The sequence below is a fragment of the Zootoca vivipara genome, chromosome 3 (assembly GCF_965207765.1).
Source record: "Zootoca vivipara chromosome 3, rZooViv2.hap1.1, whole genome shotgun sequence".
In the NCBI taxonomy this organism is placed as follows: domain Eukaryota; kingdom Metazoa; phylum Chordata; class Lepidosauria; order Squamata; family Lacertidae; genus Zootoca; species Zootoca vivipara.
Window position 1 is genome coordinate 29425206 of NC_142586.1, and position 72089 is coordinate 29497294.

General features: G+C 44.5%; 1 pseudogene; it reads left to right on the forward strand.

Moving 5' to 3' along the window:
• The first annotated feature begins 7043 nt into the window (after positions 1-7043).
• LOC148686201 (core histone macro-H2A.2 pseudogene) lies at positions 7044-51164 on the forward strand (annotated as a pseudogene).
• The last annotated feature ends 20925 nt before the right edge of the window (positions 51165-72089 follow it).

Here is a 72089-nt window from a genome sequence, read left to right on the forward strand (position 1 = left end):
GAACTTCTGCTTGCCTCTCAGGCAGTCCGTGATGGGAGCCGTAACACGAGAGAAGTTCTTGATGAACTTCCTGTAGAAGTTGGCGAAGCCTAATAGGCGTTGGGCATCTTTGCGCGTCCTGGGGCTGTGCCAGTACAGGATGGCCTGCACCTTGTCCTTGTCCATCGCTAGCCCCTTGTCTGACAGCTTGTAGCCCATGAAGTCCACCTCCTTGGTGTGAAACTTACACTTCTCCAGCTTCACATACAGGTGGTGCTCCTTCAGGCGCTGCAACACCTCCCTGACATCCTTTACATGCTGCACTGGGTCATTGGAGTAAATAAGGATGTCATCTAGGAAGACCAAGCAGTTCTTGAAGAGGAGGGACCCCAGGACGTGGTGCATGAAGGCCTGGAAGCATGCTGAGCCCCCTTGCAAACCGAAGGGCATCACCAGATATTCAAAAGAGCCCAGCGGCGTGAACATCGTGGTCTTCCACTCATCGCCTTCCCGGATCCTGATCAAGTTGTACGCCCCCCTCAGGTCGAGCTTGGTGAAGATCTTGCCCCTGCGTGCCGCTGTCAGCAGATCGTCCACTCTGGGCATTGGGAAAGCCACCGGTTCTGTCATGTTGTTCAGCCGTCTAAAATCCACCACCAGGCGGCGCTGTTGCGTGTCTTTCTTGTCCACCCAGAAGACCGGGCTGCCCCCTGCTGCCTTGTTTTCTCTGATGAACCCCCTCTTGAGGTTCTTGTCAATAAACGCACGCAGATCCTCCAGTTCCTGATCTGACATGGAGTACAGCTTGGCTGGGGGTAGCGTGGCCCCTGGCACCAGGTTGATCTGGCAGTCAAACGACCTGTGCGGGGGTAGGTGGTCGGATTCCTCTTCACTGAAGACCTCCTGCAGGTCCCAGTACGGCTTGGGTATCGCCTCACCCCCCTTGACGTGCATGGTGGCCACCGTGGCTATTGGAGGCCCCTCCCCTGGTTGGTGCTGCATGCAATGTTCCAGACAAAAGTCTGATCCAAACGTGATGCATCTCTGGTGCCAACTGATGGAGGGGTCATGGCGCGCCAGCCAGCTCATGCCCAAGACGATGGGGGGGTCTGAGATGGTGGTGATGTTGAATGCCAGTGTCTCAGAGTGCCGTCCCACCATCATTCTCATGGGGGGGGGGGTCTGGTGGGTGATGGCCCCTCCCAGCAACTCCCTGCCGTCAATGGTGGAGACGTGCAGGGGAAAATCCAGCTGCAGAAGTTGGATCTGGTGCGCTTCTGCAAAGTTTCTCGAAAAGAAGTTGGCCGACGCCCCCGAATCGATTAACGCGAGGACCGTCAGGGGATACCCATTAGGGAGCGTTAGCGTCACTTCTAGAACCACCCCTGCTCTGGGGGGGTGGGTGGGCTGGCGCTGCTCCTCGCTGTGCAGGTGGGTGGGCTGGGTCTGTTGTTTGCCGATTGCGCCTGGCTGCTGCCCCTTGTCTCCTGCAGCCAGGCTGTCTCGTTTCCCTGCTGTGGTGCTGCGTCAGTGGGGGAGGGCACAACCGTTCCCGCCTTTCCTTGCCACTCCCTGCGATGTGGGCAGTCTCTGACGAGATGCTGAGGGGAGTTGCAGAGAAAGCAATTCCCGCCTCTTCCCTCCTTGCGTCTTGGCGCCGCTGGGGTTTGAAAAGCCCGCGCGCACTATCAATTTGCATGGGTTCCTGGTCTTGGCTGGCCCCTGGCATGGCCTGAGATGGCTGTTGGGGGAGTGGCTTCTCCTGCGACCGTGGGAACCAAGCTCGCTTTGCGCGCATTGGCTGCTTTTCGTTCCATCGGGATTCCTGTCTCACCCCCACCGCCAGAGCCGCTTTGCTCAGCTGATCCATATTACTGGGCTTTGGACCTCTCGAGAGCTCATCTTTCACATCCTCATGCAACCCCAGGTAGAACGCCGCTTCCATCGGAGGCGAGTGCAGTTCCCACCCCAGTCTGTGCACCAGCATGGTGAATCTTGACCAATATTCGCGAACTGTCATTTTTCCTTGTCTCAAATTATGCAGTTCCTCTTTGGTCTGGTCCATATGGCTATCAGACACATACATTGTTTTTAAAGCCCCTAAAAATAGTTTGACATCCTTCATGCAAGGATTTTTTGTCGCGATCAACGGTCTAAGCCACTCCCTGGCTGCCCCGGTAAGGTGTTCCACTATAAACGCTACTCTGTGCGCATCATCATGGAACTCATCATGGTGCAGCTCAAGAGCATACACGATCTCAGTCTCAAAGCCATGATATTCCCTCGGATCTCCATTGAACTTGCTTACTAGGGTCCCTGCTCTCCTTCCTGGCAGCACTTGGAGTTGGGGTCCCCCTCCTCCCTTGTTTTTCTCTGCATCCAGCTTGTTCTGGAGGTCCACCGCCACCGCCCTTAACTGCTGCTCTTTCTCCTGTAGCGCTCTCACCTGTTCCGCAAGGTGTTGCCTGTCCTCCTGGACCTTCTTTGTCTCTTCTTTAGCTGCCTTCAATTCTCCCTGTGCCTGCAACGCCAGTTGCTGCAGGTCCTGCTGGGCTTTCTCCGCGATCTGCCGCCATTTCTCCGCTTCTGGCGCACTCATCCCGGCAACTCCGAAGTAGCCCCAAAAATGATTCGGAGGTTGCTGTCACAGTGGCCGGAGCGAGCTACTTCAGAGTAACGACTCTACACAGCTCTGCATTTTATCTTTTATTGGTGCTGCGTATTTACAGTGCTGAAGGCAATGCTATTTACAAGAACACATCTTCTCAGCTTGAATCAGAACCTCCGAATGGCGTTTGGCGCGTTTTTCTCCAACATAACAACTTGGGGAGACCCATCCTCTTCCCTCTCCGCTTTCTGCGCAATTCCGGAGTTGGGGGGATGGGTCTGCCCCCTTGCTTGCCCCTTCCTGTCCCACCTGGGACCCTGGCTCCGCTACCTTGTCTGAGCCTCGGACACGACTTCCTGCTTCCCCACTGGAATCGGAACTCTCCCTGCTTTCCCCTGCGCTCGGGGATGGGCTTGAACTCAGGAGGGGAGGGACTTCGCGATATCCCCTGTCCCTCACAATACCTATGGTAAATGACAATGTTCTTGTTTACTCTGTTGACCTTGCAAAAGAAGCCCCTCAAGAACCAGCCCCTAACCCTCCAGCAAAGCCAATGACTTGGGATGATATCTTGGTTCTGCAGGGAAGTGGATCACTATTCAAACAAAATCCATTGGATGCCAGTACTCAATTTGAGTTTGTTATACTGGAATCTTACTGAATCTTCTCTGTGACTGAATTAGAAATTCTCTCTCTCTCTCTCTCTCTCTCTCTCTCTCTCTCTTCTTTAAACTTCTTGAAAAAAGTTGTAGGACATCTCATGTTATATAACAAGTCAGTGTGTTAATGCCTAGCCAACAAAGTGTATGTTAAGACTAGAATGCCTATAAGCTTTCAGAGATCCTTGTGAAAGAAAATTGGTCAGGGGAAGAAAAAAGCTTCACCTGAACATTGGAAAAGGCACTTGGGAAGCTAGGTGTTAAATGTGTTTGGCTTATTATCACAGATCGAAATCTGGTAAAATGATTGCTTAAAAATGTGTGGCTTCTTTACAATAAAGGTAACTCACAACTTATGCATTTGTTTTTTAAAAAGACAAAGAAGCAAAGGATCATTGCGGATTCTCGATTTCCAGAATCTTCTAGCAGGGAGACAGCCCAAGACATTTTGCTGCCTTAGGTAGACCACCATATCTGTGGCATATCTATCACAGAACTGCCTCTCTCCCTTTCTGGACGTAAAAATACAACCCAAGTACATTAAATGCCTATCAACTGACTGCCCTTTCATAGGGTTGCCATATTTCAAACAGAAAAGCTGTTGAGCTTTTTTTGGCAAAGTTGTTGAACTCCATTTTTGTGTTCTTTTTACGAAAAATAGGCAAAAACGGCACTGCCAACATGGGCTGCCTTATGTCCGGATTTTCCCAGACATTTTTGCCGATATCCACTGCTGCTGACTGCAGTATTCCGGAAATGTCTTGAAAATTCCGGACGTATGGCAACCCTACCATTCATGCCAACAAAGTTGCCCTGCAAACTGTATCTCCATGAGGGCTGAACTACACTTTCCAGGGTTCTCTGGGAAGAGAGTGGAGAATGTGCTTCAAATGTGTTGTAAATGCATTGCCTCAAACACGTTGGGGCATCTGCAGAGTCCCCATTCAACACACCAGTGGAGTGTGCCAATGGAACAGAAAAACAGACAGTCCTAGGTGGGGTCAGTCCCTTTGCTGACAGAAGAATGCAGTTCCTCAGCTTGTAGGTTACATAGAGTTGTATGTAACCTACATACAACAACAAGTTGTATACACAAGTTGTCATGTTGTGCGGATGCCTGATGATCGTCTTCCAAAGCAACTACTCTATTCCGAACTTAAAAATGGAAAGCGTAATGTTGGTGCTCAAAAAAAGAGGTTTAAAGACTCTCTCAAGGCAAATCTTAAAACATATAGTATAAACACTGACAACTGGGAAACACTGGCCTGCGAGCGCTCCAGTTGGAAAACAGCCTTTACCCAAGGTGTCATGGACTTTGAAGAAACTCGGATCTCAGGACGCAAGGGAGAAACGTGCTAAGAGGAAGGCACGCTTGGCAAATCCACACCGTGATCAACTCCTGCCTGGAAACCAATGTCCCCACTGTGGAAGGACATGTGGATCCAGAATTGGCCTCCACAGTCACTTACAGACCCATTGTTAAAATCGTGTTTATGGAAGACAATCTTACTCGGCTACGAGTGATCGCCAAGGAAGAAGACGACAGTTGTAGTATACAGTCCTTCCAGCAGGGCCTGTGGAACACTCTCCCTTCAGGTGTCAAGGAGATAAAGAGCTACACAACTTTTAGAAGACACCTGAAAGCAGCCCTGTATTGAGAAGCTTTTAATTTATGTTTTTATATATGCTGTAAACTGCCCAGAGTAGGTGGGGAAACCCAGCCAGATAGGCGGGGCAAATAATAAAAGTATCATCATGATCATCATCATCCTGTCTCCTTGCAATGTTCCAACACAGACTAGGTTCTGCCCTGAAATGTATTTATACTTTAGATTGTGCTGACTCACTCTCACCTGCTTGCTGACTCACTCTCACCTGCTTAACTAGTTGCAGGTGCAGAACAAGCACAAAAGTTAACCAGCACGCCTAACTCAACCTTTTCTTGTCCTTTTTCCTCTGCATGTATAAACTCCCTGATAATAACATTTCCCAAATAGCCATCTCACTCTGCCTGATGGTAGATATGATCATTTCAGCAGAAATTAGGAGGAACAAAGCCCTGGAGTTTCTCACATATTTACAACGATTACAGCTGCGACGTATAAGAGATGCACTGCGTCTATCAGGAGGGCGCTTCCGGTCACAAACGCATGTGCAGCCCTATATTCTGAGGAAGTGTTAGGTCATACACTTGGAGCCCTTGCAGCAAAACCAGCCTTCGCGGGAAAAGAAACGCAGAAAGCAATTCACATCACGCAGGGCTTCCCCTCGCTCCCTGATCCCAGCAATAGCTGTTGAAACTGCTGGTAGAATTTTAGATTCTGCTGGTGTTAAAGAGGTGAACTCCATCAGTCTTGGCTAATGTTGATAGGCAGTTGTGGCTTCCTTTGTTTCTGAATTCCCCGGAGGAAAGTTCTAGAGTCATGGCTTTGTTTACTCTGCAATTTTTTTAAAAAAAAAGAATCAGTAATAATGTTTGCTTTACTTCCTTCCCCAGTACTGTTTACCAGCTTTGGTGTGGCCAGATGACTAAATCAATATATATTAAGGAATACATAACAATGTTGTAATGAGAATTAGCGGTAACGCTGAAAAGACAGACACTGGCTGCTACGTTTTTGCACTGTTTAGTCTGGGGGTAATGAAGAGCTCGCAGATGACCTGATTTCTTTAAACTAGGTCAGATTTGACTGAAGCACAGCTACGGTTCTCTCTCAGCCAGCTAAGGCAGAATCTGCCCCTCTTTCAGTCACCTTGCCTCTCGAGAGCTCCCTAGAAACCAGGACGGACTTTTGCCAGCATCGCAGCATAATATCTGATAGAATAATGCATCAAGATGGGTATTCTGATGGATTTCTTACACATGAAAATTTAGCTTCGACTCCTGTACATTTTGAAAGATGTCCCATTGATCATGCAAGGTGATTTTTAACCGCGCACCATTTTAAGTATCCATCTGTCACCGATGCCATGCCAAACCTGCACATCCCCTTAATGCAGATTATTGAGTAATTAAAGGCCACACACTGTCCCTGATTCAGCGATGTCCAAATGCAGCAGAATGGCCGCTGCTGAGCTCAAGCAATCCTTCCCCTTTACTAAACAGAGCACAACTAGCTTTAGGATATGCTGCTCATTTTCTCCTCTCTTGCCAGCCAAGTGATCACAGGCCCGCATCAGTGGCTGGATGTCGCTCTCATCCATTGCACCAAGCAAGCATTCAGCAGCCCAGAATCACTGGACACCCAACCCTCAGATGGCACCCATTTTTATTTTTGCATGAAGAGCAACGGGGTTGCAAAATCAACCAAGAAACCCAAAATCAGACTTCTGCAAATTTCGTAGAACATCTCTGGTGTTTGTGTGTGTGCAGATCTTCTTTCTAACCACCATCCGACTGATCCCAGCTAACATATTTTGATGCATACAGTGAAAAATTCTGTCTGCACCCTTTTCAAAGATCTGTGTTGGCTGCCCATGTGTTACTGAGCCAATTTCAACAAGTTACTCATAGGGAGGCACTAGGAGAGTGCCGTCGTTGCCAGGGCTGGCGGCGGGAGCGCTCGGAGGACTGCGCTGCTGTGGTGGTATGTGGAGAAGGACCCCCCTTCTCCCTTCCCTACCACTGGCCTCCAGAGCTGCTGCCATTGAAACCATACAATAAAAGCGATGAAAGGGAAAGGAGGAAGCATGACGCGGGCATTGCGGCAGCGCCGGAGCGGATGCGGCAGCAGCAGCAGGCGGGACAAGCAAATAAGAATAATCTGCCAGAAAACTGAAAGACACACAGCGACAACATGTCAGCCCAAAGTGGAAAGAAAAAAATGACCAAAATGTCTCGCTCCAGCAGAGCAGGTGTTATTTTTCCAGTGGGCAGAATGATGCGATGCTTAAAGGAACATACAAATTCCGGATAGGAGTGGGAGCTCCTGTCTACATGGCAACTGCCATAGAATATCTAGCAGCAGAAATATTGGAATTGGCTGGTAACAAGGGACAACAAAAAGGGAAGAATTGCTCCAAGACTCATCCTTCTGGCAGTTGCTAATGATGAGGAGCTGAATCAGTTGCTAAAAGGACTGACCACTGCAAGTGGAGGTGTCCTGCCCAGAATTAATCCAGAGCCAGTGGCGGAGCTTCATGCTCCGGCACTGGGGGCAGGGCTGGGGGCGGGGCTGGTGCATGTTCTGGGGGTGGGGTACGCCTCACGGGGGCGGGGTGCACCTCCCAGAGGGGCATGGCACACGTTCCGGGGGTGGGGGGCGCCTCCCGGAGGGGCGTAGCACACGGCCCGCCCCCACCACCACTATCTTCCTACGCCCCTGTCCAGAGCTTCTTGCCAAAAAAACGAGGCACCAAAAGCAAATCTGATACTATCCTTTCACCTTCTCCAGAGAAGAGAGGGAGGAAATATTTGGGGACCAAGAAGACTGGAAAGAAAACAAAGGCTGCAAAAGCCCGGGCACCCAAAAAGAACAAACATCAAATTCAGCAGCTGGTGATGGACCTGGTGATGGGTCCTCTATCCTCTCCTCCAAGAGTCTTCTTCCAGGACAGAAGCTGTCTCTGATGCAGAGTGACATCAGCCATATTGGTTCTATGAAAGCAGAAGGCATTGTGCCAGTTTTCATTTTCAAAATGCAAGTAAACTCTCAGTGCTGTAGAAAAAGTGCTCCAAATACAGGCAACACAACTGAAAAGACTCAAAGGGTGTTGTCTTTTCAGTCTATAATTGCCGGTTCACCTCACCTCATTCTCTTAAAGAGCTGTATCATGTCCTGATCATCTATGATAGGCCCTAGCTGGCCTATGAGGAAAGCCTGCTTTTCCTCTCTCTTCCCAACATTTCAAGAATGGTTTCATCAAAACGAACCTTCTAATCAGGCACATGCGGAACAAATGCCACCCACCAGCATCCACCGGAGCCTGGTGCCTTCTATATTTATGCAAATCGTATGCAAATCATGCCAATTATATATGTATAGCACATGCAAATTAGCGGTAGTCTTTCAACTCATCAGATATTTCCAAGGGGGCCTCCAGTGCTCAGAGTTTGCCTTGTTAAAAACACAGCAGGGGAGCTGGTGGCATGCTAGGGTTGCCATGTTTTGAAGAGGAAAAAGAAAAGAAAAGAGAGGACACATTTGCCGACTTCTGCTTTTAAGTATGGATCGCTATGATGACTCTTACCTATGAAAAAGAGGACATGTCCAGGAAAAAGTATGGCAACCCTTCTAGCCACAGCTGAAAAGATGCTCCTTCTACCACACTTGACTCCCCTACAGGAAGTTCGACCGACGCCTTCATTATATACCTTAAGGCGCCAGGCAAAAGCTTTCCTTTTTAACCAGGTCTTGGGTCGATTTGATTGACATCCTATGGCCTTTTAAAATGTGGGGTGTTTTCTTGGGGGGGGTGTTATTGGGTTGTTGTTTTAATTTTGATTGGACATTTTGTGTTTTTATATTTTGATTTTATTCTGTGAACCGCCCTGAGACCTCCAGGTATAGGAGAGTATATAAATTCAATAAATAATAATAATAATACATGTGTGCGTATGGTTATAGTGGAGACAGAGGAGCACCCATACGTTTCTCTCTCACTTTCTCACTCTATATATGACATATGCAACCACAATAACCACTTGTGTGTCACTCCAAAAAAAGTAGGAAAGGAAGACACACATTCTCATAGAATATATATTGATTTGTGGGTATAGATGCACATTTAGAATTTATTATAACTGAATTAGAAATAGGGGGGAAGGGAGCAAAATCAAAATTGCAATAAGAAATACATCTCACCATACCGGGGAAGCCTTTGAGCAGGTGACCTGTTTGCCTGTTCGGTCTTCTGCCCAGATGCTACTAACTAGGGATGGACAACTTCCATCTGGACTACGAAAACACATTCAAATAGAGAACTGCCGTCCGTAAGGCTTAAAACCATCATTGTGACTTGATATACTTGAGCAGCAGAAGGGTCAGAACTCAGGCGGCAGTTGTGTTTGCCTTTATTGGGGGGGGAAGGGGGAAGCAAACTTTATTTTGCCTTTTTGAAATGTTCTTGGTAAAAATATTGATGGCGGAGAAATGCTCCAATCCATCTTGCCATTCCTTAAATTGTAAGAATTTTGTTGTATAGGACTCACTCTGCTAACTGGGTCCCCAATTAAATATAGCAAACCCACCACACCCTATACCAATTACATGATTTCCTACAATTTACCACAGGCTATCTTGTGGGGTACCATGTGAGGGGACACTTTGATCCAGGAAGGAGTTGATCGAACAAGAAAAGTTTTATTTACAGGGGGGGGGGGAGTTGGTGAAACCAAGTTGGGTCAGGAGATGCGTTCTTTCAGGTAAAAGTTAACTTATTACTTAAACGATGCTTAAACACAGTAGTATATGCACAGCTTTTCTTAAACTTCAGGTTTCTAGAATGGGTGGTAAAAATGCTTAACTTGGTTTCCTTTACTTTGCTCTCATTCCTTTAGTTATGACGGCTGTTACAGTTAAATACTTTTGACACGGCAAAGCTTCCTTTACAGCTTAATTTATGAGAAAGGGGCCTTCTCATCAGTTAGCCCACTCCTGAGGTATCGCATTTAGTATAACAGACTCAGGGGGTCAATTTGCCCCTTGTTACTGGTCTGGGAAGTCATCTTCCAGTATACCTGAAGGAGCGTCTCCACCCCCATCGTTCTGCCCGGACACTGAGGTCCAGCGCCGAGGGCCTTCTGGCGGTTCCCTCACTGCGAGAAGCAAAGCTACAGGGAACCAGGCAGAGGGCCTTCTCGGTAGTGGCGCCCGCCCTGTGGAACACCCTCCCATCAGAGGTCAGAGAGATAAACAACTACCTGACATTTAGAAAATACCTAAAGGCAGCCCTGTTTAGGGAAGTTTTTAATCTGTGATATTTGATGTATTTTAATGTTTGTTGGAAGCCGCCCAGAGTGGCAGGGGAAGCCCAGCCAGATGGGCGGGGTATAAATAATAATTTATTATTATTATCTTTACCTAAAATAGCTCTCTCCTCCTGGCTGAAACGAGACCCAGGTGGAATATACACACATGCAAAAAAAGTTTTCCATAAGGCTCCCCATCTAATCTAGTGTCACACTGTATATTGCATTTCAAACACACTAAAAAGGTTTCATTTACATCTGTATAATGAAGCCAGCAGCTTCTCCTCTCCTGGCTCAGACTCGGCTGCCCTCCAGTCAACTCCTGTCTGTATACCTTCCCCAGACACTCAACCTGCTCTTCCCATCTAAGCTGGAAGGCTCCTTACTCTTGCTATAGATGGTGTCCTCAGAGCGGATGTTCAACTCAAATCAGAACCAATTCTCTTGGACAAATCCTACCCTAATCCCTATCTCGCTTCTCCAACCAAGCCCTATCCCACTCCAGACCTTTCCCTTCTTTATCTCCTTCAGACACTGCTTTTATACTCCGTCTCAAAGTGCTGCTCCACCCCCACCCCACCGGTAGCCAATTAGTGAGTAGCCAATCAGGCCTCTGGTGCAATGTTTTTTTAGAAATATATTTGTCAAGAGTAGCTGCACAAGGCCATGGGCAACATATTTTTTTTAATTATTATTATTATTATTATTATTAATCAACAACATACCCCCATTACCTTCCAAGGAGCTCATGAGTACATGGTTCTCCTCCTCCCTGTTTCAACCCCACAACAACCCCCTGAGGTAGGTTAGGCTAAGAGATGGTGACTGGCCCAAGGTGGCCCAGTGAGCTTCATGGTGGAGTGGGATTTGAACCCTGGTCTCCCAGGTCATAGTCCAACGTTCTAACCATTACACCACACTGGCTCTCCCCTCTGGGGGAATTCTGGTCTGGCTCTGCTGCCTGTCACCGTTGTCATGTTGCAGTGTGTGTGGATGCAAGTAGGTGGCCACTCAAATAGCAGCGGGGTGACAGAGCAGCAGGCAGGTGGACCATGGCCGAGCGAGCAGCATGAGTAGCAGGTGATCCAGGAGAGCTTCAAGGGAATAGGCAAGGAGAGAGAGGAAAATAAGGCACCAGTCCCTTTAATGGTTTGGAGGAAGAAAAGATTTCAGTAGTTGCCTTCTCCACATCCTGAATAGAGAACTACACAAATCCTATACTACTATCACAGACATGGGAACCCTCTCCTCCTTTTCATCTGGCGGTCCTAAATGGTCTAAATATTTGGTTTGCACCTCCCCCCCCCCCGGTCGGGATATTGAACTTTTAGCAGTTTCATCATGGTAGGAGGAAAAGCAGCAGGTGAAATTGATCCCATGTCCTCGCCTGCAGACCAAGTGAAAACTTCAGCTGCTGGATTTCGGCTTGTTATAGTATGTTAAAGACAGAGAAGCCTAACCAGAAGAGAGTTGACAGCCCTACCCCAGATCCTGTTGATTTCCATGGAACTTACTCTCACATACCCATTCCCAGTATATCCCCGGCATGTTTGCGCTCCTGTCTCAGTGACATTTGCACTGGCTTGGCCATGTCCACAGAGTGGAAGATGGCAGGATCCATCTCTATGGGGAGCTGGCTTCAAGCCCCAGGCCCGTTGGCAGACCAACTCTGTGTTACAGAGGTCGTGTACCCACAGCAGTGGCCAGAGGGAGGGGAGCTCAGAGAGAAGCAACGCCATGGTGCATCTGCAGCAGCACAACCAGACACCTTCATCTGCCCCCACTGCAATAAAACATGTCTCTCCTCTATCGTTCTCTACAACCGCAGCAGGCGCTGTGACTCTCCAATGGTTTGAGTTCACCCCAAAGGGGCACTCCTTCACTGCCTCGCAAGATAGACAGATGCTAACAACTCTCATATAAGGTAAGAACGATTGGGTCCTTACGGTACTTCTATTGCCTCCACAGGCTTAAGCATCTTAGTTACCATAAATAGTCCGCTAGGAACAACCATGTTTTGGGCAAGGCAACTACTTTTTCTTCCAGTCAAAAAGATTAATGTTCACTGGTTTTCCCCATTCCCCTTTTAAAGTGGATTGAATTGGAGGGGGGGGCGTTGTCTTCATTTTCAGTCTCAGGCTTATTTTTCAACATGATCCACAAACACACAATACTTTCTTCTAGCTCTGTGTTAAAACTATTACAGGAAAGATCAAAACCTCCCAGCTTGAAAAGCTTATGCAATTCAATAGGACCTGATCTTGTTATATTATTACATCCATTACCAGTTCAGGCAGGTGTTAAGTTTCAATTAACCTGAGATTCAAGCATTACAGAATCTTGCTTGCTAATTACTTAATTACATGGCACAGGGGTGCAGAACAGAATTGGTCATCGTGCTAGGTTTGTGTGATTATAGATGAAACAGGGAATTTTCAAGGCAAAGCATTGAACAAAAGCTCATGAACAAAAGTGGGGATTTTTTTTTAGCCCTGTTTCCAGTTCCACATACCGGTATGCTTCCTGCCTGCCTGTTGTTTTCTAATCAATGAAGCCCACTTTCTGGAAGTCAAGCCTATTGAAATCCAGGTAAACTTGTTTAAGACTGTAAAATAAAAAAAATTCCTTCAGTAGCACCTTAAAGACCAACTAAGTTTTTATTTTGGTATGAGCTTTCGTGTGCATGCACACTTCTTCAGATGCCTGAAGAATTGTTTAAGACTAATTGTTTAAGACTAATATGCAAAGATGCTAATTGTTTAAGACTAATATGCAAAGATGCTTTCACATATGCATGTCTATGTAGAAGTAACTCATTCCGATTTCAGCAGGATTTATTCCACAATTATAGATAGTGTTTTGCAACTTTAAAAGCCTTTGCTATTTGGACATGTTCTGAATGTTGTCAGTGTTGGATTTTTAATCCACAAAGCAGATTGCGCCAATCTTGGGCTGTCTGTGTTAGTTTTCAATTCATTTCAGAGCCCAAGTCAAGATGCTGGCTATTACTTTGAAGCCCTTAGTCACCGATTCCCAAAATAGGGTTGATACTGATATGCAGGAGGTGAGCAAAGACCTAGCAGCTGAAGAGAGGGGTCAGGTGGTGGAGAAAAAGAACATGGCATTTCCAAGTTTTTTTGGTTGAACATTGAATTAACAGCCATGATAGCATTCTTCTGAGGTGTGACCCATCACTGGCAAACTTGATCCATGCCTTTCATGACTATTTTGGAGTAACCTCAAGGTGACTGTCCTGATGGATGGAGGTGGTGACAAATGTCTTGCTAAGAGAAGATGCAATTCCCATAGACAAAGTGGCTGTGGTGATACCTTTGTTCAAAAAGTCATTGTTATTGGGAGAGGAGTGTTCTAATTGTTATGAAATTTAAACAGAGTAACTGCGCTGCAGAAAGCATGCTGAGGAGACTACACGTTCTGTGCATAATTAAGAGAATGCAGAATAAATCTTTTGCTTGGTTTTAATTATAGAAAATAGCAGAAGTTACATTAACACTACAAAACATGACCCATCCAGCCGCCACCCCCCCCCCAGGGTACTGAGAGAGGTACACAATGCTCCTTATATACTATATCCAATTGCTGACACAGCTTAATTAAAAAAAACTTAACAGCACCTGCTGTACTGTCCCACAACTGCAAAACTAGGTCATGACATTGACTTCTGGCTTTTAAAGAAAAATAAAAAAAATTCCTTCAGTAGCACCTTAAAGACCAACTAAGTTTTTATTTTGGTATGAGCTTTCGTGTGCATGCACACTTCTTCAGATACAGTGAAATGGAAGTTTCCAGGCGCTTATGTAGAGAAGGGGTGGGGAGGGGTGGGGATGGGGAGGGGGGATCACTCAGAAGGGTGGTGGAAATGGGTGATTGACTGACTGATAGCTTTTAAATAGATACACATCTTGTGAAACAATAATGAACCTTAAAACTTAAACCATTCAACACAAATGAGAGGTAGGTATTTCTTGATTATACTGAGTTCTGGATTCACCTCAGCCTGGCTTCCAATCCAATTTTGGTTTCCAGGTGGCCTGATTCCCTTTGTGGACCACTGTCGTAGGGAGTTGGGAAATTTATGGTTAAGCTACAGAAAATGCCTAAAATGTTTTAAGTTTGTCCTTTCTGTCCTTTGTCCATTTAAGTTTGCCCCTTTCTGAATGGGCGGACCTTCATTTCACCTCTGCCAACATTTTGATACTCCGATGCCGCTGTGCCCATTTCCAAAATGTCCCCAGTGCCAGAAGTCGCTTCTATGTATGTCCAGAAGTGCGTAGAAGCGACTTCTGGCTCTGTGGACATTTTGGAAATGGGCACAGCGGCATCGGAAGTCACTTCTACACATGTCTGGAAGTGCGTAGAAGTGACTTCCGGTGCCGCGGCGCTGCTGATCCCGGAATTTTCAATCTGGAACTTGGCACCTATGGCTTGGGTATAAGGCAAGCCTAGAACACTTCTCCTGTTTTGCAAATGAGGGCATCTCTCTTTGAGGGGGACATTGGATCATGTGGATCCCAAATGGCCAAGCAGCTGATGTCTGGCCTCTGCCACTTTTATTCTAAGCTAAGGTATGGAAGTAAACATAAGCTACTCGGCTATTTGCATGAAATGTTCAGTGTCTATAGGAAGAAAGCAAGGTGGGTTTTTCCTGTCCCTCTCAGTGGGGAGCAGCAGTTTGTTTTGAGTCGGTAATGGGATAAATTGTTCTCCAACATTCTTACGTTTTTGAAATAATGTCACTGTGAACTATCTATGGTTTTATTTGAAAAGGGTCATAAGGAAGTGCTTGTCTTTGCTGTCTGTTCAGATATGGAAAAGGGGTTGTTTAGAATGTTCTATTTTATTTTAAGGTGCATGCAAGCCAAAGGGAAACGGCATTGCGGCCTGGCTTATCGAAAATCACCATGCATGTAATTTGATGAAATTAAGGGGAAAAGCGACTGTTCCCCCTAATTTCCACACACACATCCATTCATCGCGGAAAAACCGGTAGGGTTACTGAAGTGGCAGGCAAGCCCCGTGGCTACTGTCAAAAAACATTATACCCAAGTGAAGAAAAACACTGCAAGTAATGCAGCAACAGCCAGCTAACCTTTCCCCCATCCCTTTGGACAAGTCCCTGAGTTGCTTTCGTTGATTCAGCTATCAAAGCATAACCAATTTCTTTCTTTTTTTCTTCCCATTGCCCACCCACCCCCCAAATGCTGAAAGAAGTAGATCTATGCTTTCTTGCATGAATGAGCCTTTTATTTTATGGGCTGGGTTGAGTACGAACCTTGAAAATTATTATTAAATGAAGGAATACTGGGTACTTCAAGTAGAAGAGCAGAATATAAACAGAGTATTATTATTATTATTACTCTTTGAGTAAGTATTTCTATTTATTTTTATGGTGATGATTCAACACACAGTCTGCAATTGCAAGGCTTGTTCCTATGATGAAGTCCCTGGTGCTCTATAAAATATAGCAGTGTGAGAAAGATTTTCGCATTTAGTAAGGTTAGCTCTGGGATTTTATTATTACCTAATATTTCCATTATTGGGTCCTGGGCATGCACTGTAAATGGTACCTTTCATGAACCAGGTCTTCGAAGAAGACTAGAGGGGCTGTTCCTGCTTCGTGTTGGTGGATCTTTCTTTTTCTTTTACTATTTCTTTTTAAAAAATGAAAAAACCATAACCATGAAACACACAGGCACTCACACAAGCTGTTCCCTTATAAAAGCTTTCATAGGAAAGCAGAGTTGTCCCCCCTCATGGCCATTAGAGCCGATGACATTCTTAATACTGGCTATTGTTTTCAGAAAAGACCCTATTGTCTGTCCTTGCATATCTGCTGACCAAAGCACATGTAATAAGCATAGCTTTGGATAAACTGAGCTTAGCCTGGGGGAGGATGGCTTTTAATGTCGAGAGGTTTGTCTGAATGTCCCGATTCACTGGAGATCTTCCCGAAGAGGAAATGCCCGCCATTATATATGGGCTGCAGTTTGTCTAAACTCTGAACAAACATCATTTGTTCATTCATAAGAGATGAGCTTTATGTAGAAGCTACCAATTTTTTTTTTAAAAAAAAAGCAACAACAAAAATGGTTTGGAAAGAAAGAAAGAAAGAAAGAAAGAAAGAAAGAAAGAAAGAAAGAAAGAAAGAAAGAAAGAAAGAAATGTTTATTTTGCCTTTTTCGTCCAGCTAATAAAAATCTACCCCTCCAGTCAGCTGCTTGGCTGACTTCTTTCTTTCTTTCTTTCTTTCTTTCTTTCTTTCTTTCTTTCTTTCTTTCTTTCTTTCTTTCTTTCTTTCTTCCCTCCTCTGTAGGATCACAAAAAGTTAACATTAAAATGAGGGTGAGAAGCTCTTGCTCTGCTCAGTGTAGATGAGAAGGGAGTTTTGTCGTAACAACATTTTCCTTTCTTTCTTAAACATCACGTGTGTCATGTGGGAACAAGCCAAAGTCATGTAAAAATAGCTCTCTGAAGTCCCAGACATCGTATTCTACTCCAATGGCCTTTGTTTCAATTAATATAAACTGACCGACACCGCCATAGAAATTGTTTGATTTCGTTCTGCAAATGAAATGATTTTTATGTCCTTGCAATCCAAGGGCATAAATTTACACTACCGGGGTCTTCTGCTGCTCTCGTTCATTTCAATCATACTTATGTGGGGAAATCTCTGGATGGGGCATCCAGGTTGTAGGAATCTATATTGTTACGAGTTTTAGGAGGGTCAGTGCTGAATGCTTGGCTCCCCTTCTAATTTTGGGAATGGCCAGACTAGCTTCCTGGTGAGGTGATAGCCTGGGTGATGGACCATTAAAGGGAGCAAAGGAAGGGGCTCTGAGCAAGGCAGCAAATGGGTGGGGACAGGGCCGGCACATCCATTTAGGCAAACTAGGCAGCTGCCTAGGGCGCCAAAATGGAGGGGGTGCTGGCCAGCCTGCCCGCCGCCCCCTCCAGTGCTGCCTGGGGCCACCTCCACTGCGTCTGTCACCTGTTGAGCGGCTTCAGGCCGCTATCCTGAGGCGCGTGTGTGCGTGCCTCCGGAGAGTGGCCTGAAGCCGCTCAACAGCTGACAGCCACAGTGAAGGCAGCCGTCCCAGGCTGACGCTCCCCGCACGAAGCTCCGGAGGTACGCAGGGAGCACAAGCCTGGGGTCACCTCGCCGCACCTCTCAGCTGTTTTTTTTTAATTTTTCCTACTTTTTTCTATTTCTATTTATTTTCTATTTTATTTTTTATTAGTGGGGGGGGGGGCGCCAAAAGGTGATCTCGCCTAGGGTGCAAAAAACCCTAGCACTGGCCCTGGGTGGGGGCCCCTCCCTCCACTTGTGGGTAGTTAGAAGGGCAAAGGCAGAGTTGAAAACAGAGAGTTGAGTGATGTGAGCTAGAAGCGGGAAGCAACAGGCTGGGAAGGCAAAGAGAGTCAGAGCAGTGTTTGATTTCTGTGTGAATCCAAGGCCCTCTTGGGGTATTAATGCTGTGAACCCCTCCATCGTAGGCTCAGGTTGTAGATATGTGTAAATAAAAAGCCATCATTAAGACACCACTGTCTCTGCTGTGCCCCATTTCCAAAAGGAAACACAGTGATTCATGGAAGGCAGCGCATCTGTGTCTTTCTGCAGGCATCTGGTGCTAATAGGTGTACAGTTCAAGGAAGAAGAAGAAGAGGAAGAGTTTGGCTTTGATATCCCGCTTCATCACTACCCAAAGGAGTCTCAAAGCGGCTAACATTCTCCTTTCCCTTCCTCACCCGCAACAAACACTCTGTGAGGTGAGTGGGGATGAGAGACTTCAGAGAAGTGTGACTAGCCCAAGGTCACCCAGCAGCTGCATGTGGAAGAGCAGAGACGCGAACCCGGTTCCCCAGATTACGAGTCTACTGCTCTTAACCACTACACCACACTGGCTTTCTTCGGAATTTGTGTCCTTTCCCCCCTTAGCTCTGTTTTGCTCAAGAAGATACAGGCCTACAGAAGAGGTTTTGTGGGCTCCACTGTGGCCTGCCTTATTTGCCCAGTGTTTTTCTATTATACTGCTCAACTGGGTCGCTGAGCCAGAAGAAACAATGAAACAACAATGAAAACAGGGTCTTTAGGCAACTGGGCAACCGCTGAGTGTATCCCAGGATTCCAGGAATAATTGTTGGAAAGAATGTTTATGATGTGTGAGTGTGTCTGTCTGTGTATACTGACAATTAGGGTTGCCATAGGTTGCATTGCAGTAAGCTGTCTTTCCCATCACCCCCTGGTCTGGGTTTTTCACCAAACCTGTTCTGTTCTATGCAAGGTTAGGAGCCGCATCTCTCTGAAGCCGTGTAAGCCTAGGAAGGAACCAATTTTGACGCATTTGTATTTAATCCATCTCCCTTCAGAAACATCTTTGTGCTTCCAAGCATACCTTTGCAAGGCATGTTTGGACAAATCATTATGTCTTCAGTCCCTGTTATTTCTTTGTTTGTGTGTGTAGTTACAAAGTGAAAGAAAATTAAAAGTACTACCATTCTTTGGTCTAGGGGAAGCAACTTAATCTGAGGGTTGGGGCAAGGGAATGAACTAAGGTTAAACATAGTTCCTGCATATTTCTTTTACTTTTCTTCTCCCCCATCCCCTCATAGCTGCCAAGTTATCCCTTTTTTAAAGGGATTTTCCCTTATGCTGAATAGGCTTCCTCATGAGAAAAGGGAAAACTTGGCAGCTATGCATCCCCAGCATGTTGCATTGTCTAGTAAGAGGGTTTTTTTTGGGGGGGGGGAATCATTAAGAAGGAGCTTCCTAGGATCATAAAGTTGGAAGGGACCCTGAGGATCATCTAGTCCAGGCATCCCCAAACTGCGGCCCTCCAGATGTTTTGGCCTACAACTCCCATGATCCCTAGCTAACAGGACCAGTGGTCAGGGATGATGGGAATTGTAGTCCAAAACATCTGGAGGGCCGAAGTTTGGGGATGCCTGATCTAGTCCAACCCCCTGCAATGCAGGAATATGCAGGTGTCTCTTACGGGCATCAAACCTGCAACCTTGGCGTTATCAACACCAGACACTAACTAGCTGAGCTATGCTGTTGGCAGCTGTGGAGCCCACAAATACACAAGCAGAGAGATACAACTTACCCACACCTGTCCTATAAAGTAATGTGAAATCATTCCTTTTCATTTCCTATGTTGTCGTTAACGGATTGTTATTCCTTATGATGTGTCAGTTAGGATTCCCATCTGGGTGCCCAAAGTAGCAAATCCTATTGAATTAAATGGGACTTACTCCCTAGTAAGTGGATATAGGATTTAAGCCTGACAGATTTAAGATCTTTAAACTACTTGCTGCGCAGGATGTAATAATATAAAATGGTCAATGTCGTAGGCAGAGCATCTATGGCATACATGTTTTAGGATGTTATCGGAATGCTAACATAGTCATTTTTAAAGCCTCTGCTACAGACAAACATGAAATATACCTGTATCCTTATGACTTTCCAGATGGGGGGACTGAAGCTGATAATCATTGAGCTTCTGTGATTTTTAACAGACAGGAGATATAGAATAGTTTGGTAAAAAGCCACACATTGTAAAATTGCTGGGCCAAAGCCATGCTGCTTGAGCATTGGTCTCTCTAACTGTTAAATTGGTCTCTGAGGTCCAGAGCACAACAATGTATTCATTGGATTACTTATGAATAAACCACAATATTATATAGGCAAGCTAAATGAATGTAATACCTCGGGGAACCGATGACATGCTTTCCATTTTAATAAGTGGAAAATAATGCAGCCTGCAGCCAAGAAATTAATTTAATAATTTATTTTTATTAAATGTAATTGGAAAGACACATTTTATTAATACATTTTTCACCATTGGCATCCTACTTCGGGATTGCATTTCACGATGCCACGTGCTTCCTTTCACCCCCATATTACACCTTACCCTGAAACGACCACATTTTAACATGTTGTCCTTAGGTTTTTCCACTCTCTTTTGTGTGAGACGTTAGGTATCAAATCTAGGCTGATTACATAGAGTTACGCCTTGACGGTGCGTCAATAAAATTTATTCCCTTGAATTCCTGCTTTGGTTCATTTTTCCAAGCATCGAGGGCGACCACTTACCAGTGTTCCTTTAGCACATTGTAAATGGCATTAACAAATAGTAAACAGTTCAGGTTGTGATCCTATGGCACAGCTTCAGCACTGGGACTGTGTTTGCGTGTGTGTGTTTATGTGTGTTTAATTCAAATAGTATATGTGCCAATTAAGTGTCAAAATGTGCCAACAAAATCCAAGGGGGCCTTTCATGACTTGTAGAAGAATGCTTTGCATAACAAAATCTTACCGCTTCTGTATATTTACAAGCTATGCAGTGTGGGTCTGTGTGAGGCAAATTAGCACAGCCATGTAAGGTTCAATTAATGTTGACAGTAGTCAAGAGCAGGCACTGTAAAGCTACTGTCCTCTATGCAGTCACAGAGGGCTCCTGTTTCGGAATCATGTCTGAAAGATAAAGATAGAGAAAAGGGATATTATCTGTGATGGCAACTTGGGAGGGGCACAGCTAAAGTCCAGTTCCAGCATTTCCCATTCAGTTCGGGTCTGTTTAGATCAGGGTTTCCCAAACTTGGGTCTCCAGCTGTTTTGGGACTACAGTTCCTATCATCCCTGACCACCGGTCCTGCTAGCTAAGGATGATGGGAGTTGTAGTCCAAAAACACCTGGAGACCCAACTTTGGGAAATGCCCCACAAATAACCCAGAGATGCATTTTAAATAAAAGGACACATTCTACTCATGTAAAAGCACCAGGCAGGCCCCACAAATAACCCAGAGATGCAGTTTAAATAAAAATACACATTCTACTCATGTAAAAACATGCTGATTCCCGGACTGTCCGCGGGCCAGATTGAGAAGGCGATTGGGCTGCATCCAGCCCCCGGGCCTTAGTTTGGGGACCCCTGATCAAGACCATGAATTTGTGAGGTCCCTCCTTCCCCTATCATTTGAACACTGAGACCAGCAAGGACTTGGTTGCATGAAATGGGCACACTAACCAGACTCTCCCATGTTCCCTACGGTAGCTAACAGGGCCAGTGGTCAAGGATGATGGGAATTGTAGTCCCAAAACATCTGGAGGGCCAAGTTTGCCTATGCCTGAGATAAGCTATCCCAGTTTCTGATTTGATCCCGGAATGTCCCACTTTTCCTTAGGCTGTCTCTATTTTCACTGGAGAAATTTTGGAGGGTATGGAGTTATCTGACGCCCAAGCAGTCTGAAGGCAATCCTGTATAGGGATTTAAAAAAAAAGTTTCATGTTTTATTAGGTTTTGGATATGTTGGAAGCTGCCCAGAGTGGCTGGGGCAACCCAGTAAGATGTGTGGAGTATAAATAGTAAAATTATCATCATGGAATGGGACGTCCCTATTTTCATTGGATAAATGTTGGAGGGTATCCTAAACTAGAGGCTGTCATGCACAGAGCACTTGGAAGCAAAACTATCAATTGATATGGGGAAGCCAAGTGGTATTTTCAAAAGACAATGCCAGATTTACAGAAGCAGTCCTGGTTTCTGATTTGATCCCAGAATGTCAAACTTTTCCTTAAAGGTAAAGGTATTTTCATTAAAGAAATGTTGGAGGGTACAGTAGAATGTCCCTATTTTCATCTGAGGGGATAAGTAACCCCTGAGCCAAGGAGATAAGTAACTATACAACCTTTAGAAGACAACTGAAGGCAGCCCTGTATCGGGAAGCTTTTAATGTTTAATGGTTGATTATGTTTTTAAATATGTTGGAAGCTGCATACAGTATTGGAGAACTGTTGGAGGGTATGTGATATTTGGAAAGATTCAGCTGAAGTCCGGAATTAGTGATGAATACCTTAACTTTCTCACGAAAAAGAGTTAGCAAGCAAATGAAAAGTCACCAAATACTGCCCCACCCCCACAATTAAAGAGTTATTGTGAAGAATATAGCCTGTGGCTAAAATGACAAAATGAGCCTCTCTTAAAAGGCTGCATCAAAGGGAGAAAATCACTGGTCATTTTCAGAGGATATGAGAAGTGCCTGTCAGCTATTGAAATCAATTTGCAGGTTATCAATTTTGGAAATTTTAAAACACCCCCCCCACACACACACAAATATGATAGAATTCAGTACGTATTCTCTTTTGTCCTTCAGTTATAGCAGTGAATCTATGAAAATAGCTAAATGAAAAATGAAACCTAGAATGATTAATTCTCCTCATTTGGCAGGACGTTCCAGGCAGGTTTCTGAAGGCAGTTCAAACTAACAGGTTTGGCTTCCAACTGGAGAGATGGGATTATGCTTGGGAGGTAATAGGATTAGTCAAGGAATGAGTCTCCGTGCAACGTTTTTACAGGGATGAGAAATCTGTACATGTGCAGCTTTTATGTGTGTGTGTGTGTGTGTGTGTGTGTGTATCTGATGAAGTGTGCATGCACACAAAAGCTCATACCAAAATAAAAACTTAGTTGGTCTTTAAGGTGGTACTGAAGGATTTTTTTTTATTTTGCCACAAACAAAAAGGTAGCCTTTTTCCTTTCACAAACAACATGCATTGAGTAAGAATGCAGCCTCAATGTAAAGCAGTAGCAACCACGTGGGAGTAAAAAAACAATCCTCTTTTATCAAAACACCAATGAATGATCATTTCAATGAATAGCAATTACCTATTGGTTTTAATATTATTTTATACTTAAAGAAAAGAAAGACAGATCCTGTCACACAAAACTAAGGTCTTTATGGGTTTTTTTTTTTATATTAACGTAAAGTTGCTAGGAGAAAGCCATAAACGTATATGACTAACAATGTTTAGTTTTTATATAATCAACTGTAGACTAGACTCCCTTAGTTAGCTTTAGATTCCTTTAGATATTTTCCAGCAGCGTTTTTTTCCCCTGTTTAATGACAGAAGTCTATAGACTTTGATGGCTAAATAAGCTGAGGGTGGATTATTTTCTTGTGTGGCTATTGGCAAGTTATTGTTGCAATGTTTTGCCTCCTTCTGCATTGCATCAAGCTGGTGGTTCTCAAACTTTTTTCTCTGGGCCATACTTTTGGAATAAAAATTTGTTCACACGACACCATTTTTTTATTGGTAAGAAATGCATTGGAAAATGTTTTGATACTGTACTATACTGCTCTGAAATGTTCTGAAATGCTCGCTTGATGGTCCTTGAATCTTCTTGCCACATTTGCCATCCTCTCCTGCCACACCCTTAGAAAACCACTGCATTAAGCAAAAAAATGTCATTTGGTTGTCATGTAACACTGAGCCAAACCATGGCTAAGTGCGAACAAGCAAGCACGCTGGTATACGGAGGGAATATATTGGCTCCTCCATGCTGTTGCCCTTTTACCAGGGTCTTTTAAGCCATGGTTTGCTTTAGTATTTCATGCAAACCTTGCCTCATGGTTTGTCTTGCTCATCCTACCATGATCTGTAGCTAAGATTTGTTCTTTGCATACTGCTCATGGTTTGTTAGGGGGAAGACAACCATGGGTTTCCACGTAATGCGACCATGGTTTAGTTCCTGGTAGCATAGCAGCAGCAGTAGTGGGGGAGGAGTGAAACGGGAGCAATCTTTGCACCACGAACTGTCTTGTTTGCTTGTTCACACTTAGCCTCTGTCGCATGTGCCTCTAAGCCAACCGTGGCTATACACACATGTACGTTTGTGAATATTTAAGGCAATAGCTTCATTTGTACATCATGGCAATGAACAATTGTTAATGGTTTACCAGGAATATGCAGATCATGGCCATTTTGCACCTCCCCACTTGTACTGGGAGAAGGACATACCACAACAACTGGCTTAGCACTATGTCCAAACCAGGAATCATGCTATATATTCAGAGACTGATGGTGTATATTATATTGTAGACTGGAAACTCTTTGGGCTCCTGTCTTTTTAAGTTCCTTTTTCCATGCGTTGCTAGTGCTAAATGTAGGTGCATGTTTGTTTCCTTCTGCAAGGCAAATGCTGCAATTCAGTAGCAAGTGAGACAATTCAGATTGAGAAAAGAGTGCGGGGGGGGGGGGAAGAGTTAGGAATACAGGAAGCTGCCCTATACTGGATCAGATCATCTTTAAATACGTCATAGTATTTCATAGAATTGTAGAGTTGGGAAGGACCGCAAGGGCCATCTAGTCCATGGGTAGGCAAACTAAGGCCCGGGGCCCGGATCCAGCCCTATCGCCTTCTAAATCCGGCCCGTGGACTGTCCGGGAATCAGCGTGTTTTTACATGAGTAGAATGTGTCCTTTTATTTAAAATGCATCTCTGGGTTACTTGTGGGGCATAGGAATTCATTCCCCCCCCCAAAAAAAATATAGTCCGGCGCCCCACAAGGTCTGAGGGACAGTGGACCGGCCCCCTGCTGAAAAAGTTTACTGACCCCTGAATTCTAGTCGAACCTCCTGAGATGCAGGAATCTTTTGCCCAATGTGGGGCTCGAACCCACAACCCTGAGATTACAAATCCCATGCTCTACTAACTGAGCTGTCCTGGTTTCTGATTTGATCCCGGAATGTCCAGCTTTTCCTTAGGATGTCTCTCTTTTCATCGGAGAAATGTTGGAAGCTATGGAGTTATGTGACCCCTGAGCCAAGGAGATAAGTAACTATACGGCCTTTAGGAGACATATGAAGGCAGCCCTGTATAGGGAAGTTTTTCAAATGTTTAACGTTTTATTATATTTTTCTATATATTGGAAGTCACCCAGAGTGGCTGGGGCAACCCAGTCAGATGGACGGGGTTATTTATTTATTTATTTATTTATTTATTTATTATATAGGACATCCCTATTGAAATGTATGAGGGGGTCTCTTCCAGTCCTACCTGAAAGTAGGGTATTGAACCTGGGACGTTCTACAAAGAATGCACTCTACTACTGATCTGCAGCTCTTCGCCATTAGATTTATTCCCTCTCCCCAGCCACAATCACATTTCCCCTTCTTTAAATGTCTCGGGAGGTGGGAGAGGAGATCCAACCACAGATCTCCTGTTTTTCCATCTAGTTTGGCTCTTACAATGACTGGTTTGTCTCGGGGTTCAGTGAGCGGACTTCATACAAGCCCAATGATTTGGGGAAAAGTCACCAGCCAGCCAGTCTTGGATGTTATCCTTAGGTATGTCCTGTGATTCCTGCTTTCTGATTTCTTTGTAAGAAGCCCGGCTGCGTTTCCAGCTCTGTCGACAGCTGAATCAGTGCAATGTGCTAAAACGGAGACCGAATTAAATTGATTTAAAAGTGTTTGTACAGCTTGGCAGTAAACAAACAGACACCGTTCAATTAGAGCAAGCAGTCAAAAGCAGCTGGCAGGGCTATATACAAAAGCAAACATATTTTGCAGCAATTGGCCGTCACATTTCTCCCCCCCCCATCTCTATTTCTATTAGTGTACCTTGCGCAGATGACCTACTGAGTTAATATACTTAGGCAAAAGCATGTCATACAAATCAAACCCCTACTCAGCCATGAAGCTCATTGCCTCTCAGTCCAACCTACTTGCAGGGTTGCTGTGGGGGGTTAAATGAGGAGAGGGAGAACCATTTATGCCACCTTCAACTGCTTATAGAAAAAGGTTGACGATAAAAAGCAGAGACATCAGCTTGCCGACAAAGGTCCATATAGTTAAAGCTATGGTTTTCCCAGTAGCGATGTATGGAAGTGAGAGCTGGACCATAAAGAAGGCTGATCGCCAAAGAATTGATGCTTTTGAATTATGGTGCTGGAGGAGACTCTTGAAAGTCCCATGGACTGCAAGAAGATCAAACCTACCAATTCTTAAGGAAAACATCCCTGGAAGGACAGATCCTGAAGCTGAGGCTCCAATACTTTGGCCACCTCATGAGAAGAGAAGAATCCTTGGAAAAGACCCTGATGTTGGGAAAGATGGAGGGCACAAGGATAAGGGGACGACAGAGGATGAGATGGTTGAACAGTGTCTCAAAGCCACCAACATGAGTCTGACCAAACTGCGGGAGGCAGTGGAAGACAGGAGTGCCTGGCGTGCTATGCTCCATGGGGTCATGAAGAGTCGGACATGACTAAACGACTAAACAACAACAAAACCCAATAAATAAGTAAATACAACTCCCATCAGAATACCAGTTCCCAAGGGGAACCAGGTTGAGGAAGACTTACAACAGTAATGGCATGTTTCAGCTGTCCCCCATTACAGTACAGTGGTACCTCGGGTTACAAACACTTGGGGTTACAAACTCCACTAACCCAGAAGTACAGTGGTGCCTTGACTTACGGATTTAATCCGTTCCGAAGGCACCTTCGTAGGTTGAAAAATTTGTAAGTCAAAAAGCGCCATTGGAAACGCGATTTCCCATAGGAATGCATTGGAAACTAAAAAATTCGTAAGTCAAAGCAACCCCATCTCAAAATTTGTAAGTCGAAAAAACGCTATCTAAAACCACCACGGTTTCCATTTGAATGTCGAGAAATTCGTAAGCGTGCGGCCATTTGCCCCATTCGTAAGTCGAAAAATTCCGTTGTCGAGTCGTTCGTAAGTTGAGGTACCATTGTAGTTACCTCGGGTTGAGAACTTTGCCCCAGGATGAGAACGGAAATCGCGTGCCGGCGGCAGTGGGAAGCCCCATTAGTGAAAGCGCGCCTCAGGTTAAGAACGGTTTGGGTTAAGAACGGACCTCCGGAGCGAATTAAGTTTGTAACCCGAGGTACCACTGTATGTTGACACAAGGAGTAAATGAAACCTCTATGAGGAGCTATCCTTAATATTATGATGTGCTCATAACTGTTATTTTTATTGCCACATATACACACAATATGGATACTTCCCTTGGCCCTTTTCCTCCTCATTGTGTCTATCTTGTGCCTTTATCCAGGGTAAGGCCTGTAAGCTAGGTCTAAACTAAAATATTGTCGAGAGGAGATGAAAAGTTACATTTTTTGGTAAGGATTTGCTTTGTCTATGACAGAAGATGGGGGTGGGGTGGGGAGGCATTTGGAGTGCCGACTGTGTCCCTAACTGACAGGTGTTTGTTTGTTGCCAAGCTGTTGCTTCGTCTGCTGTGAGAGTTACATGAAAGGAGAACGAGGGTGGAGGGAAAACAAACGAGGGATTCATTAATGGCTTATAAGCGAAAGGACTTAAAATAGCCAAGTATTGTGAATTGCTCCTGGAGCTCTTAGAGCATTCATGAAGATGAAATATTAAAAGGACAGCTCCTTACAATGTCATACTGTGCATGTTAAATCAGAAGTAAGTTGGGTTGCCGTATTTCCTAAGATGCAGGACAAAGCGCCGCCTTTTGGAAACCCCCCCCCCCAAGATGTAAATTCCACCTTTGAAATCCCAGTAACGTCTGGGAAAATCTGGACGTATAGCAGTCCTAAAGTATGTCATTCCACACTGACCCCTTGGGTCTCCCACGTTGAGCTCCAGCTTGAAAGCTCAGGCCTACCACTGCCTATCCAATATTGCCATCCTAGCAGGGTCAACTTCGAAGTAAGCCCCACTGAATTAAATGGGTTTCTCTCAGGTAAGTCAGAACGAAAGTAGCACCTTAGAGACCAAATACGTTTGTCATTGGTATGAGCTTTCGTGTGCATGCACACTTCTTCAGATACACTGAAACAGAAGTCACCAGACCCTTATATATAGTGAGAGGGTGGGGAGGGGTATTACTCAGAAGGGTGGTGGGAATGGGTGATTGGGTGGTACTGGGTAGGAGTGGTAAACCTGTTGACACTGTTAAGGACTGCAATTGGTCTTACAGGAAAAAACAGGGGGTGAGATGGTTAAAAATAGCTTTATTATGTATAATGAGATAAGAATCCAATGTCTCTATTCAGACCAGGTCTCTCCATGGTTTTAGGTTTGGTAATAAGTTGCAATTCAGCAACTTCTCTTTCCAGTCTATTTCTGAAATTCTTTTGTAATATGACAGCTACTTTGAGAATGTCCCGGAAGATTGAAGTGTTCTCCTACTGGTTTTTCTGTCTTGTGATTCCTGATGTCAGCTTTATGTCCATTTATCCTTTGGTGTAGGGCAGGCATCCCCAAACTGCGGCCCTCCAGATGTTTTGGCCTACAACTCCCATGATCCCTAGCTAACAGGACCAGTGGTCAGGGATGATGGGAATTGTAGTCCAAAACATCTGGAGGGGCGAAGTTTGGGGATGCCTGGTGTAGGGTTTGGCCTGTTTGTCCAATATAGGGAGCTGAAGGGCACTGCTGGCATTTGATGGCATACACAATGTTAGAAGATGAGCAGTTAAATAGTCCTGAGATGGTATGTTTGATGTTGTTGGGGCCAGTAATGGTGTTGTCCGGGTGTATGTGGCAAGGAAAAACCCTCCGATGGTTTTGATGCTCTGCAGTGAGGATGACAAAAGGATTTGTGGGAAGGCGCCAAGGCTGTTTCAGCTCCTGTGCCACCAGCAAAACATTGAAAAAGTGTGTGTGTGTGTGTGTGTGTGTGCAATCTGTGGCGTAGAAGTCATTAGCAAACAAATCTCTCTTCCCCGACACCCCCAGTTTGGGGCAAATTCGCCCAGCTTTCCAAGCTTTCTGTGCAACACTTCGGTGCCCTAACCTTTACAAATCAATGTGAAAAATTACATGCTATGGAAAGAAAGCCTCTTGCTTCTGAAGCCAGATGCCATCCGCCTTCAATTACGTTTGTTTCCTAAATGTTTCAAATATCCCACTTTCTTTCTGAATACCCTGCTGACCCCAGAGCTGGAAACAAAGTGCCCCTATATTCTGTCTGTTTGCTCGTTTCAGGTCAAGGAGAAAAGTGTCCTGTCTCCTCCGCCGTCTTCCCCTCCCCTTGTAATAAAAATAAATCTCAGTTCAAAAGCGAATAATTCCGTCCATACTTTGGCTGAATATGCAGCAGAAACTCCAGGCATCTGGCTGAACTTCCACCTAACACGGGACAGATTGCCTCCATTGTACGCTCCTGGCTTGTTTGGGGCCAAGGCAATTATGGCATGAATGACTTCCTTTTTGAAGGGGGTATGTGAGGTTGTTGTCTTTTGCAGCAATGAAAGTGAAGGCTGGAAGGTAGGTGGAACGCAACACAAAGCTGTCAGGTAAATGATCAGCCGAGGAAATGGCCGCACTGATGCCCGTCTTTTACAAGTCAATAAAAAGTGGCATTTAAAGTAACAGCTACTTGGATCGCCCTGACTGTGTCCCGTTGTCCTGCAAGCAGCCAAATCAACATGACAAGGCTGCCTTAAAATGCTTGGCCAATTGTAAAAACCAGAAGCTTTTCTTTTAGGGATAGTGAATACAGAAATTCCAGAGGACCTTAGAAATTTGTCGAGATGTATGCTACAACCGCAGCCGGAATGGTATTTGCCCAGAGATGGAAAGAGGATGTTGTCCCAACTAAGGAAGAGTGGCTGATCAAATAATGGATTGTGCTGAAATGGCGAAATTAACGGGTGTGTTGAGAAACCAAGGGGTGGGGGAATTATCAAGGAGTGGGGAATATTTGTGGAGTATTTGAAAAATCATGATATGCAACTACTTAACTGCACTGGTAGGGCTAACTGAAATCAAGCAGTTAAGAGTATTACCAAGATTAACTGTAGAATTATTCAAAAAATGGAGTAAAGTGGAAAATGCAGTGTTAAAAAAAATCTAAGTAAGAGAAGGAACCACAAAAGGGTATTTGTAAATTTTTGAAAACTGAAAATAAAATTCATTACAATAAATAAATAAAATGCTTGGCAAATTGGTAGCCAGTTTCGTACTTCGCTTTTGGGAAGCCCTGAGGGAACTTTGTAAGTAAGGGGGTCCCTGCAGAGTTTTAATATACCGTATTTGCTTTGGGTCAGCTACCTCTGATTTCACCCACTGTTCCATAAGCCTCATTTTGTTACAGCTGTGAGGAAGGGGGGGAGGAAATAAAGTTAATGTAAAGGATCAACTGAATAATAAAAACAAAATATCTGAAGAAGTGTGCATGCACACGAAAGCTCATACCAAAATAAAAACTTAGTTGGTCTTTAAGGTGCTACTGAAGGAATTTTTTTATTTTACTTCGATCCAGACCAACACGGCTACCTACCTGTAAACAAAAACAAACTTGATTCACACAAATGGGCAGTGATATTTCTAGATGAACTTAGGAAAGGTTTGGATCTCTGGAAGAACACCTCCACATTTCATATGGGGTCAGCGACTGGGCCTTGGCCAGATCTGGCCTGCATTGAGAAATGCTGCCTCATGTCCTGGTTTATTTAATAGAATCGTAGAGAGTTGGAAGGGACCCAAGGGTCACCTAGTCCAACCCCCTCCTCCAAGGTGGCATACCCGGACTCCCCACTTTATCCTCACAACAACCCTGTGAAGTAGGTTAACTTTCATGGCTGAGTGGAGAATTGAACCTGCATCTCCCAGATAGAATCATAGAAACATAGAGTTGGAAGAGACCACAAGGGCCATCCAGTTCAACCCCCTGCCAAGCAGGAAACACCATCAAAGCATTCCTGACAGATGGCTGTCAAGCCTCTGCTTAAAGACTTCCAAAGAAGGAGACTCCACCACACTCCTTGGCAGCAAATTCCACTGCTGAACAGCTCTTACTGTCAGGAAGTTCTTCCTAATGTTTAGGTGGAATCTTCTTTCTTGTAGTTTGAATCCATTGCTCCGTGTCCGCTTCTCTGGAGCAGCAGAAAACAACCTTTCAGCCTCCTCTATATGACATCCTTTTATATATTTGAACATGGCTATCATATCACCCCTTAACCTTCTCTTCTCCAGGCTAAACATGCCCAGCTCCCTAAGCCGTTCCTCATAAGGCATCGTTTCCAGGCCTTTGACCATTTTGGTTGCCCTCTTCTGGACATGTTCCAGCTTGTCAGTATTCTTCTTGAACTGTGGTGCCCAGAACTGGACACAGTACTCCAGGTGAGATCTGACCAGAGCAGGATACAGTGGTACTATTACTTTCCTTGATCTAGATGCTATACTCCTATTGATGCAGCCCAGAATTGCATTGGCTTTTTTAGCTGCTGCATCACACTGTTGACTCATGTCAAGTTTGTGGTCTACCAGGACTCCTAGATCCTTTTCACATGTACTGCTCTCAAGCCAGGTGTCTCCCATCCTGTATTTGTGCCTTTCATTTTTTTTTTGCTCAAGTGTAGTACTTTACATTTCTCCTTGTTAAAATTCATCTAGCCCAGGAGTAGGCAACCTAAGGCCCAGGGGCCGGATGCGGCCCAATCGCCTTCTGAATCTGTTCCACGAATGGTCCGGGAATCAGCGTGCTTTTACATGAGTAGAATGTGTCCTTTTATTTAAAATGCATCTCTGGGTTATTTGTGGAGCATAGGAATTTGTTTAACCCCCCCAACTATAGTCCGGTCCCCCACAAGGTATGAGGGACAGTGGACCGGCTGCCTGCTGAAAAAGTTTGCTGACTCGTGCTCTAACCACTACACCATGCTGCCAGCCTTGTGATAAAAGAGGTATGAAGAAAGTGGCATGAGATCTTAGTGGCATGCCACTAGAGGATGTGATTTTGATCTGGTTCTGACACATTTCATACAGATCGGTGTTATAAACTGCTAACAATTACAAATGTGACCCTTTCAAAATAATTTTGAAAGATAAATATTTGAGGAAAAACTTTTTAACATTATTTTTTTTAACGGAACTAAGATCTCATCTTCCAGAGCTGTCATCATTTTTGACAACTGAGAGGACGGAATGATTTTCACTCCCCAAACAGTCTTTCCACATTGCCTAGAATAGCAAGAACATAAAACACAAATTTAGCTCATTCCCCCTAGCAATGAGGAACAGCAAGTGTAATGTCGTGATATAAATCAACATTCGTATGACTGCATTTAGGATACACTGTGTGCGTGAAGCTCTGGTTTGACTTGCCACAAGAAGAATATTGCAGAGCTGGGAAAAGGCAACGAAAAGCACAAAAGACAGTGGACTACTTTCATATGAGGAAAGGCTGAAGTGTTCAAGACCTTTTTAAGAGAGATAGTGAAGTGTAGTGGTTAGTGCATTGGACTCGAATCAGGGAGACCCAAATTCAAACCCTCACTTGGCTGGAAGATGAGCAGGTGATCATGGGGCTAGCCCACTCTTTCAGCCTCATAGAAGTGGTGTGAGCAAAACACAGGTAAGAGAAGAACATGTACAGTAACTTCCTTGGTGGAGTAAAAATATAATAAATCTAGGGGGGGGCGTTGTAGATGGAGTGAGTAAGGGTGGATATAGCAGTAGTTAGAAAAATTATAATCAGAGAAAATTGTGGGCGGAGGAAGAGAGAGGGCCTTCTCGGTGGCTGCTCCCATAATTTGGAACTCCCTCCCTAGAGAAGTTAGACTGGCTCCCTCTTTGTTGTCCTTCTGCCGTTAGGTGACGACTTTCTTATTTCAACAGGCCTTTGGGAAATGATTGCATTTAATGAAAGGGCTGGTGCCGTGCTGTTTGTATTGGAATTGTGTGGCGGAGCTTCATGCTCCGGGGGCGGGGCTGGCGTGCATTCTGGAGGCGGGGCGCACCACCCCAAAGGGCGTGTTGCACGTTCTGGGGTGGGGTGTTCCACCCGGAGGGGCATGTTGCACTTCCTGGGGGCGGAGCGGGCAGCTGCCATGGCACCCTCGGGATCGCGCTGCCCGGGGCGGAGTGCCCCTATTGCCCCTCCCTTACTATGCCCCTGTTTGTGTGCACATGCAATTATTGCTTTTTCCATGTTTTTAGCTGTTCTTTTTATCTGTAAGCTGCCTTGAGTCCCATTGGGTAAAACAAGCAGCATATAAATAAATATAATAATAAATAAATAAATAAATAATATAATTAGAATTAGAATAATTAAAATTAGAATAATAATAGAAATAAATAATAAAAATATTAAGGGGGGGATGGTACAATGAAACCGTACCATCAGACTGCAAGAAAATAAACCATGGTTTTGAATGTGCTCCTAGATTGAGAAAACAATTAACATCCAGATCTCTTTTGATAAGAAGAAAAGAAGTACAGCAGACTAGCTTTCTTGCTGGTGTTCTAGTTATTACCAGGGCGAAGGGCAGGTTTAAAAGCCTTTTTCTCCACTGGGGGGGGGGTCCATTTTGTGGTTCGCCTCAGGTGCCAGAATGTCTTGGGTTGGCCCTGACCCTGGGAATTATAGTTTGTTAAAATGTCGAGAATTCTCTTATAATCAAAGAGCGACTAATCTTTTGGTTTACTGGGGAGGAGGGAATAACCTTGGTGCACAGATATGTCCTCTGAATGCTTGACAAATGTGATTTTCCTGCAAGTAACATGCTAGCCAGAGAAAGATGCATAACTCCTACAGCAACTGAGCAGCAGCTCATTACTGCGTGATGAAACTGTCAGCCAGGGATTCCTGCAAAGATTCTCTGAAGTCTCTCAGCCTCACTCACCTCACAGAGTGTTTGTTGTGGGAGAGGAAGGGAAAGGAGAATGTTAGCCGCTTTGAGACTCCTTAGGGTAGTGATAAAGCGGGATATCAAATCCAAACTCCTCCTCCTCCTCCTCCTCCTCCTCTTCCTCTTCTTCTTCTTCTTCTTCTTCTTCTTCTTCTTCTTCTTCTTCTTCTTCTTCTTCTTCTTCTTCTTCTTCCTCCTCCTCCTCCTCCTCCTCCTCCTCCTCCTCCTCCTCCTCCTCCTCCTCCTCCTCGCATGAGTCCACAGGATCTTCTCTGTCTTGCAGCATTTGAAGGAGGAGCCTTGTCCTTACCTTGTGGGCATTTCTCCCAGCCCCCTCACAAGCGAGGACAAATGCTTGTGAACAGGAATATATTAAGTGAAAGAACGGGTTGTGAAAGGTCACTTGTGAGAAGCAATGTTTGTCACCATTGGCAATGTCTTTAAGATTATTAATTCCTATATAAGGCTATAACTTGCACCAATTAAATCAAAGCGGAGTGAACTTTCTGTGTTTGCGTATCCAACTTCATTTAAATGTGTACACAAATATATGCGGTACATGCACATGCACACAAATATGTACGGTACATAAGATTTAGTTTGACCTGCTATGACCCACATGCAACAATAATGGCCTTTCAGGAAGGATGGTTTTCAATCTTAAGGGGAGAGTATTGCTCTGATGGTTATGCTGAGCTCTTTGGGCGGAAAGTATTCATCCAATCAATAATTTGCATCAGAAAAGAAAGGGACAAATGGAGCCCAGTGCCCATCAGAGAGGGGATATTTGGATACAGTCTTGACCTTTTTTTGGTAAGTGGGAACAATTAAATGGGTTTCCCCCACCCGCTTACCCCACCCCCACCCCTGCCCTGCAACTCCCTCTAGCCTTCTGATGTCTGTATCAAACAGAACCTGGGCATTTGTAAATTGCCTGGGATAGCTTGTGCTCTGCAAACCGCAGTGACCCCCCCCACAAGGAACTGTGCAGGGTGGGTTGTGGGTGGGTTCTCTTGGATAGCCGCAATGCCCAATTGGAGGTCCCTCGTAGCTGGGTGTAATCTGGCTAATGGGATGCAGCCTAAACAGCCCGAGGGACCTATTTGTTCCCATGCATGTGACCCAGAGCTTCCTCTTTTGGCACGTGCATTCGGAACACCCGCCCACCTCACCCTACTTTTAGGGCATGTACACTTGGCCTTGCTATGCTGTCGTGTGTCGTCTGTCGTTGGGACAGGGGCACAGCAGGAATTTTCTCCACTTGGCTGATTGGCTGTTGCCATTTGGGTTTCACCTGCCACGTAGCAAATTGCCACAACTTGTAAGGTTGCGGATAGGCTCTGGTTCAGGTGATAGGGATGGGAGAACGCTCTCACCATCCCTATGTGAAGGGTATTCCATTAAAGGAATCCAGGGACTCAATGGTTTGGTCAACCCCTGAGAGGGGGTTGTGCCCATTGGGTGGTGGAGATAGCCTGTGCTTGGCTTTCCGCTTATCCAGGTGTTCACCCTTGGCTGACCTATGATGGAGCCCAGGGTCAGCGCTACCTGCAGAGCAGGGAACTAGTCAAACGAGAGCCTATGCAACCATTCACTTTCTGTAATCAGTAAAGTTGTGGCCTAAATTCTGCCAAAACCCAAACCAAAATTTGAGTCAACTGTTTGCCAATCCTGTGTTTACTTAGGAGCAGGTCCTACTGAGTTCATTGTGGTTTACTCCCCAGTAACTTCTGCACAGCATTGCAGCCTGAATGACAAGGAACAATAGTCTTTTGGCTTGCAATTGCAGAGCCTCAAATGGGCTCATTTTAATAATGTTTTGCAAAAGAAAAAGAAAAGTAAACAGTGTCACAGGACAAGGCTGAAAGCATTAAGCTGATATGCGTATGTAATTGAATAAACGCTCTGTTGTTTAAAAAGGTTGCCTTTTAATCAGCTTCTAATTGGATGTGTATGCGAAAGGGCGTGCAGCGCTGATGCCATTATTGTTTTAAAAAAACAAAAACAAACCCAGTCTGAACAATTAATTCAAAGGACACCTCTCAAGTATCTTCGCTTAGTAAGAATATTTCTGGCCTGAATCCAATTATTTTGTTCATTAATTTAAGACAACGGCAACAGCTCAACACTTTGAACAGCCTTACTGATGTCAATAAACATTTGAGACTGCAAAATACATCAATGCAAAGCCGGCCCAGCACCAGGAGGTTGAGGCATACAAGTCCTGTTGGGTTCTACACATTGAATGGGAGGGTACATAGGAGCCAAATTCTAGGGGCTGAGGTCCCTTTGCCCCCCCCCAATTAAATATTTGAGGGCCCCTCCAAACTGATGGGCTTTGCCATTCAAATGGTGTGTTTTGTGATCAATTATGTGGTGTGGGGCTTACCTGCCCTCCAATATTTTATTCAATTTGGCACCCCTGGTAGGGTACCATCTTTGTCTCAGGTTGCAAAATGACTTGGGCTGACTCTGCATCTGTTGCCCATCAATGATGTCTGTAAATCTCTCCTGCCTCTAAAATATTGCTGGGTTCAGAGGAAATAAAACCCCTCATCCTGATCCAGGGCGAGGTTATAGCTCATTGGTATCGTATCCTCCAACATTTCTCTGACGAAAATAGGATATCCTATTCCATCATCATCATCATAATTTTATACCCTGCCCATCTGACTGGACTGCCCCAGCCACTCTGGGCGGTTTCCAACATATAAATAAAAATAATAAAACAATACAGGACTGCCTTCAGATGTCTTATAAGGTTGTAAGTTACAGTGGAACCTCGATTTATGAACACCTCGGTTTACGAATTTTCGGTTTACGAACACCGCGGACCCATCTGGAACGGATTAATTCACTTTCCATTACTTTCAATGGGAAAGTTCGCTTCAGTTTATGAACGCTTCAGTTTATGAACAGACTTCCGGAACCAATTACACCCATGCTTTGGGTTAAGTACGCTTCAGGTTGAGTACTCCACGGACCCGTCTGGAAGCGAATTAATCCACTTTCCATTACTTTCAATGGGAAAGTTCGCTTCAGTTTATGAACGCTTCAGTTTAAGTACTCCGCGGACCATCTGGAACAGATTAATCCAATTTCCATTACTTTCAGTGGGAAAGTTCGCTTCAGTTTATGAACGCTTGTTTATGAACAGACTTCCGGAACCAATTGTGTTCATAAACCGAGGTACCACTGTACAGTACTTATCTTCTTGGCTCAGGGGTTGCATAACTCCATACCCTCCAACATTTCTCTGATGAAAATAGGTAAGCCCTAGGGAAAAGTGGGACATTTTGGGATCAAATCAGAAACTGCAACAGCTTCTGTAAATCTGGGGCTGTTCCTGGAAAATAGGGACAATTGGAGCGTCTGGTACATTATTTGGGCTGATTTTAATTTCATTTTTTTAAAAAGAAACATACAAGTTCATAAAATTTTCTACATACAGTGGTACCTCGGGTTACAGATGCTTCAGGTTACAGACTCCACTAACCCAGAAATAGTACTTCAGGTTAAGAACTTTGCTTCAGGATGAGAACAGAAATCGTGCTCCGGTGGCGTGGCGGTAGCAGGAGCTAAAGTATTGCTTCAGGTTAAGAACAGTTTCAAGTTAAGAACGGACCTTTGGAATGAATTAAATTCTTAACCAGGGTACCACTGTATGTAGGTGGGGGAACTTCAAAATATGTAAAAACTACTGTCTTATTTTTGGCTGGTGGGCTCATTTTGCTTCCAAATGGTTGAGTATTCAACTCCCTGAGTTTGCTATTAGATGAACTGATGTTGCTCACCTGGAATCCTGGAAGGAAAAAGACCAAGAGAGGCCTGGCTGAAAGGCTCAGCCTCTTTTCTTTGTGGCCTTGACCCCACCCCCGGCTGTTCGTCCATTGTCTTACCTGGCCGGGGGGCGGGTCAAAGGCCAACAGGTGGATGGCACCCGCCCAGGTGAGCCCCGCGCTTGGTGCCGCAAACCCCGCCCACCTGTGTGAAGGGAGGGCGGAAAATCTGATGAAATTGAAATCAGTAGCTGTAGATTTTCTGTGCATATCTTCTGCTCCGGACCGGGAAACGGAAATGCAAAATAGCATTCCTCCCAAAGGTTTCACATGTGTTTACTTGTAATGGAAACGATTCTTTCAAATCCATTTGAAACAAATGCAGTTTGCACTGACAAAGTACCTGATGAATTATTCCTGTGTCATCTTTTCCACAGGCTTACTGTGCATGGCTTTTACAAGGAATTTTAGAGCCAGGGAAAGCAAAGCATACTGTCTTAGTTGCTGAACACATACAACATCCACACTTTTCATGGATAGCGTTGCTGTAAATTAGCACTCATTCCAAATGGCACACTTTGTCCTTATGGTACCGTACAAAGTGTGGTTTCTAATTTGTATCTGCATTGGAAATTAAAGTGCAAATGGGCAGAGGAACAATTATGCATCCTTGCTAATTAATGCTTCAGAAATGAATTATGTAAATGAGCCCCCAAAGGCTCATTTTAAAGTTGGTTCTTGATATTTTTTGGATGGTTTTTTTTCATGCGAATATTTTTGAAAGGTTCCTGGCTTTCTGCTTCATAAACAGCGATGGCTCTTTAAAAATCATGCAGCATACTGCAGATGTAGCCGGAATAATTGCCATTATGCTGAAGTTCCTTCTCCGAAGGATGCCTTTCTTACATATGGGCAGCCATGGCATTCTGCGTGTTAGGACTGAGGAGGCAAGGTTTTCACTTACAAATAGCAGGACCCTGATGGAGCTGACAGGAAGTTTGGGTGGTGATTGCTTCTGCAATTAAAAAAAATAAAAGTGCCTTAGGAAGTAATTGGCACTTTTCTTCAAGGACTGGAATATGCTAATACTTAAAGCTACTGATAAAGAGATAGATTATGTATGATTTCCTATGGGGAACCAGGAAACAGAGGTCAAATTCTCCCTCAGGCCCTGGGTCAAGGCATTCAGTTTTTCACACATCATCAACCAGTGGCAACAACAGACACAGATTCCCTAGACCTTAAAAAATGTAAGGCACAATCTCGCAATGCTTTTCTAGCAACTGTTGGTGCAGTCAAGATTTTTCACGTTGATAGCATAAGCAATTAATGCATGAATTGAAAGGAAGAACCGCTACCAGGTTTATACAGTTACAGATGCTAACAACCCAATTCCAAAAGGCAGACGTATTTGCATGTTCGCAGGCAAATGTACGTACTGCTTGTCTGATGATGATAAAGATGCGCTGATACAATCAGGTTTGGAGCTGTTTCTTCCCCATCTAGTCCTCCCTTTCCCAACCTTAGGTCTCCTGACGTTGCTAGACTACATTCCCACTGGCCTCCGGTTGTTGTTGTTTAGTCGTTTAGTCGTGTCCGACTCTTCGTGACCCCATGGACCATAGCACGCCAGGCACTCCTGTCTTCCACTGCCTCCCGCAGTTTGGTCAAACTCATGTTGGTAGCTTCGAGAACACTGTCCAACCATCTTGTCCTCTGACGTCCCCTTCTCCTAGTGCCCTCAATCTTTCCCAACATCAGGGTCTTTTCCAAGGATTCTTCTCTTCTCATGAGGTGGCCAAAGTATTGGAGCCTCAGCTTCACGATCTGTCCTTCCAGGGAGCACTCAGGGCTGATTTCCTTAAGAATGGATAGGTTTGATCTTCTAGCAGTCCATGGGACTCTCAAGAGTCTCCTCCAGCACCATAATTCAAAAGCATCCATTCTTCGGCGATCAGCCTTCTTTATGGTCCAGCTCTCACTTCCATACATCACTACTGGGAAAACCATAGCTTTAACTGGCCTCCGGTAACACGGCCGAATAGTCAGGGGTGATGGGAACTGTAGTTCCAACATCTGGGCACCTAAAATAATAATAATAATAATAATAATAATAATAATAATAAATTTATTTGTACCCCACCCATCTGGCTGAGTCTCCCCAACCACTCTGGGCGGCTTCCAATTGAATATTAAAACAATACAGCACTGTTCTGGTCCCTTTAGTCTCTTTGCCCACTCTGATCTCCCTGCCTTCTACCATGCTCTTCTCATGTCTACCCTTGTCTACTTCGGCCCACTCTTATCTTCACAATATGTAGTGTATCAGAGATTGGAACTTGGACTTGGAGTCCATAGGCTCCCCCAAGGGATGAAGGAGGTTGCCCATCACTAATATTATAACAGCCAATAAATGGGAAGGTGCCTTATATTGAGTCTGGTCCCAGGATTCCAGGCAGGGCTCTCTTAATCCATATTCTAATGGACTGGTTGACTAACAGGAAATGGATAGGTGGTGGTGGGGTGTTATTTGGAGGGGAGGGAGAGGTTGTTTCTTAAAACTGGTTTGGCATTTTCTACTTATGGAAATTTCAGGATTAGAGAGCAATAGCCCAGCAGGTCTTGTAAATTCCAGTCAGATGCAAAGCTGCCAAGTTATCCCTTTTTAAAAGGGATTTTCCCTTATGCTGAATAGGCTTCCTCGCGAGAAAAGGGAAAACTTGGCAGCTATGGCCAGATGTCATTCCTGGTCACAACGACCCAACCTACATTATTCAGCTATATATCTAGTAGATGACAAAAGTAAATAACACCCCCCTTGCATCCTCATTTGGGGGGCACTACACACGAGTTGATGGGATGCGGGTTGCACTGTGGTCTAAACCACTGAGCCTAGGTCTTGCCAATCAGAAGATCGCCGGTTCGAATCCCCACGACGGGGTGAGCTCCCGTTGCTCGGTCCTAGCTCCTGCCAACCTAGCGGTTCGAAAGCACGTCAAAGTGCAAGTAAAGTGATGCCTCACAAGACGAAATTAATTCGTTCCGCGAGTCGTTTTGTATTGCGAAAATTTCGTCTTGCGGTTTTCCAAGTTAAACAAATCAAAGCCAAAAAAAGCCAAAAAAATCGTCTTGCGAGTCAACAAAAAGATCGCAAAATGCTTTCATCTTGTGAGTTTTTCGTTGCGCGAGGCATTCGTCTTGCTGTAGATAAATAGGTACCGCTCCGGCGGGAAGGTAAACGGCATTTCTTTGTGCTGCTCTGATTCGCCAGAAGCGGCTTAGTCATACTGGCCACATGACCCGGAAGCTGTCTGCGGACAAACGCCAGCTTATAGAGCGAGATGAGTGCCGCAACCACAGAGTCGTTCGCGACTGGACCTAACGGTCAGGGGTCCCTTTACCTTTACACACCAGTTAAGAGATACATTGCAATCTACATTTGTTTGGTTCTTTGTTTGCCTATAATTGAACAGCTGCTGGATGTTATCAAACCTTTTTGTTTGCTATTGGCTCCAAATTGTTTTAATGAAACCAGCGAGCCTCCCTCTCACTTGTGTGCAGCCCACAGCCAGCCATCAATATTCTTCAAATTTAAGGATTGTCTTGTGAAATCCTTGACTGCTCTAACCTCTCCTTCCTCTCCAAATGCCTCAAGGAATCCCAGGGAAGAAATCGAGTCTTTTTCTTCCAAGCATTAACAAGACTTGACAGGCTTGATCTTGTTTGCTAAAGTGCTGCAATGGCTGCTGAACTAATCCTGGAAATCTCAGAGCACCTACAGCTCCACCATTTCTCTCCCCCCCCATTAAAAAAGAAAAGAAAAAATTGTTGAGCTTTCCCAAAACCACAAAAAAATCAGGTCAGATACATTAAATACTTTCCGCTGAAATGATCACAGTGTAGGCTGCGTATGTACACCAAATGTTTAAAGCAGATGTAAAACACATTCCACCTCACTAAAATAAAATTATTGGGAGCTGTAGTTTGTTAAGGGTGCTGGGTATACAAATTGTTGGCGTAAAAATAAATAGGAGCTCTGTGAAGGATACACTAAAGTTTCCAGTATTGTTTTGTAGGACACTGGGCTTTAAATGCATGGCGAGCACACAGCCTTAGACTTCTAGTGAGCTTCCTACTCCTCCACCCAACCACTTGGGGTCCAGAATAACAAGATGGAAGGATAGCGAAGCAAGGCTTAATTTGAGCCAGGCCTCATTCTTTGAATCAGCCACAGAATCTGGAAGTCGTAAATCGCAATAAAATAGGTGCTGAGATTAGTTTTTGTTTCACACACAGAGACACACCATTGTGTGCAGGGTGCTGCAATAAGGAACAATTCTCTGTCTCAAGGAACTTGCGTACAAACTAAAGTTCCCGACAGGCTAAAAAACAGAGGAAGAGGCAAGCACAGGATAAACTGAAATGGCCTCGGCCCAGTATACCTGAAGGAGTGTCTCCACCCCCATCGTTCAGCCCAGACACTGAGGTCCTCCTCTGAGGGTCTTCTTTTGGTTCCCTGACAGTGAGAAGCGAAGATACAGGGAACCAGGCAGAGGGCCTTCTTGGTAGTGGCGCCCTTCAGTTGTCAATGAGATACATAACTTTTAGAAAACATCTGAAGGCAGCTCTGTATCAGAAAGTTTTTAAGGTTTGATGTTTTATTATGTGTTTAGATATTCTGTAAGCGGGTGGCGCTGTGGGTTAAACCACAGAGCCTAGGGCTTGCCGATCAGAAGGCTGGCAGTTCAAATCCCCATGATGGGGTGAGCTCCCATTGTTCGGTCCCTGCTCCTGCCAACCTAGCAGTTCGAAAGCATGTCAAAGTGCAAGTAAATAGGTACCGCTCCAGCGGGAAGGTAAACAGCGTTTCCGCGCGCTGCTCTGGTTCACCAGAAGTGGCTTATGACCTGGAAGCTGTACTCCGGCTCCCTCGGCTAGTAAAGCGAGATGAGCGCTGCAACCCCAGAGTCGTCCGTGACTGGACCTAATGGTCAGGGGTCCCTTTGCCTTTACCTTTAAGCCACCCAAAGTGGCTGGGAAAACACACAGCCAGATAGGTGGGATATTTTATTATTATCATTATCATTATTATTATTGAAATGTGATTAAGGATGCTCTACTCAATAAACTTTGAGGAAGCCTCACTGAACTGAATGGGACTTAACTTCTGCATAGTTGTGCATGGGATTGTGTTGCAATTCAATTACAGTACAGCTTCTTAGTGGCAGTGGTGGGCATTGGGCTCTCAAATTTCAGCGGCACCCTCTGCAGTGCTAAAATTTGGTGCCACATGCGTCTCGTGTTCTGTTCTGCAGCATTGTGTGTGGTGCCCAGTGTGGCCGAACTAGTCGTGCTACCCTAAGACCGCCTCTGCCAGTGGCCTGATCCCACTCAACCCCTCTTCCAAACGGCCACAAGGCCTGAGAGGAGCTTTCATCATTCGTGAAAGATACCTCATATTTATATTTGTTTGTTTGCAAACATTTCTACACCACCCATGAACAAAAAGTTCCGCAGGCGTGGTCATAGCTGCCAAGTTATCCCTTTTTTACAGGGATTTTCCCTTATGCTGAATAGGCTTCCTCGCGAGAAAAGGAAAAACTTGGCAGCTATGGGCGTGGTTCACAAAGAAAAAGTCAGCAGGAGAAGTATAGTCATACCCTGGAAGTGAAACGGAATACGTTCTGGAAAACGTTCGAAAAACAAAGCACCGCTTCCGGTTGCCTGCAGGAAGTTCCTCCTGCAGCCAATCGGAAGCCCCGTCGGATGTTCGGCTTCCAAAAGAACATTTGGAAACTGGAACACTCACTTCCGGGTTTCAGTCAGTTGGGAGCCAAAACGTTCAAGAACTAGGCTATTCAAAAACCAAGGTACGACTGTATATAAAATGCCCCCCCCCAAATAACACTGGAATTTGTGGGTTGGCTTTATAGTTTTAACTGATGCATATTTTTTATTTTTGTATCTTTGTAAACCGCTTAGAGGCTACTGTAGTTAAGCAGAATATACATTGTTTAAGTTAATAAACAAAATACACCCACACCCACACACCCCACAAATGAAAGCTGACGACGCACAAAGTGTTAAAAAGCAAAGGCTACAGGCACATAAAGATCTTGAACAGTTAAAAACAGCATTGGAACAACATATTGAGAGCTCTTGCAGACACACCAAAAAGAATTAAACATAGATTTGTTGCTGCTAGTCTTTTTTGAGATGTCATAGAGAAATGGCAGAAAGCAACTGCTTTACCAATGAGCAGCATTTTTATTTTTTTAAGGAAATGATGAAACACACACACCACTGTGTTTGTGCTTTATTCTCTTGCGGGAGAGAAGCGGGGGGGGGGGGGGAAACAGGCCACAACATGATATGTGAAATATGATGTACATAACTTAAAAGCCGAATGTGTAATTACCAGGAGAAACTGCCCATTGTCCCAGAGAATGTAAATCAACAATTTCAAGTCAGCCACAGTCAGGCTATTTCTAGGATTTACTATATCGCTCTGACAAGGCCTTTATTCAAACTCAAGAGCATCTACTACTGTTTGGTTTCAGGGCAGAACACACTCTGCATGAACTGGCCCTCGGGGGTGACTTCTGTCCTACATAGTATTTGTGAATATGATCCAGAATTTCATGCAAGCTTCTGTGTTTCCAAGAACACCCACTTAGTCCCTCATAATAAGGGATTAAAACCAACTCCTTGTGAAAGGTAAATGCAAAGAAGGGTCTCACTGCAACCCTTGAAATGTCAGAGGATTCTCTGAATACTGGTAATAATCTATAATAGCGTAATGGCTCTGTTCTGTGTTCCACCTCACATTTGTAATACGTACGTGGAGAGTCAGGGTGTGAATTAGAGCTGCTCATTCGGGGTGGGTAACGTTTCAGGAATGATGATGTCATTTCCAGCGATTATAGGATTTTCAATGTTGCACATTAATCGACCAGTAAAAACAACTACACCAGTAATCCACAAAGCAATTTTGATCCCAGCAAGATAAGCAGGAGAGAATCCCAAGGGCTCAAAAGAGGACATACCTCTGGTCTACATCAACAAGCCCTAGGTGTAAAATGGGACTTCTGCTTTGGAGTGCTGCCACAACTTCTTGTTCGTTAAAAATTGCAAGGGGCAAAGAGCTTCTGCCATGGCTGACCTTGTGCTAGACCTCTGTCTTTTACTTCGTTGCACTCTGAGGCCACAAAACAACACAGTCTCAAACATGCTTAAGTCAAACATGAAATCCATGGCTTTTCGTACATGAAACTAGAATACTAGAATTGTAGCCCGAGGGTCATCCAGTCCAAACCTCCTGCAATGCAGGAATCTCAACTAAAGCTTCCATGACAGATGGCCATCCAACCTCTGCTTACACAGCTCAAATGAAGAAGAGTCCACCACCTTCCAAGGGAGACCTTCCCACTGTCAAACAGCTCTTACTGTCCAAAAGTTCTTCCTGATGTTTGGTTGGAATCTCCTTTCTTGTAACCTGAAGGCCAACCCTCCAGAGCAGGAGAAAACAGGCTTGTTCCCTCTTCCATGTGACAGCCCTTGAGATATTTGAATATGGCTATCATATATCCTCTCAGTCTCCTCTTTGCCAGGCTGAACATATACAATGGTGAGGGAAGGAAAGCGCTGGGTGAAGGAACCAGTGGTGGAAGTGAGAGAGGGGGCTATGAAACAGAGCAGAGCATCACTAGGTAGGACTGGGCTGCAACTTCCTTTGAACTCAGTAGGACTAATTTTGGGGCGAGCCTGCATAGGACCAGGCTGCAAATTCATTGGAACTCCGTTGCAGATACACAAGAGCAGACATAGGCAAACTCGGCCCTCCAGATGTTTTGGGACTACGATTCCTATCATCCCTGACCACTGGTCCTGTTAGCTAGGGATGATGGGAGTTGTAGTCCCAAAACATCTGGAGGGCCGAATTTGCCTATGCCTGCAGAAGAGCTTATGCCCTGTGTACACAAGTCCTTTCCCAACTTCCTTCCCAATGCACAGCAATGTTCTCAGGTTTGGAAGAACGCAGGATATGGCATCACTGCTTGAACTTGCCTTAAGATCCTGGCTTGTTCCAGACTCAATAACCCTAGCTTCCCAGTTTCAACAACATGAGAAACTATGGTTAGTAAGAGACTTCCTGGTTTGAATGTGGTTCATGGGGAGGATAGAAGGAGTGTGAATGCAGGCAATATATATATATATCAGCTCATCTATAAACTTAAATGTCGGGCCCTTAGTTACTCCTGGTTTTATTTGTGTGTGTCTGATGTGAATACTATCATGTTCATCTTAATCCACTGGCATTCTTGAACCAGCTTACAGATCTTCTTGGCATGAATCCAAAATGGCCTGTGTTATACATGCCTTTTGGAAAAAACTGAGGGGGTGGGGGGAAGTAAACCAGAAAGCCTTTTATGACTGAGGAGGAAATCACTTTTAATTGATGGTGGAATTTTTCTGTCTTAATTAGCTTTGTTTTGTGGCTTAAAGAGCGAGATTTTATGGCAGCTATTAAAAGCCAGATCCCTTATCATCGCTGGGATTGTTGTGCTGCTGAGCTCTGCATTTTTAGAGTTTGCAAGCCGTGGCTTATGTGAATTTACTGCAATTATGCTATACAAATTATCAAATGCAAATGTCATCAATCTGACAGCTTTGCCAAAGATTCCTCTGAGGACCACAAGGGCGGGGAAATCACTCCAAAACAAAGCAAATTAAATAATAGCCTATAATTATATATCTGAATAAAATAAACCATTTAATTAGCATCTTACATGCAGCAGGCACTGATTAATTAAATTTGCATCGTGCAGGCAACAGGATAAACATGGGGAACTATCTTCAAGCCATTGCTGCAACATAACCTCCAGTTTGCCCCACTTGCCCCAGTGCAATGACAAGCAATTGCACAGCTCTTGGGAGAATAATAACATCGACAACGGATCACTCAAAACTAAGCACCAAGCTCCTTTTCATTTCATTGGGAGAGTTAACTACTCCAAAATAGCTGGTGAGAGACTGGGAAGCAGTGTGCACATGAGGGTAGCAATAATCCATATCTATCTTGTCTCTATCCTGCCATTTCTTTGCTGTGTTTTGATGGATTTCCCCCCCAAAACCAGCTTCAATCCGAATAGAGAAAAAGAATGAGCGTGCTACATTTTAAGCCAGTAATGCATACACAGCCACAAACAAACAAACAAACAAACAAACAAACAAACAAAACCCATTTAGCATGTCTAGATTGGTCCTGATGTTTAGATTATTATTTTTTGCTGGTTATTGGCAATTATCTAATTAAATACGTTGTGTCTGATACTTCCTCTTTTAAAATGACTGAATCTGCTGTTATCACCTGTCTCCCACACATTTAATTATGCGTCATGAAATACCATTATCCATCACCAAAATTGTGACATGTATTTGGCTTAGGTCTTTGGCTGCCTGAAATTTGCAAGCAACATGCCTGATTCTCTGTATGAGCTGAACTAAACCTTCAAATTCATTGAAACGTCAGCAGTTCGTGCCAGGAGTGATCAGGACTTGAGTGCCGAGCCATTCTGGCCCATGTTATCCCATTTAAAAATCTAAAATATTATAAAAAGGAGAAGAGGAAGGCCGCTTCATTGCGAGCACCGCAAAGTGATGGTTCAGAGGTCAACTCCTGACCTTTCGCATGGCCAGGGAAAGGATGCTTTCTATGGGGATGGGAATTTTGTGTATCCTGAGGCTATAGAGTGTTATGGAGGAGAGCAGGACAATAAAAAGGGCTTTTGAAAATGGCACATATATTTAAGAATAAAGCACCATGGAATTCCCCGTAGGCTAGGTCAAAAACCGATGCTTCCATCCCATGACACGTACTAGGCCGCCTCTGAGAGGTTGTGAGATTCTAACACAGATAATGTTGACAAATTTATCTTCCCTTCAGCAGTTCCTGACTCTCATTTTCCTATGTGATTTCCCAAATAATGATGATGATGATGATGATGATACGTCTCGAGGATCAGATAACTCCATACCCTCCAACATTTCTCCAGTGAAAATAGGGATGTCCCATTCCATAATGATATTCTTACTACCGGTATTTATACCTCACACATCTTACTAGGTTGCCCCAGCCACACTATGCAGCCTCAGACATATGTAAAAACATAATAACATGTTAAATGGTTTTTTTTTCAAAAAAAAAAACCTTCCCTATTCAGGATTGCCTTCAGATGGCTTGGGCGATCGAATAACTCCATACCCTCCAACATTTCTCCAATGAAAATAGGGACTTCCTAAGGAAAAGTGGGATACAGTCATACTTCGGTTTAAGTACGCTTCGGTTTGAGTACTTTCAGTTTAAGTACTCCGAGGACCCATCTGGAACGGATTAATCCACTTTCCATTACTTTCAATGGGAAAGTTCGCTTCAGTTTATGAACAGACTACTGGAACCAATTACACTCATGCTTCGGGTTAAGTACGCTTCAGGTCGAGTACTCCGTGGACCTGTCTGGAACGGATTAATCCACTTTCCATTACTTTCAATGGGAAAATTCACTTCAGTTTAAGTACTCCGCAGACTGTCTGGAACGGATTAATCCACTTTCCATTACTTTCAATGGGAAAGTTCGCTTCAGGTTAAGTACACTTCAGTTTAAGTACGGACTTCCAGAACCAATTGTGTACTTAAACTGAGGTACCACTGTATTCTGGGATCAAATAAGAATCTGGGATGGCTTCTCTAAATCAAGATCGTCCCTGATAGGAACACTTGGAGGGTCTGTGCCTCTGATTCTGGACTTCTCTCTGCCACAGACTCTCCCAGCTCACTGAGCCCTGTTACCTCTTCTGACACCTCCTCCCCCCAGGCTTCTCTCCCTTACCCCTCATCGCCATCCCACCACCTCTTCCTGGGCTCTGAATCTTCTTCCCTGGCGGTTCCCCAGCCGGTTCCTGCCACCATTCCTCTGCATCCAACCAGTTCATGACATCATGGGAGGATCAACTTTTCTTATTCTTACATACGACAAGCGCCCCCATCAAGATCTCCCCTTCTTCACAGCTCTTTCAAGGGTGTTGCCCTCCTTTGCAGAGTCAGCCAGCTGTGTGCATTATGACATGGGTACTCCATTGCAATGGGACGCAGGTGGCGCTGTGGGTTAAACCACAGAGCCTAGGGCTTGCTGATCAGAAGGTTGACAGTTCAAATCCCTGCGACGGGGTGAGCTCCCGTTGTTCGGTCCCAGCTCCTGCCAACCTAGCAGTTCGAAATCACGTCAAAGTGTAAGTAGATAAATAGGAAGGTAAACGGGAAGGTAAACGGCGGTTCCGTGCGCTGCTCTGGTTCTCCAGAAGCGGCTTAGTCATGCTGGCCAAATGACCTGGAAGCTGTACGCCAGCTCCCTCGACCAGTAACGCGAGATGAGCGCCACAACCCCAGAGTCGGTCACGACTGGACCTAATGGTCAGGGGTCCCTTTACTCCATTGCAATGGTGGGGAGGACCTCCCTAGCGGTTTCAACTTGAAGAGCATAGGCACCAACCTCTGGCAGTTGTAAATGAGCAGCTCTGCGCTGAAGTCAATAACACTGTATCGATTTGCACCAGCTGAGTGTGCCTTGAATACAAAGGGAAGGGTGACATAATCAAAGCAAGGAGCCTCCTTGCAATTTGCACTCCATTGTCTAGTTGCATAAATCATGCTAGGTGGGGCTGTCAGATGATAACCACATGGAAGGACCAAAACATTTTTGTGTATTAGTATCCAAGCCATGTAACGCCCTCCCATCAGATGTCAAGGAAATAAACAACTATCTGACTTTTAGAGGACATATGAAGGCAACCCTGTTTAGGGAAGTTTTTAATGTTTGATGTTTTATCGTGTTTCTAATACTCTGTTGAGAGCCGCCCAGAGTGGCTGGGGAAACCCAGCCAGATGGGTAGGGTATAAATATATTATTATTATTATTATTATTAAGTGAGAAAGGTAAGGCCATAAGAGGTCATGTTTCAAAAATGCTTCATTGTCACAGTGAGGGGAGAAAAATGGAAAGGTTAAGAGGAGTGGCATTTAGGCTGCAGTCCAGGTAAAGTTAGTGATGATGTCCACAGCATCTGGAGCAAACAACATTATTTGTCAAGAATTCCCCATTGTGCTTAATGGGTGGTATTGAACTTTTACTCAGAGCAGATCCTTTGGAATCAACGAACTGAGTTTCATCATCTTCCTTAATTTCATCAGGTCCACTCCAAGTAAAACTTAGTTGGATGTTATTTCTGAGCAAACATGGCAATTTAAGTCCTAACTTAACTTTAGCCATGAATTAGGGCCATGGCAGTTTGAAATGCCACGAAATAATAATAAAGGCTGCCATTGGAGTTCTGTACGTGAAGGACAGCAGGCAGTTTTATTAAATTGAAAGATAAAATGCCACCTAGGGATAATAAAGGCCTTTTACCTAAGAATAAAGAGTTAAAAAACAACAAGTAGCAAATGGTTCATAGCTGCCAAGTTTTCCCTTTTCTCGCGAGGAAGCCTATTCAGCATAAGGGAAAATCCCTTTAAAAAAGGGATAACTTGGCAGCTATGAAATGGTTGAGGGTGTAGGCAAATCAAATATAGGTTGCATAATACTGAAAGACAGAGTGAAATTTGTCACTCTCGGTTTCTCTCATTTTTCCAGATTTAAATTCAGTTCGCCACATTTTCACCTTGACTTGTGACTCATTAAAATACCCTCACGAAAGTTTGCCAGTGTTTTAGTGCACATTTCATGCAATTTTGTCAAGTACAACACTTTTTATATCTTATTTTCATTCACGTATGCGTTTTTATGCACACTTTTTTTTTTAGTATACACATTTTATTTTGTATAGATCATTTTGGGAGGTGAGTGGGTTGGAGAACTGCCTTGCCATGATTGGAGAAGCGAGTGTGAATTTCACAGGAGAGCTGCCTTTAGGTTCGGATATCATTTTCAGGAAGCGCAAGTGAGATAGGTTCACACGAAAATGAGAACCGAACCAAATTTTTCAGGGTACTGTAGAAGGTCCAGGACTAAGCTGGACGACTTTTGGCTCAGGTAGCATCCATACAATGACTCCCCATCCGATGAAAGAGCACTTTCCCATAAATATCCCAGTATCCTTTTTTTTTTAAAGCCAGCAAACTTTCCCCTCCCTTTTAAAGTAGGGGACAGTGACAAATGAACCTTACTAAATGGATAGAGTCACTATTTCTTATAACTTTTTTTAAAAAGGGATTAGCTACACAGTGATTTAAAAAGGGACAACTCATCCCTAATCCCTCAAGGGAGGTGGCGCTCTGTGCAGAAGGAAACTCCGACTCGTCGACATTTCGAGGGGGATATGAATTGAGTCACCAGCCCTTTTTGAAATCCACCCTTCCTGGCTACAGTCATTAAATCTTTATACACGGGTCTACCGCAAGACCTTCAACCTCTCCTCCACAGCAGGGCAGGATTCCCACACAGAAGCGAAGTTTGCCAAAGACGAGAGCCGACGGCTCGGTGTGACTGACAACAGTTATAGTTTCAAGGACAAGGAGGCCAGCTCTCGCTCCTTAGCTAGTTTGCCCACATGCTGGGGTCTGTGGCAGGCAGAAGTTGGGAGTTACACAAGGCTTCCCCTTCACAATGGGAAGGGGAGCGTGCATTCTGCTATGGAGTGTGACTACCTGGCCCGGAGCCATCCTGCTCCACGCCAGCAAGAACGAACACCCTCGCAAGCGCTGCCTTCTCTGTGGCTGCATGCCGGCGGCGCACACTGAAACATCGATTGCTCCTTTCCCCTTCTGTGACTGCTACTTTCAGGAGTGGCATCCCTCTCCACAACATGCAGACACCCTAGGGTTGCCATATTTCGAAAAGTAAAAACCAGGACACCCCAAAAGTTGTTGAGCCACCTTTCAGTAAATCCGGTGTCCCCCATCTCAGCAGATCATAATTTCCCCACCAATGCTAGACCGGGCATTTCTGGGCTCTTTCCTCTTATGCGGCAAAGAATTAGAACAATACCCAGAACGAGGCAAAGGTGCAAGGCGGGGGGGGGGATCAGGGGAGGGTATCGAAGTGTGGGAGCGAAAACAGAAATGTTGGCAGTGATACACTAGGGCTCTGGGGGAAAAGGGGGGGAGAGGGCTTTGCCGGGTTCAATGCAGGACAGCAAGGCGGCTGGCTACCCTGGCTGCTGTTCTGGAAAAGGATCTAGGCAGGCAGATTCCCTCCCGCCATAATTCCACAATGTTGGAAGAAGCTGCAGCTGTGGAAGCAAGTATCTCTCAGAGGGATGCGCTGCATGTGGAACTGTAGAGTTGGAAGGGACCCTGGGGGTCATCTAGTCCAACTCCCTGCAATGCAGGAATCTCAACACGCACGCCTCTATCCAATTTGAAACCATACCGGACCCTGCTTAGCAAATGTGCTAGCTGTTTTCATGCTGCCTCACTAGGAAGGGTGTACATGATGACCTGTGCCCTTTATGCCCATAACATAAGTTTATTTATTTACTTTGGGGTTTTTATTTTATTTTAACCTGCTCTTTTTTACCTTTCCCTTTATCCAAGGTGTAGATGGCTCTTTCTCTGCAGCCCTTTTTCACAACAATCCTGTGAGTTAGGCTAGGCTAAGCTGAGAGAGAGTGGGCAGTATTCAACCAGCATGTCCCATCAGTACAAGGAATTAACCCCCCTCCGCCTCCCTCTGCTGTTAAAAAAAAGAGGTTTTAAATACCATATGTATGTGGGTAACATATTGCGGATTTACAATACCTGCTTTGTTTTTTTTTTGTTTTTTGTTTGGAAGATTTTATTAGACAAACAGATTCTTAAAATACATTATAAAGAGTATAAAGACTATAAATATAAAAAGAAAAGAATGGAAAAGAACAGAAGAAAGAAAAAACAAAGAGAAAGAAGAAGAATGGAAGTGTGAATAAAGGCAAAGACATAATGATATCCACTGTTTGAATCAGCAGAGAAAAGATACTTCCGACTATACCCATTGTACTAATTTACAATTAAACTATTATTTACACAGTTGCGTGAAGTTGTTTTTCATTAACTTAATTTAACTTTAACAAATACTTATAAATTGCATGGCTCATTCAATATCTGCCAGAATACAATACCTGCTTTGAATTCGTTCTCAAATGTTTCACCTTACTTTTTCCTTTTGCTCTTGTTTTTCATTTAGGTAGATTAGCAAGTTCCTAACTTCTCTGAAATTAAGAGGAGAAAATAACATTTGGAACAAAATGAAACTTGATGTTTGACATATGCAAAAATACCTTTAACCGTTAATACTGCTGTCATTCAGTTTAGTACTTATGTAAGTGCTAGATGAAAATACCGTCGCCCTTATGCCAGAGACATGTATGTGCAAAGTTGATGTTTAGAGAAAGCCATATTTAAACTTCCGTTTTTTAAAATGACTTTCACATCTCATTGTTACATAGTGAGGCAAGTGCCTTGACGAGATCGCCAGCTCTATCCGCCGGAAAATCCCCCCAGATCATTCAGGAATCCACTGGATTCCACAAGTCTCTGGGCAGGTGCCCCACAGCTATAGGGATATAAATTGGTAGCACTACCCCAAAGTTCACCAGGACACAATCTGACCATGAGAATAGGGCCACAGAACACACAAACACACCATTTGCAGACCGTGAACCTCAGCACAAGGGGCCAAAACCAAATGGAGAAGACATTGCTAATTATGGGTCTGGCCATGACCTCGTGAGCCATTCTGTTGGTTGGCAGGAAGGCCATGAAGCCCTAAGCGTGACCAGCAAGAGCAGACTAAAGCGAAAACATCCCAGGACAAGAATATTAGGGTTTGCCAACACCACACATGAGATCATCTCACCCAACTAGATGCCTGTTCGAACAGGGCATTCAAAGCTTGGCAATTTACGATCCGACTCCAAATATATTTCTGCACCCCAAGTTTTCCCTTTTTGTAAAAAAGGAAAAGGAAAAGGAAAGAGAGAGAGAGAGAGAAGGGAGTCACTCATGTAGTCCAGAGAACACCCAGTCAAATAATACATGGGACAGGTAAAAAGGTCAGGGTGAATTAGCATAGTCGTTGAAGATCTTAATGTGAACTGGAATGCAAGTGGAGAGAGTTCATCAGACACTAATCCTTTTCGTAATCATTCAGTCAGCCCTGTTGGGCTGTGAAGAAAATTAAAAGGGGCAGTCCTTCCAAGCAGCAGACCATTTGAGTGTTGATCACAATAACCAAACCTAAAACCTGAATTAAATGGGCAGCTTCTTTTGAAATCCTGAGTGGCGGGCAGAGAGGGGGTTCGACAGAAGTGTCCACATGCAGTTTTTTGGCTCCTTTCCACTTGTTTGTGACACATTTATCTCCCTTGGATAACGATGTAAATGCTGGGTGCATCCCCCTCATCTTGTCAAGCTACGCTTCCTATCTGCCTTATATTTCTTTACTATTATTATTTCTTTTCTTTTTAAAAAAGCCTATTTGATTTCCGTCATTCCATTTATTAAGTCTCAAAAGATGAAAACAAATAATCTATTCACCTTAGAAGCTTCTGAAATAGACAAGTTATTCCTCCCTTTCTGCCTCCCACTTTTTGTTTTTTACTTTCTGCTTCTGACGTGTGTGTGTGTGTGTGTGTGTGTGTGTGTGTTAGAAGAAGGAAAAAAAGAAAAACTTGTATATCTAGATTTCCCTCACAAGAGCTCCTGGGCATAACCCAGACAGAGGAGCCCATCACTTTTTCCATTCTGTATGGAGGGCACTGACAAAGGAATTGTGCAAATGAGCCTTTAAATCCTTAAATAGTCAGCACACAATGCAGGAAAGAATGCGGCCCAGGACAAAGGACAATATTCACAGTTTATCTCAGGGTGATGGATCTGAATTGACGCATGAACATGGGTTTGTTATGGGATGGAGTAGGCCGCAAACCCCTACTGAGAACCCACTGGCCGCAGTCTGTAATGCAAACAGTCAGGCTAAGTCCTTAACAATTAGAGTAAATTGAACTGGCCATTATCTGAACTTCAACTTGTTCTCATGATTGATATGGGAAATGAAAAGTTGTATATATCTCTAGCAAAGATGGCATGTTTTGGGGCTCCTGGTGAAAATCCAGGTCTTTATAGTTTATGTCCAGAGCTGATTTGGGCCTGCGTCTTGTAAAATTGTTGCCAGTTTCATTTACCATGACCAGAACTCGTTGTCTGCTAAATTATCTAGAGGTGATCTGAGACTTAATTTTTTTAAGAAAAGAAATAACTGATCAAAGGAGTACTGTAAGGCTTGCAACTTGTCCCCCCAGCAAATAAACTGCTTTATCAACTGTTATTGCAGCATCAGCTGACCAAACATGAAGCTATACACTCACATTCCAGGCAGAAAGACTGGCATATGACTTTAGAATCAAGGTGCCAACATTTCTTCCAGTGCAGTTCTTTTCTGCACTGGTCAAGCTGAGGTGCAGCCCAACGGATTAAAAAGCACCTTAAATGAATGATCATTGGGCATTAGTTGCTTGTCTCAAGTTCCCTGCTGCACATGAGTGTTACATAGCAGGGTATCACCGCCCCCGCGCCTCCAAAGCCGCGCGCCTCGCTCCAGCTACAAACTCCAGGTAAAAAGCCCGCTCAGCGCGGTGCAACTGTGGAACGCCCTCCCATAAGATATCAAGGAGATAAGTAACTAGACAACTTTTAGAAGACACCTGAAGGCAGCCCTGTATTGGGAGGTTTTTAATGTTTGATGTTTTATTATGCTTTTATATTTGTTGGAAGCCTCCCAGAGTGGCTGGGGCAACCCAGTCTGATGAATGGAGTACAAATAATAAAATCATCACCATAACCATTATCACCATCACCATCATCATCATCATCTTGAGTCCAGATGTAATTATGAAGCAGATACAAGACATCAGGGTTATATAGTATTCTGAGAGTTGTGGCAGTCTACACCAGGGGTAGGCAACCTAAGGCCCGTGGGCTGGATGCGGCTCAATTGCCTTCTCAATCCGGCCCATGGATGGTCTGGGAATCAGCATGTTTTTACATGAGTGGAATGTGTCCTTTTATTTAAAATGCATCTCTGGGTTATTTGTGGGGCATAGGAATTCGTTCATCCCCCTCCCCCAAAAAATATAGTCCAGCCCACCCACCACATGGTCTGAGGGACGGTGGACCAGCCCACGGCTGAAAAAGGTTACTGACCCCTGGTCTACACTGATCAAAGGAACTTAGGCACCCATCTATAGTTCTGCAATACGTACATGTATAAAACAGAGAGTTCTGACTTAATTGCTAAGTTCCCAAAGGGAATCCCATCTCCTTTAGCACGCTGCTAAAGTGCACGGTTGTGCAAAGCAGGTAGCACACACATCGCTTGCTACTGGGACATGCGAGTTCACATAAAGACCCCCAGGAAGGCCACCAGGACGGCCAATGAAACACGGAGACTTCAAGAAACTCCCTTCAAAGCAGACCCAAAGCATTCAAGACTAGGCTGCATTCAGGCTGGTTGGATTTCCCTTTTGTCTACAGTCATCAGAGGCAAGTGACATCTTGAACGCCTCAAGAAGATTAAATAGCAAAGCTCAGTCGGAAGCTCTGGAGAGAGAAAAAAGTGGGGTAAGGGGGGGGAGAGAGAGAGAGAGAAAAGAAAAGGGCTAACTTGGCCATTATGGAACTGGGCCTTTCTTGTTGGTGAAAGAGCTTTCAAGGAGTTCTATTGGGAGAAGGCGGCTCAGATAAAGAATACAATGCTAGATAGAAAAGGGAGAATTCCGAGTGGAACCAGAGGGTGTGGGTTGCACTGAATGAAAGATTAGTGCAGCTTCGCAGCAATGAAAAGGGGAATCCTAGTCAAGATGAAAATGAGGAATTACTTTTTTTGAGACTCCAGTTCACTGAGCAGCGACAATGCATGATGGGAGGTACTTGACATAACACTCTTCCAGGCCATGTTTGCTCTCCATGTGGGACCCAGAAAAAACAACAACAGTGGCAAACCACAACAAAACAGATTTTAACCTGATAAACTCATTGAAATATTCTTTTCATGCAAAACCGGCACAGGTTTTGATGGGGTCTTTCCCCTTTCTGCTTGCAGAGACAATTACGGATGAGGAGAATTAGCAGGGTTTTCTTTTAATAAAAAGCCTTCCCTTTTGCATCTCTATACCATTTGCTTTACATGAATTTGAAAGGGGGGGGGATGTGGCAGCAGTCAGCAGACCTCAATTTTCATGAAGATGGGAGAAATAACTGTGTAAAGGTATGAAGCATTGTAACCATAGAATCACTCCTTGTACCTCCTCTAAGCTTGAAAGTCTCTTGACACATTTAAGATGGGCGTAGCATGTTCTGTACGACATGCAGCCACCTCTCAAAATCTCTGTGCACTCACTCACCCTCTTGTGGCATCGTTTGTCCCATATCATCACATGAACGTTCTTCTGCCAATGCTCCACACTTGTGACTACCACATGCAGGGATAGGCAAATGAGCAAGTTTATGTCACACTATGGATTGGTCTTAAGCACTTTACACGTGACAGAGTGAGAAATCTTGGCGCACAGAGGCCATTTCAACAGCGGCTTTGGAATTCAAAGTTCCAGTTCTAACCATGGACTGTCAACCAGATGTATTTCTTTTTAAGTCTTAGGCATAATACATTTAAAGCAGTACCATACTACAGTACTTTAAAGAGCCATACTTTCCCCCCCAAATCCTGATCATTGCACCTCGTGAACATACCTTCCAACATTTCTCTGATGAAAATAGGGACATCCCCTTCCATAATGATAACTTTACTATTCATACCCCACACATCTTACTGTGTTGCCCCAGCCACTCTGGACAGCTTTCAGCATACCGTATATACTCGAGTATAAGCCGACTTTTCCAGCACATTTTTCATGCTGAAAAGGCCCCCCTCGGCTTATACTCGAGTATAAGGGCGGGGGTGGCGGAGGGACGAGTGGCCCGGAAGGCCGTCACCTGCCTCTCACAAGGGCAGGCACAGAAGGAGGAACGAGCAGCCGGAAAGCATCCCTTTCGGCCTGCTCCTTCCTCCTCTGCTGGTTTGTGGTGTGATGAACCGGCTTATACTCGAGTCAATAAGTTTCCCCAGTTTTGGGGGGTAACATTAGGTGCCTTGGCTTATATTCGGGTCGGCTTATACTCGAGTATATATGTATATAAAAACATACTAAAACGTTAAACATTTAAAAAACCAAAAACCATATACAGGATTACCTTCAGATGGCTTGGAGGTTGGATTTTCACCCTCTAGTGAAAATAGGGACATCCTAAGGAAAAGCGGGACATTCTGGGGTCAAATCAGAAACTGGGATGGCTTCTCTAAATCAGGAATGTCCCTGTTAAATAGTTACATTTGGCGGGTCTGTGTTACGGGTGATGAGATTTGGGAAAGAGATTCCTACTTTTCTCACAGAGCTACAATTCTCAGAGTGGTTTAACAATCAATCCCACCTCCCAGGGAACTCTGGGAATTGTAACTATGTGAGCAGACCCTCCAAGTGTCCCTGTTTTCCAGCGATACACCTGGATTTACAGAACCTGTAAATGTCCTGCTTTTCCTTAGGACGTCCCTATTTCCATCAGAGAAATGTTGGAGTGTATGGAGTACCGTGTTTCTCCGAAAATAAGAAACTGTCTTATATTTATTTTCCTCAAGCTTATTTTCGGGGGGTGTCTTATTTTTTTATTACGGTAAGCAATCTACATTTGGACATTTGCAAGGCTCGCCGGAAGCCTCGGTCCAGAAGCAGTGACTCCTGCTCCTCCCCTGCCTCCGCCCTGCCAGGCCTGACCCTGAGCCCAGATTTGTGGGTGCCCGACCGGGCCAAGCAGAGGTGAGGCTGCTGGCTCAGGGTGCTCCGTGCGGCACTGCTGGGCGCTCTGCTCGGCGCTGCACTAGCAGCAGCTGGTTCTGGGCACTGAGCCGGCAGGCCCCCTCAGCTGGGCGAGGCGGAGGCAAGGCTGCTGGCTCGGAGTACTCTGTGCGGTGCTGCTGCTGCAGCAGCAGCCAGTTCCGGGCGCCGAGCCAGCAGGCCTCCTCCTCCTCCTGCCGTGGCTCGGCGCTCTTGCTCTGCGCGGCTCTGCTGGGCGCTTCCTCCTACTGTACTCGTGGGCTCGTGCACTCTTCTTGGCGCCGCGGTAAAGAAGACGGGCAGCAGCTGGAGGGCTGCTCCTCCAGCGGGAAGGAGGCTTGGAGGTGTGGGCAGCCTCGCCTCTTCCTTGGCGCCCTCCAGAACTCCACCTATCACTGTGGCTTATTTCCAGGGTATGGCCTATATTCCGAAAATGCGTAAAAATCCTGCTATGTCTTATTTTCGGAGAAACACGGTATGTGACCCCTGAGCCAAGGAAATGAGTAACTCTACAACCTTCAGAAGAAGGCAGCACTGTAGAGAGAAGTTTTTTTTAAAAAAAAAGTTATATGTTTTATTATGTTTTCCTATTTTGGGGGAGCCACCCAGAGTGGCTGGGGCAACTCAGTCAGGTGGGTGGGGTACAAATAAAAAAAAGTATTAGTATTGTTATGAAATAGGACATTCCTATTTTCATCAGAGAAATGCTGGAGGGGCCATGGGGTCTGCTACCTTCTGGTCCTTCTGGACTAGTTTAGACAGAGTTTATTTAGCATTTGCCACATTATTCTGCTGGTGAGCCATTGACCTGGATAGGTAAGTCCGCTTCCTATTGTATTTTAGCGGTCTTATTTATACCCTTTTTTATATTTTAACATTCCTACATTGGATTAAAGTTGCATTTCATTTCCCCTCCCCATACTAATAAGAAAGTATTTCATCATTATTATTATTTTGTTCTTTGCTAACTTAGTGTTTGAATTTAATTTCCTACAATTTCTCTGGGGAACCCTATGTTAGGACATTGTGGGAAATTAAAGCGGATGTTGGTCTCAGCTGCTTAGCACAATTTGGAATTCCAGACCAGGGGAGGACATATATTATATAAAGTGGAGTGGGTGGGGCGCAGACCAAAGTTGTTTCCCTTCATTTGCAAGGAATTGTACAAAACAAAGCGGCACTAATAAAGAAAAGTTCCAGGGTGACATCAGAGGGCAAACTAAAAATGATTTTGCAGTTCATCAAAACTATCCAGCAATATCAAGTAATAGGAAAACTGGTTCTATTAACAGTAATCCTTCTAGTTGGTTAATTGGTTCGGCAACCTCCATGCACATGGAAGAGTTAAATGATAACTAATCAGAGGCAGTTACAGTTGCAAATGGCAACATAATATCTTTGAAAGGAGGAGGACCAGGTTTGCTCAAGTGTGTTGCAGGAAGAAATACTGTTTGTAATGAAGTGAGAGCAGTAGTTTACTTGCTCGAATTAACAAATAAAGTTTTGAGAATTTAAATTCTAGATTAAAATTGATTACTTCTTTGAGAAGGGGATCGTAAGAGAAACACTGGGGCCTAATTTGAATAGTAGAGTGCCTGGTATCTGGTGGGCAATCTCATACTTTATTTCCACACTGTGAATGCAGACAAATCGCCTGTCAGGAGAGTTATGAGATTCAGGTGAGTGTCAGATGCCTTGTCAATCCCAGCAGGTATATAAGAGGATGACAGCCTTCACCCTGGCCAGGCCTTTGCCCTGGCCGTAGCAGTCTTGAGGACTGGAGTCTGAGCTGTGACTTCAGATTCAGCCCTACATCCCTAGTCATTGATGAAGCATCAAAGATCAGATAACAGGGATCAGAGAGAGAGCAGGCCTGGGAAGTGACCAGCTAAAACAGGGGTTGGTAAACTAAGGCCTGTGGGCCAGATCAGGCCCAATTGCCTTCAGGATCCGGCTCACGGACTGTCCATGGATCGGCATGGGGATTCTGTTTGTTTGGGCTGTGCTAGTTTTTTTCTGCACCATTCCATTCCCCCCCACACACTGCAGCGGCGCCTCCTTCCTCCCTCCTCCTGGCTTCTCCCTGCCCTGCCTAAAGGAGAAAGGGCTGGGCTGAGCACCATTTTAAGCAGCCCCTCTCCGGAGCCAGCCCTTTTGCACCGTTCATTTTCCCTCCACCAATGCTGCTGCCCTGGTGCTCCTGTGGGCCAGAGAATGGAGCGGATGAGCTCGCTCTGCCTACCCATGAGAAGCAGCAGCAGCAGTGGCTGAGGTGGTGGTGATGGCAGCCCCTGAGAAGGTAAGAGCAGAGGCTGGGGCTGGGGGTGCATGGGGAGGAGGACTACTCACCCCCCTCGCCTATTCTTCCAGCTCCCCCCCGGAGCCGCTTCTCCGGCCGGCCACAAGGTCTGAGGGACAGTGGACCAGCCCGCAGCTAAAAAAAATTGCAGATCCCTGAGCTACCCTACCCCTTTACCTGGCTGGACACAGTGGGCACGCTTGTAGACCCTGTGAGACCCAACTTCCTCTCTGTGTGTATGTGCCTTTCTAGCAATCAGAAGTAGTTGGTTTTGACTGCCTTATTTTAGATATATCCCACAGTGAGTGCAACCCGAGTCTGAACTTTGGAATAAGCTTGGAAAAGAACATTAGCCCATTACAGATGGAGCAGAGGACACTCCGACCCACCATGTGCAACCATGGCAGTGACATTGTAATGAACGGAATTATAGTTGGGATGTGGAAGGTTAAGTTGCTGCCTGGTAACACCAGCTGCTCTGAGCCAGGATGCTATGCAATGTGACCATCTGTGTAATTTCCATTTCGCTTGGGAGAAATATGCGGTGTCAAAGTTAAAGTGACAACCCCTCTAATTTTATTAATGATCAGAAGGCAAGGTGAAAGTAAGTCCGTCCAGGAGAACGCCAAGGCATCAGAGGGGTTAATCGGTCTCGGTAAGGACAGAGAGGAACACAAAATGCCAATTAAAACAACATATTCAATTGCGACTGTTGTCATGGCTGGTTAAGCAGTTCAAATGTTGTTAAGAATATTAGCGCCTAAGGGATTTCTGTGATTGAGGAATATCACCTACCCACATACATTTGTAAAAGCATAAATAAATACAGTTTTCTGGAGCAGTCGAGTACTTCCTCAGGATTGCTGGGGAGTAGTTGACTCATAACCTTCTCCTCTTGCATTACGGTGAGGCATTGCATTCAGATCCTGAAGGTTCCAACATTTGCTTTGCTAGTCATTCTTATTATACTAAAATTTGATTGTTTTCATCACTCAGTGGCGTTAACAGGTTGGTTCCTTCCTGAAGGCTACACACATACCTCAAGAGAAACGGCTCATACTTCTGCTTGTCCTGGGATAACCCCTTTTACTGCTGAATCAAAGCACTGGGTTTTCTGCAGATCGACGTTTGTTCTGATTCAGTGGTCAACAGTAGATTTTCCCAAGAAAAATGGCAGGGCAAATGAAAAACCTATTGGGCCCATGTCTAGAAAGCATGGGGCAAACAGAATAAAACACGGACCAAGTGGAAGTTTAAAAAGTGGAAGTTTAAAAAAAGTACAAATATCAAGATGATCTTTTCTGGTTTTTGATCCAGAAACCTGGAGGGAAACTGTAATCAAATACAGCCCAAAGAGCAGTCTGGGTGCAGTTTACTTACCGGTAGCTCTTGTTTAAATTTCCTTGCTTGTTTGTGGGCCGACATTTTGTATGGCAACACGGAGGCGAAAGCACATCAGATAACTTTAAACGGAATCTCATTAGAACTGGATGGGCGTTCAGCATGCTTCCGCTCGAGAGCAGCCTCAGAAAATTCCTTGGCAAAAGTTGCAATGCAAAAGTTCCTTTCTCTTTTCTTTTCTGCTTTGATTTAAAAGTACTTGTTGCTGCCACTTCTAGAACATGTTTGAAACTTATTGTGCGTATGAGTGTGTGAGGGTGACTGCTGATGATATTGGAGTAAGTACTCAACTATTAAACTAGCCTGCTTGCATTCAAGAGATTATTAACATGGCCAATGCCAAGAACTGAACTTTGGGTGGTGCTGAGAGCAATTTGCACCTACAATGCTCATGAATTATGGGATCAGAAAAAGTAGCATTTCTTTCTTCCTCTTCTTTTAGAATTCAAATTACTAATGTTTGGACTGACTCATCATGATGTTCTCCATCTTGAAAAACTGATCTTGTCCAAGATTTTGATGGCATTATGTCACAACAGCTGGATAAGAGCTTTGGCTCCCCTCTCCTATCCTATAAACAATATTCTCACATTCAAATAAATGTATCAGTTAACCCAACACTTACAGTAGTTAGCCTCAAAACGAATCATTAAGCCAGTCTAAAGGAGTTCAGAGCAACTGAAAAGCTCAAGGGCCAAAGCCATGAAACCATAGGCATGCTAAATAAAGAAAGCATTAAACCATTCATCAAACAAGCAAAATTTGTGCAGTGTGTACATCAATAAATCAAAGAATTCAACCAAATAAAGTAAAAAACTAAAGCATATCACTCAATCATATAATCAAAGAGAATCACTCCATCAGTCAGCAGATTCAATCAACCAATGCCATCAGTTAATCAATCAGTCGGATTCCTTCAACTGTCACACAATAAGACACTGTGTTACTCTCAGAGCAGATAGCTAGGTGCTTGTTCAGTTTTCAGCCTCAGAGGAAACTCTCACCAGGAGACACAACCCAGTGAATTGTCACCATTCCAGCCTGGAGTCTGAAAGCAACAGCAATCCATTTGCCGCACCTTAAGCAGTTCCTCCTTTGGCAGTCTTTTAATCTCCCCAAGATTCTGGACGTGCTGCCCTAGTGGTGGTCACCTCCCTACTCCACCCTCAAAGGTTGATTTTAGAAGAACCCCCATGTACAAAACATATTTGAGGAGACCCTATGGGCTATCCCAATGCCCTCCCCTACTGATGACATGCACAATGGCCATTTCCTCCACCAGCTACATGTTGGGCAGGTGTGGGAAGATCCTCTATGCGTATGTAGAGATCCTCTGTGGGAGGCAGATTCCATCAGGATCAACAGAATTTGTGATCTCTTCGTGCTGTACACACTTGCTCATCTGTGGTATCCTTTCAATAGCACTTCTGAGATCTCCGCAGCTACCCATCCACTGCCATTTGGTTCCACCGACATGGCCGTCAATCATGTCGCCTTCCAGCTACAAGTTCACCGGGTATGAGGTGAACTGGACCTCTTCTCAAACTCACCACACAGTAGTAGAAAAATTCACAGAGTTGCCAATCAGGATAGCCCATGAAGGCCAGGGAGACTGCAAATTCTGATAGCAATTCTTTTGATTTAATTATTTTCTAGCTTTTGTTATGTTTTTATTCATTCCATGGGGTTCCCTGGAAGTGCTTTTCGAAATCTGCCACAGCCCAAAGGATGTTTACTCATCTCTCCTCCTACTCTCCTGCTTCAGCTTCTGCCTCTGATTCTGGATTGATCTCTGCCACAGGCTCTCCCAGCTCACCAAACCCCGTTAGCTCTTCAGCTTCCAACACCTCCTCATCCCACTCTTCTCGTTGTCCCACCACCACTCTCTTTGAGCTGTGCCTTCTTCCCTCTGTTGTTCCCCAGCTGGTTCCTTCCACCACTCTTCTGCCTCCAAACATGGCATAAGGGTAGTGTGAATTGCAGATGTTTTAAATTGCTTTAAATGTATGGGTTAAGCTGCAATTTGCTTGCCCCCATCAAGTCCATTACCGACCTCACAGGCGTCGACTCGGCACTTTTGCTTCTGGCTCTTTCCATTTTCAATAATGCCCTGAACAAGCAGAGTGGGAAGGAGCCAACAGGGATATGCTATGCACCCGTGTGTCCTAATGCAGTTTAAACAGATACCTTCTTCCCCGGAAAAAAATGGAGTTCAGTTACCTTTTTTTCTTCCATACCATCAAGATGAGGGGTGGGGGTCAGATAGTAATCAGAACCTCCTTTCTTCTTCGGTTGCCTAAATTCCAGCTGAAAGAGTCTTTTGTTCCTTATGTGGCAAGCAGGAAATCATTCCTAATCAGACAAAAAAGATTGGATTTCTAGGAACAAGATTGGCTTCTTTCACTTAAGAGTTCACTGATCCAGGTATGCATGTTCTGCTGTGAGAAACTGAAAGCACTTTAATGTCACGAAATTAGAACGATGCAGGCTCTTTCTGGGACAATGTGTTACAGTGGAACCTCGGTTTTCGAGCATCTCAGAAGCCAAACGATTTGTAACCCGAATGCCGAAAACCCAGAAGTAATTGCTTCCGTTTTCGAACGTGCCTTGGAAGTCGAACGGTATTCTGAGGATGGAAGGTCTCCATTTCTTCAATGGATTTTTGCCAACTGCCCATTGTTCCTCAGTTTCTGAGTGTTTTGGAAGTCAAATGGTCTTCGGAACAGATTACGTTCGAAAACTGAGGTTCCACTGTACTCCGTTTTACTCCTCAGACCCACTGAAATGGGCGGCCCTAAGTTAGTCATCATCTCTATTAATTTCAGTGGGTCTAGTCTGTGTAGAATGGACGCCAACTACAACCCGAGGAAAAGTAGATGCCTTTGGCGAAAGGCCAAAATGAGTCCAGAACAGTTGCACACTTCACAGGCAAAGCACATAATGTAAATGTCAACTCTATGAGTTTATAATGTGACTTATAGCTAGTCATGGTTACCATGTGGATGCTCCAGGGTGGGGGAATTGCCTTATCATTATACTGAAAATTAGTGATGAGCTACTTCACCCTGGCTTGAAAACATTTTGTTATGTATTTAAGTTCTCACCCTGGCCACCAGGGGTATTGTGTACTGTGTATAGTTTTCACTCCAAATTCAGAAAGAAGCCTCCTGTACTCCATCCATCACCCTGCTGTCACCCTTCTTCATTCTTCCACAAGCCAAAGTGAGAAACCTGCGTCCGTCAGGTGCTGTCGTTGAATGACATCTCCCATCACCCTGGACCATTGGCCATGTTGCTGGGCCTATGTTGCTAGGAGTCGGTGACAGTAGGAGGGCTGTGTTCCTCCACCTCTGCTTTAAACCTCCTCTCCATCTTCACTCCCTGACACATCTGCTGCTGGGAGTCTGGTGGCAGTAAGCAGGAGGGAGGCAAGTCTCTCAATCGTCTCTGACATGCTGCTGCAGCAGCACATGTGAGGACAATGTGGGAGATAGCGCAAAAAGTCCCAATAGTGTAATGGGACTAGTGTAATTTTCCTCCTACTGCATGCCCCGCTAATGGCTCTGAGTAAAAAAGGTAAAGGGCCCCGTTAAGCCCAATCAAAGGCAACTATGGGGTTGCGGCGCTCATCTCGCTTTCAGGCCAAGGGAGCTGGCGTTTGTCCACAGACAGCTTTCCGGGTCATGTGGCCAACATGACTAAATCGCTTCTGGTGCAATGGGACACCGTGACGGAAACCAGAGTGCACGGAAACACCATTTACCTTCCCGCCGCAGCAGTACCTATTTATCTACTTGCACTGGTGTGCTTTCGAACTGCTAGGTTGGCAGGAGCTGGGACAGAGCAACGGGAGCTCACACCCGTTGTGCAGATTCGAACCACCAACCTTCTGATTGGCAAGCCCAAGAGACTCAGTGGCTTAGACCACAGCGCCACCCACATCCTTTAATGCCTCTGGGACGTCAGGAGAATCCCCAGAACAGTGCACAGGGAGAGGAAAGGGAAAATATTTCCATGTAGCAAGCAGAAATGGTTGCTTACAGAACCATCATGGGAGCACAATATTGAATTTCTCCCATTGTCTTCAAGTTACGGGATCAGACATTAAGGTCCCACTTACACTATGTATTTAAAGAAGTATCATAGCACCTTAAACAGTCATGGCTCCCCCCCCCAAAAAATCCTGTGAACTTGTAGGGTTGCCATATTTTGAAGAGCAGAAAAGAGCACATATTTGTTAACTTCTACTTTTAACTACTGTATGGATCTCTGTCACAACTCTCATTTTTTTTTTAAAAAAAAGAGGATGTGTTTTGAAAAAAGAGGGCATATGGCAAGAGATCTGAGAGAACAATTCCCAGAATAGTTAACAATCAATCCCACTTCCCAAGGAACTCTGGGGAATGTAGCAACAGGGGAGAATCTTGCAAGCAGACGGTTCCTATTTTTCATTGGAGAAATGTTGGAGGGTATGCTATTGTAGAAAATGCTGCAGTGTGCTGGTGGCATTTTTAGATATAGAGCGCAGGAGCAAGATAGAGATAGTAAAAAGGTTTAGATTGTTATGGCATTGCTTTATTATAGCCTGTGTTAAACATTTGACATTACATTTCTGTTTCTTTAGACACATGAAAATTAGGAAGGAAATTGGGGGATGCCGTGAAAGAAACTGAACTGCCTTGGGAAATGATATGTAATGAAGTGAAAAGGATGTTTAAAAAAACCTTTGTTAAAAAACAAAACAAAACAAACAGAAAACCAGAATTATAGGGACAGAACTACCTAAACTGTATAGAAATTTATTCATGTATGCGGTGTTATAAGCGGCAATAATGTTACTTGCCCCAAAATGGAAAGAAGCAGAAGTCCCAGCAAAGGAAGAATGGATACAAAAACATATGGAATATGCAGAAATGGCAAAACTTACCGGAAGAATAAGAAATAAAGATAACATTTTTTGAAATAAAAGAATGGAAATGGTTTATTGAATATTTACAGATAAAAACATTGGCAGGATTATTGTGATAACCTGTGCAGTTTCATAAGAGTATATGTTTAAGGAAGATGAATAAATGAGAAAATTAAGTTAATTTGGATATGCAGAAGATACTAAAAAAATTAAAGAACCGCAGAAAGAGAGGGAAGGAAGTCAAGTTTTGAAATGTCAAAATGATTGTAAAATTAGTGAAATGTATAAGCTTGACAAGTAGAAAGAAAGAAAGAAACTGAGCTTTCAACCTATCAAAGTTCTGCCCACCCACCCCTTTTTCCACACCAATAACATGTTGGCAAAGCTTCTCCGCTCCCCTGCCTTGTGACAGTTAGCAACCGATCCAAATAATAATAATAATAATAATTAATAATAATAATAATAATAATAATATCATCCACTCCTTTTTTTAAAAAAAAAAACCCACATGGTTTAAAGCTGCCCGCCATTATCATATAAGAGCAGTTTTTAATTAATTCCTAAGAGTTAAGAAGAACAACAGGGGGAAGGGGTAGGAAAAAAAAGAGAGGAATGAAGATTTTTGTTTCTTAGGAATGCTAAGCTGTATAAAAGCTCTAGGCTTTGTTTTTTTGGCCTGTCATTCTAAAGGAGGTGAGGATGGATTATAATTGCACTGTGGGGCCTGAACAGAGAACCCCTGTAGGTAGGGCAGGCCTTTCAATCTTCTGATCAACGGAGCTGAAACAAAAATGCAGGAGGACTGTGTGTTCCCACGTTCTTTGACAGTTTCCTACTGCAGATAGTGTCCTTTAAAGCCCCCCCAGCCCTCCTTATGCTTTCATTATGCTGGCGAAATAATGAATAATTTGCCTCCTCCACTCTTTGATATTCATGGTCAGATATTACTGGGTAAGTAGCAAGTGGGACCTTCTTATAACCTTAATCCAGTTCGCACTAATAAAATAATTTAGCCGAGAATTCTTGGGAAGCAATTATATCCCTCCCCTCCCCAATGTCACGATTAAAGAAAAAGCCCTAATGGACAGAGGCAGGCAGGTCATCTTAATTTCCCTTCAGCTACAACCCAAACAATATGTGAACTTTTAAAAGGGGGGGGGGCAAGATCTCCCTTTCTTTCCGTTTTGCTACAAACGCTCTCAATCGGGTTTTTTTTTTTTTTTGGTGCTGAATGAATTTGGCATCGCTTTGACTTACTCAAGTGTATGTGTATGTCTATATATGAAGGTATTTCTAATATGCATTAGAAAAGATTTGTCTAAGTGTGCCCTTTACTGCTGATAATCGCTAGGACTGGAAAAAATATTTCATTTTGTCCTGATAGTACCCAATGAATTCTACATTACCCTCTCATTACAAAGGTGAATGGAATTTTATTGTTATCATTTTGCATCATCAAATATTAGCAAGTATGTGTTTTAAAATGAGAGAATTAGTGGATCTTACGTGCTGAAGTAAAAAATAATAACATTAACAAAGTTAAAACACCATTTGAAATTCACAATATCCACGAAAAATCTCTTTTAGGGGAGAGTTGGCAAAGGTTATTAAATCCCGAAACAACTAACATTGGTTTATTAATGGAATACAACACTTCTTTGTAAACAGTCATTTGAATGTTGCAAATTACAGTGCAATGCCATGCCTACTCAGAAGTAAGTTGTATTGAGGTCAATGGGGCTTACTCCACCGGCAGTGGTTAGGATTGAAGCCAAGAAGAGCAATCCTAAACATAAAAAGTCAATGGAATTTATACTGGCTTGATTTAAGATGACATGGCTTACCCCTGTTCCAAATGCTGTTCAGTAACCAAAGCCTGGCAGAAAGAAAACAAGTCGTTTGATTTACGCCACCCTTTTTGCTGACGTATTTCCCTCCAGGTTGCCAGGTCACATGACAGAACTGAATGGACTTTGGATACAGTATAAGTCCCTCCCTGCCTAGTCGCTTCCCCTTCCATGGAACAATCGTTTTTCAGGAGTTAGACCAGGCATAGGCAAACTCGGGCCCCCAGATGTTTTGAGACTACAATTCCCATCATCCTTGACTACTGGTCCTGGTAGCTGGGGACGATGGGAGTTGCAGTCCCAAAACATCTGGAGGGCCGAGTTTGCCTATGCCTGACTTAGACATTCTGGGATCTAATCAGAAACTGGGACAGCTTCTGTAAATCGGGGACTGTCTCTGGAAAATAGGGACACTCAGAGGGTCTAAAACTGCACACATTCTCATCACCCACCCAAGTGTGAACCAGCCCACTAGAAGTACAATCCTTCTTACAACGGAAGCTCAGCCTGTCAAGCTCAAGCTGCCAAGGCAGGATCTTGTCATCACTGCTTAATTTTTACAATGAGGAGCACCGTGTTCAGGCCTGCCTGGAAGTCATAACCTTTGACTCGGAAAGTCTTTGCCTAATCCTCAGTGGGCAAGCCTGATTGTGGACGTCAGTGATGAAGGAAAGGCTTTCTGCTCAATGTACCCTGAAGATCCTCTTTCTGTTCTTGCTTGACATATTTCAAGGATGAGTCCTTCCGCCAGAAGGATTCCAAGTACTGGTGAAACCAAGGCTCAAATGATTATTCGGACGCTTCCTGTAAAGCAGGAATGAGGAATCTATGACCCTCTAGGTCTTGTTGGGCTCCAACTCCCACCAGCTCCAGTTAGGGATAGCTAGAGTTGTAGGTTTCTATTCTCTGCCTCAGGGCATACATGGTATTCTCCTTTAATCTATTTTTAAAATATTTTATTATTAAATTTATATCCTGCCCTATACCTGCAGGTCTCAGGGAAGTCACAACATAAAACCGCAATATAAAAACACAAAATACACAATAAAAACAACCCAATAACCCCCCCCCCAAAACCCACTACATTTTAAAAGGGCATTGGATGTCAATCAGCCAAAGGACTGGTTAAAGAAGAACCGCAATTGCCTGGCACCTAAAGGTGTATAATGAAGGCGCCAGTCGAACCTCCCTGGGGAGAGCATTCCACAAACAGGGAACTACTGCAGAAAATTAATCTGCTCAATCAACCCCCTGAGGTTGTTTAGCTACTCAGTAAGTTTTGTAGTTCTGTGAGGATTTGAACTCAAGTCTTCCCCTCTTTCAGTCTGATATCCTAACCACAATACCACTCAGCCCCAGTGCTTTCTATGCTTGACTTGCTAACTCCTGATGCGAACAATAGATTGACATTTGTGTTTCATGTAGCTCAGTTGGTTGGAGCGTTGTGCTGATAACTCCAAGGTTGCAGGATCAATCCCCGTATGGGACAGCTGCATTGCAGGGGGTTGGACTAGATGATCCGCAAGGTCCCTTCCAACTCTCCAATTCTATGTGTAGCAAGCAGCTTAGAAGGTGAACCTGAAAAAGTTTTCCCCACCCCCCCTCAGCTAAAAAGGCAGGTAAGAACAGTGGTGGAGTGATTAGAGCTGATATATTTGGTTGCTTTTGCAAGGCTTTTTTGCAAGCAGGGAAGGAGACGAGAAAAGCTCCTAGCTGCAAATAATTGACAAAGAGGTATGTAACAGGAATAGAGCTTGCATTGGGACTCTGGAATTCAGTTTGAGATGTTATCTCCAAAGTGCAGGAGTCACAGCAAGAGGAAGACACTCGACAATCGCTCTGTGATGTTCCTCGAGAACAAGGGTCCTCTTAGTGTACGACAGAAGGAAAGAGGATATCTGTGGACACTGAAGCAAGAGTGGTAAAGGAATGCAACCATTGCTTCTTTCACATGGTGGTGAAAATCCCTGGCAATTGATGGGGGGGGGGGGAGAGAGAGAGGAATCAATGGGGAAAGGATAACATGAAACAACCAGCGCAACAGTATGAGGTGAGTCAAGGTGGGGCAAGATTCATCATCAATTTTTAAGATAAGTTCAGGCTTTATTCAAGACCCATGCAGCAAACTTTTTTTGTAAGAAAACGAAAATGCACAGCTATTGCTTGCTTGAGGTTCCTTATTGTCATCTGAGCTCTGTGCATGTTTTGGGGTCCTTATTTAACGTTATGGCCAAAGCTGATGTCCGAATGTCATGTACCAGCTACAGCTGGCAAGAGACGAGAAAGAAAAATTGGGATGAATGCTGCTCCTGTGGGATTTGAATTTGAATCCTTGCAACTTGCTCATCCCTCCATTGAGTCTTTGTATGTTCTCCAGGCTTTCCAATGCTAAAAAGCAGCAGTAGATCTAGGGACCCAGGTGGCGCTGTGGGTTAAACCACAGGGTCTAGGGCTTGCTGATCAGAAGGTCGGTGGTTCGAATCCCTGCAACGGGGTGAGCTCCCATTGCTCGGTCCCAGCTCCTGCCCACCTAGCAGTTTGAAAGCACATCAAAGTGCAAGTAGATAAATAGGGACCGCTCTGGCGGGAAGGTAAACGGCGTTTCTGTGCGCTGCTCTGGTTTGCCAGAAGCAGCTTTGTCATGCTGGCCACATGACCTGGAAGCTGTCTGCGGACAAACGCCGGCTCCCTCGGCCTATAGAGCGAGATGAGCGCTGCAACCCCAGAGTCGGACACGACTGGACCTGATGGTCAGGGGCCCCTTTACGCTTTACCTTTAGATCTAATAAAAGGAGAAGCATTTGAGGCATGTACACATTGCACGATAATATACATTTGGTGCTGGTTGCAAGCAGCTTTTTGGGGTAATAGTTCCCAATAGCCCCCAAGCACTACCTTCTGGACTGGAGCCCCCACAGCACCGTATCTGCTGGCTCCACATCTTCTAGAATGGTCCAGAAGGTTTCTATTGATGGTGTCTAAAGCTGCCTAGAGGTCGAGGTGAACTAACAGGTAGAACTTCTGCCCATTCCCTAGTGCAAATCATCCACCAAAGTGACCAAGGCTGTCTTCGTCCCAAAAATTAGGTCCAAATTATGAGCATCATCCAATTTTATAAATGGGCATAACATGATTGCACAACATGAATGGCAATGAAGAGTTCCTATACATTTATTTTACAAATGTACATCCAGCCCTTCGAACTTTCCTGGGCAACTTACAACAAGACAACAGAAATAAAATAGCAAGATAAAAAGGAAGAGCATTGAAACCATTACATCGGAAATTAAAAAGAGAGAAAGAAATTTGGTTCACATGGTAACTAGAGGAAAATTTAGCTATAGT